Source organism: Furipterus horrens, unplaced genomic scaffold (genome assembly GCF_987537825.1).
Source record: "Furipterus horrens unplaced genomic scaffold, mFurHor1.1.pri manual_scaffold_2, whole genome shotgun sequence".
Taxonomy (NCBI): domain Eukaryota; kingdom Metazoa; phylum Chordata; class Mammalia; order Chiroptera; family Furipteridae; genus Furipterus; species Furipterus horrens.
Window position 1 is genome coordinate 84725343 of NW_028327172.1, and position 72089 is coordinate 84797431.

The 72089-nt window shown below is 38.5% G+C and overlaps 1 pseudogene; it reads left to right on the forward strand.

The window, feature by feature from the left end:
- Nucleotides 1-28911: 28911 nt before the first annotated feature.
- Nucleotides 28912-43524, forward strand: LOC150018967 (NXPE family member 2-like; annotated as a pseudogene).
- Nucleotides 43525-72089: the final 28565 nt, after the last annotated feature.

The following is a 72089-nucleotide window of genomic DNA, read 5'->3' on the forward strand; positions in this document are numbered from 1 at the left end:
AACCTGAAGAAAGTAAAAGTAAAGAAATCGTAAACATAGGTACAGATACTAATAGAAGATGAAACAATAGAAATGACAGAATAAAAAACTAATTCTCGGAACACAGCTAAAAACTGAGCAACTTTCTTGTAAATTTAATAAGAACTAAAAATACACAAATAGTTAAATTTGGGATTAAAAAGGGGTATACCACAGCTGATAGTAGGAAGATTTTGAAATTATTTGAGAATAATAGAATAACTTTATGCAATACATTTGCAAAGTCTGACAAAGAAGAAATTTTCAAAATATATAAAACATAATTGATGGAAGAAGGCATAAAAGAATTAGAGAAGATGGTGGTATATTAGGTGGAAACTACACTTATCTCCTTCCAGGACAAAACCAGAATTACCACTAAAATATAGAACAATCAACTCGAGTAACCAACTGAAGACTAACTGAAAAGAAGTTTTATAACCAAGGATTTATAGTAGAAGCCATATTGAAATTTTTAGGAAGGGCAGAGATGCAAATAGAGCTGGTCCCCCATACATGTGTGGGATGTGAGAATCCAGCTGCTAAGGTCCCCCTAAGGAATGTGGGGTCTCAACCCCATTCTGGGCTCCCCATTCTAAAGCACTTGAGCCCAGAAGAGGAGCCCACATAATATCATGCTGTGAAAATCAGCAGGTATTCCATCTTCCAGGGAGAGACAGGAGTCTTCTAGAAACTCAGGCACCCTCTTAAAGAGCCAGCACAGAAAACCTTGTGTGTGGCCACTTACCCTGGGCTCCAGTAGAGGGAAGGCAGCCCAGAGGGTTGTGTGGCTTTGAAAGAAAGTGAAAGGGACAACTCCCAAAGACCCTGTGCTGAGTCTCACACACGTCACCCACAGACACTATCATTACTGGGATGAACACTCCCCTCTATATGGCATGAGCCTAAGAGAATGCACTAGACCCATCCTCCCCTTTGCCTGTGGCCTGGCCCTGCTAGCTTGTGTCACATGGAGGAGTCTGATGGCTGTTGCCAGTCTGGGCCCACATTTCAGGCTTTCTTGGAGGGTTCTTAAGAAGGTCCAAGCAGTCTTGGGGTGGACAGAGATGAATAGGGGAAGATTGAGTTGTGTGGTTCTAAGGTGACTGATGTCTGCCCCCACAAGAGATCCACTAGTCCCATCCTCCTGACTCCCTGTGGCCCTGCCCTGCTGAACTCTAGCCCCAAGGAGAATTTAGCTGGATGCTGACTCTCTGGACCCATGATATAGAGTTTCTGGGAAGGTACTCAAGAGATCCAGGCAAACTCAGGAGTGACAGAGACTGAGTTGTGTGGCTCTAAAGCAAGTGCCATTTTTCCATGGCACACTGGTCCCATCATTCCTAATGGTCTATTTTAGCCTATTGATCTCTGCTGGCCTCATAAGAACAACTTTCTGAGACCCCGCTTCACCATAAAGGTTTGCAGGCCCCTGACAAGTGGCATATGGCCACAGCATACCCTGAGACCCAGCACTGGCATTGAATTTGGATCTGTATTAACATATTGAACCCCATTCATCCCAATCTGGAGACTCACTAAGAAACTACCTCATGTAACTTGCATACTGCTTGATGTTCTTTTAGTGACTGAGCCTAACAGGCAGCCAGAAAGTGAAGGTGAAACTTGGGGTAATTTGTGTCTTTTCCTGACCTTCCCCAGGGCTTGGTGCTAGTGAGAGCCTGCTTGATATGCAGCATAGCCCTTCACACATGCACCCAGGCCCAGCAGAGGCAGCCGCAAACTGGATTGCTTTATAGTTCCAAACAGGTAACCCAGGGCCAGTCACAGGAAGCACCTGACATTGACCTGCACTGGAATCCCCAACAAGAGCCCTCAAAATCAACACACCCAATGGCAGGCTTCAGACCACATCAAAGCACAGCTCAACTAGTTCTACAGGTGGCACACCCAAAGGGAGATCTCAGCAGACAAGTCTACTCCATGTGGTGAGCCCCCACACAGCATCTCCTACACTGTGGTCAGGATAAATTCTTATAGTCAGCCAGACTGAGGATCAACTCCACTCATGGATGGGAAAGGAGCAATCAAGGCTCAACTACAATAAGAGGATATACACAGTCCACATGGAAGGTGCACGTGGAAAGCGCAGCTTGGGTGACTGAGGAGGCTGTGCCACTGGGCTCTACAGGATACCTACTATATTAGGCCACTCTACCAAGACCAGGAGTGTAGCAGTTCTACCTAATTCATAGAAACAAACACGGAGAGGTAGCCAAAATAAGAAGACAAATAGACATGTCTCAAATGAAAGAACAAAACAAAACTCCAGAAAAAGAACTAAATAAAATGGAGAGAAAAAAATCTATCAGAATCAGAGTTCAAAACACTGGCCATATGATACTCACTGAACTTAGTGAGACCCTCCACAGCATAAGAAAAAGACCAGTCAGAAATGAAGGATACACTACTGGAATGAAGAATATATTACAGGGAATCAATAGTACGGTAGATGAAGTAGAGGATCACATCAGCAAATTGGAAGATAAGGAAGCAGAAAAATGAGAACAGCAAACAAACAGACAAATAAAAGAATCCCCCCAAATGAGGGTAGTATCATAGGAATGTACACCTGAAACCTATATAACCCTATGAACCAATACATCCCCAATAAATTTAATAAAAAATCAAAAAAATACCATCTTTGTAGCTTTTAGAGAAAGATAAAAGATACCCTGGAGTGACATTTAAAAAAATGTATTTCAAAGGACATCTATTTTTTGCTAGATTGTATGTTCTATTAAGGCAGAAATCATGTCAATCTTGTTTACCATGATGTATCCAGATTCTTGCATAGTGGTACATTGTAGGTGCTTAACAGATATATGTTTAATCAATAAATATATAAAAGGAAAATAAAAAATTATAAAGGGATATCACTACACATCCATTAGAATTTTTTTAAAAAAACTAACAGTACCAAGTGCTGACAAGAATGTGGAGCCACTGAAACTCACATACATTGCTGATGAACTATGCAAAAATGGTGCAGACACTGTGGAAAACAGTTTGGCAGTTTCTTACAATGTTAAAATAGACTTATCATGTTACCCAGCATGACCACCACCCAAGAAACATGAAAACTTATGTTCACACAAAAACTTGTATATGAATATTTATAGAGGTTTTATGACAATTGCCAAAAACTTGAAATAATCCTAAAGGCTTTTAACTGAATAAAAAAACTAGAACACATCACTATACATTCTATTCAGCAGTAAAAACAAACAAAAAACCAAACACATAACATGTGTGATCAACACACAACATGTGTAAATCTCTAACGTATTATGCTAAGAGAAAGAGTCTAGCCTAAAACAGCTTATATGACATTCTGGAAAAGGCAAAACCATGGGGATAGAAACTGGATAAAGGGGTTACTAGAAGTTGGGGGTAGGAGCAAGAATTGACCACAAAGGGAAATGAGATAATGTTTTGGGTGAGGGAACTGTTCTCCATCTTGATTGTGGTAATGGTCACATTACTATCAAAACTTCATAGAGCTTTATACTAAAAATGGTGAATTTTACTGTATGTAAATTATATCACAATAAACTGATTTCACAAAAACCTAGACAAAGTGCCATTTTCCATATTAGCTTCTGTTAGACTGTTATGCATGTCAGGCTGCCTTTGTTCCGAGGAGTCACCCAGAGAACAGTTTAGGATTTTACACCAGGTTTATTGAAGGAAGGGAGGGAAAGGGGTTAGAAGTAAGAGAAAAACTCCCAGTTCAACTCAAGGGCCTGTAGGAGCAAGGAAAGGGGCAAAAGAGAAAGGGGGAAGGAGGAAAGGGAGAAGGAAGGGGAAGAGGAGACTCCCAGTCCACCTCAAAGGCCCATAGGTGCCCCATGCCTGTGCATCTACAGGCACCACCTCCACACCTTTCTGAACATAGATTTTGGTTAGGGTGAATTTACCCATCAACACATTCGACAGGTTATTTACATCTCCTTGCTTTTCTCCCACAGGCCAGTCAATATGTGGTAGTAGGGCCATCAACATTTCTTCTGGGAATGAGCAAAGTCCATTTTCATTTCATATGGGAGAGACTGAGAACAGGTTAATTTGCATATGGTTCATTTGCCTATGCCAAGGGTCATAGTTGGTGGTCCAGCTGCCGCCATGTTCTGACACTGCACACCACACACGCACACACACACAAAAGGGCTCCTTGAAGGTACGGCTTTTTTACAGGGACAAACATAACTTGTACACACTTAAATACATGGTATTGTATAGTATCTTACACCCCCATTTTCAATATAAATTAGAGTTTCATTATAGGTATATAAAATATCTTTGCCATACCTTCCCCACTTTTTTATTAAAATATTATTTGGCAAAATACAGAACATAATATGTATTTAGAAGATAATTTTAAAATGTTTGCTATTCTCTAAAGTATTCTTTTAATCAGTTATATAATAAATAAGTTGAAATGCTGATTTTTCTCTCCTAATAATCTCTCCAATTAGAATGTTGCAGTAATAACAGCTTGATGATCTGTTAACAAAAGGTTAACAAAATGTCCTAAACTTGTTTAAAGGTTAAAAAATTATGAACATAGTGCATTTTTTTAAAATCCCATTGAAGTTCATACTTTACTGAGGGACATCAGTACTCAATAGATCAATTTTTAAAATGAAGAGTTTGAAAAGTCTGAAGATCTCAAAGCATTCAAAGAGACATGTGCCTTTTAAAATGTCCTGACAACTCTTAAGCTCACATTGTTAATATTGAGTGTTAATAGGACATAGAGAGCAAGAAATGATTGCTATGAGTCAGTGTAGGTAGGAGATAGTGTGGCATGTTCAAAAGAATTTATAATCTGGAGTCAGAAAGGCAGAGTGTATAGGTATCAAATGTTAAGATAAAGTCAAGGTCAGAATCCAGGGACTCAGAGGAGGGCTAAGACTATCAAAGTTAGAAGCTCCTCCTTGGAACTCTCCCTTCCTGCATCATATCACTCTAACTAAAGCTACTATTTATTAAACACTATCAATGCACCAAGACCTTTACCTCCTCTAAACCATTTATCTTCACAACAGACCCGTGTGTTGTTATTATTATTCTCATTTTACAGGAGAAGAGGCTGAGCTAGTGGCCGGGTCAGGAATTGAATTTGCACCATTCTGATTTCAATGTCCCTACTTGTTTTACAAATACTGAATCTTATTAGAACTGCCCAGCATTCAGGCTTATTTGACTCTACCACACTTTTTGCAGATTTTTGAAGACTCCACAGCTTTGGACAAACATGCTACTCTTTCCACTGGCCCTGTCTCCTTTCTTTATGATTCATAGCACATTCTAGACATCAGAAAGGACCGACCCTCTCTCTCTAAGGCCCTAAAAGTTTCCCATCTTTTCTACCCTGAAGCAGGTTCATTCCTCTTTACAAGACAATCTTTATGATACATAGCAGTATTTTCAGTTTTACAGCATTCCTTGCTTGTCTGGAGCCATTGTCATAGTCTTTACCACAAAAGTTCCACAGCTTGATAATTACCCTTAACTTGGAGGTGGGGAAAATTTTTTTCCTCAAAATAATTTAATTATGTTATTATTATCAAGGTTTCAAATCTATATACTCAGATCAGTTTTGGTTTGTTTTTATCTGTGGCCTCTCAAACCAAAGAGAGCTTTGTATTTTTTCCAGAAATTGTAACATGGCATAACTGAAATTGACCAGACTGGTGATTAAGAGACATGTTTTATCCTAAATTCTTTGTTCAAAAAACTATCCAGCCTTTAGTAAGTCATATGAAATCTGTCCAGAAGGTATCCAGCATTGTAATATGAGAAACAGAGACATTTATTGAAGAAGATATTAAGATACAAGAAATATTGTACATAGGACAATGATGCCTCAGTCCCCTTCAAAGTAGGCATCTTGGGACCTCACACAATTCTCCCAATTGCCATCTGCTGCCCCATTGTATTTTCCTGAACCTCATCAAGGACCTGAAATCTCTTCCCTTTCAAAGGTGATTTTAGTTTTGGGAAAAGCCAGAAGTTGCAGGGCACCAAATCTGGGCTGTACAGGGCTGAGTCACCTGGGTGATTTGATGTTTCACAAAAAAACTCTGCACAAGACACGATGTATGAGTGGGCACGTTGTGATGAAGCTGCCAATCACCAGTTGCCCATAACTGTGGCCTTCTGAACCACCTGAATAGTTTCAGGGGAAGAATGTTCAAACTTAACGCAAAATTTGATACAGATTTGTTACTCCACTTAGTCATGTTGAATGTGATGGCCACACAGTACACATGCTCACTCAATGGCATCTACAGCTCCCACTGACTACACAGCAAAGTCATTGTTCATTCATACGCACTTCCAGTCCACTCTCCTTGGCTGTCAGTTTGCATCTATATTGAGCAAACTATTCTCATTATAATAACAATGGTTGGACTTTTTCTGGACAGACCTCGTATAAGCACTTGGAACTTCAGTTTCTTGATCTGAAAAAATCAGGCATAGTTTCACCTAAGAATTTCTAAAGAGGTCTTAAAAACCCAAGTCTCATTCTAGATTGCTAATTTATGCATGTGACAAATTTATATAACTAGAATACCAGCTCATCTTGGAATGTTTTCTTAGTGTATTTGTGTTTTCCTTGCATTTACAGTCTCTGAACTGAATTCTTGTTCCATCATAATGGACGGAATTACTCAAGGAAAAACAAACACCAGCCTTCATTCATAGTATGTATACCTTTGTATAAAACATACATAGAACACACACACACCCGCACACACCCCCACACATATCACATACACATACCTTGTAGTATAAACCTGACAGATATTTTTTTTTATTTTTCATGCAAGTGCCTGATGCAAACTTTTATTGCCACCCATTCCAAAGATGCTATCTTGAAGAAACACGTTGCCAGCCATATAACTATATGAAGAGATTTGTTCAGAGATTTGGTCAATTTTGATAGTTGAATATTTGGATCACCTATTTTTTCTTTTCCCCTTGCTTTATTATTTTAAATTGTTGTTTCATTACAGTTGTCCCAATTTCCCCCCATTGCTCTCCACTGCCCTACTCCCCTCCCCCAGTCACTCCCTGCCCTTTTGTCCATGTCCATGGATCATTTATACTAATTCCTTTACTAGGCCCTTCCCCTTCCTTTCTCCCTTCTCCCCCTCCCCTCTTCCCTCTGGTCAATGTCAGTCTGTTCCGTGTTTTCATGCCTCTGGTTCTATTTTACAAATTTGGTTGTTTTGTTCATTAGGTTCCTGTTATAGGTGAGATCATATGGTATTTGTCTTCTGTTGCCCAGCTTATTTCACTAAGCATAATACTCTCCAGTTCCATTCATGCTGTCTCAGAAAGTAGGAGTTCCTTCTTTCTTTCTGCTGCATAGTATTCCATTGTGTAAATGTACCACAGTTTTTTGATCCACTCATCTACAGATGGGCGCTTAGGCTGTTTCCAGCATTTGACTACTGTAAATAATGCTGCTATGAACATAGGTGTGCACAGGCTCTTTTGAATTTGTGTTTCAGGATTCTTTGGGTATAATCCCAGCAGTGGAATTGCTGGAACAAAAGACAGTTCCATTTTTAGTTTTTTGGGGAAATTCCATATTGTTTTCCACAGTGGCTGCACCAGTCTGCATTCCCACAGACAGTGCACTAGGGTTCCCTTTTCTCCACATCCTCGCCAGCACATGTTGTTTGTTTATTTGTTAATAACAGCCATTCTGACTGGTGTGAGGAGGTAACTCATTGTGGTTTTAATTTGCATCTCTCTGATGGCTAGTGATTTTGAGCATCCTTTCATATACCTATGGACCCTCTGTATGTCCTCTTCAGAGAAAAGATGTTCAGGTCCTTTGCCCATTTTTTAATTAGATTGTTTGTCTTCCTGGTGTTGAACTGCATGAGTTCTTTATATATTTTGGAGACCAACCCCTTGTCTGAGGTATCATTGGCAAATGTTTTCCCATATGGTTGGTTCCCTTTTCACTTTGCTGATGTTTTCTTTAGCCGTGCAGAAACTTTTTAGTTTGATGTAGTCCCATTTGTTTATTCTTTCCTTTATTTCCCTTGCCCTAGGAGATATATTGGTGAAAATATTGCTGCATGGAATATCTGAAATTTCATTGCCTATGTTTTTTTTCTAGGACTTTTATGGTGCCACAGCTTACATTTAAGTCTTTGATCCATTTTGAGTTTATTCTGGTGTGTGGTGTAAGTTGGTGGTCTAGTTTCATTTTTTTGCATGTCACTGTCCAGTTCCTGCAACACCATTTGTTGAAGAGGCTATTTTTACTTCATTTTATGCTCCTGCTCCCTTTGTCATACATTAATTGACCATTGAGACCTGGATTTATTTCTGGGCTCTCTATTCTGTTCCATTGATCTATATGTCTATTCTTATGCCAGTACTAGATTGTTTTGATTACAGTGGCCTTGTTCTTCCCCTTGCTTTAAATTACTACTCTTATGTTTTAAATTCACCAATACATAGTGAGCTCACAAAACTCTAGTTCCCCACCTTGATCCCAGTGAAAGCAGAAGTTGAGGCTCATTCTTTCTACTTGTGACCTTGCTGTATGGCCCCAGGTGGGCCGAGTGATTTCCAGGTCCTGTAGTAACAGACTTCTATTTTTTAAAGTTTCCTGATGGTCACTGTGGAGGAGTGTCCTGTCATCACAATAAGAATCACAAGGATTGGTCCAATGACAACACTGGTTATTAATAAGCTAAGACCATCACAAAACGCACCCATGCATACATGCCTCAAAAACACAAATACAGGTTGGACATTATAAGAACATTAAACTCCCCACTTCTAATGTATGTACCCATTTGCCTTAATCTCTTTGGGCTGCTATAACAAATTACCATAGATGGGGTAACTTATAAACAAAGAAAAATTTATTTCTCACAGTTCTGGAAGCTGGAAGTCAAATATCAAGGGGCTGGCATGGTTGGATTCTGGTACATGCCTTCTTCTGGGTTTCAGACTGCTGACTTTTTTCTGTGTCCTCACATGCAGAAAGAGGGCAAGAGAGCTCTCTGGGGTTCCTTTTATAGGGGCACTGATTCTGTTTATGAGGGCTCTACATTCATGACCTAATTACCTTCTAAAGGCCCTACCTTCTAATACTATCATATTGAGGGTAAGAATTTCAACATATAAATTTTGGGAATATATACACATTCAGTACAAAACACTATTTATTATTTCATTTACTCAACACAATTTTATGTGCTAAGTGTTGGTCCACTTGTGCTATGATAACCATATGGTCCAGTGAGTTATTTAAGTATCCATAGCCATTCTTATGAAGATCCAGCTCCTGATGGAAATTATGGAACTGTCATTGCTCTTCTAGAACTTAAGGAATCTTTCTCATTTTTCTAATTAATTCTTTTCACTTTACAAGTCAGAAAACTGAGACAGAGTGACAGAATAAATATTTAAAAAGTGTATTTCTTATAAACCTAATTATGATTAATAACTAGACAAGTTTTTTTCTAAAACATTAATTTAAAACATAACTCTGAAGTATCAATAATAGACTTCTAAGTGTTCATTCAGTTGGAGGCCATTCATTCATTTATTAAAACATGTTACATGTCAGTCACTATGCTAGGCAGAGGGTATGTTTAAACTAAGTTCTTATATCTTTTGATACTCCTCTAGAGTCGAACTGGACTTGACTTGCTTGTAACAAATACAGTTTTGTGGAAGTGCGTGATAAGGTCATGAAAGACTTTGTGATCCCTGCTTGCTTTTTCTCTTGGATTGCTGGCCTTGGGGGATCCAACTGCCATGTCATGAGAACACTCAGTCCATGAAGAGTTCCACATGATGAGGAACTGAGGCCCCTTGACAATGGGAATGTGAGTAATTCATTTTAGAAATGGATCTTCTAGCACTAGTCAAGCTTTCAGATGACAATTGCATATCCAGGTGACAATTTGACAGTAACCTCAGGAAAGACTCTGAACTAGAACCACTCTGTAAGCCACTCCTGAATTCTTAACCACACAAACTGAGATAATAAATTTTTATTGTAAACCACTAAGTTACACAGCATCAAATAACTAGTACACAGAAGATACAGGAATGAAAGATATTGTTCTTGACTTTGGGTCATATACAAAAAGAGGCCAACAGAAACATGATAACTGCTATGATAAAAGTGAGATTGGTGTTCTGTGGGTATACAGATAAGGAGCTCCAGCCTTGACTAGGAAGAAGGATGTCCAGGAGTGTTCTTAGAAATAACATTTGAGGTATATCTATGCAGATGGATAATGTGTCTATTATTAAGCTATTGACCCTCAAATCCAAACTACATTTCTATATTCTGTTTTGTGATGCTGGAGCTGGGACTTTGCAAATATCAACTGGGTATGCCTTTAAAGGGACTAGAGAGAGACTTCAGGGCTGATAAAAAGACTAAGGACTGTTCCTTTCTCTTTGTTTCCTATCTAGCCAGTAAAGACAAGTCAATAGCCTTTCATCCTGGCAGCAGCATCTAGTTTCTTTTGTTTTTTCAAGAACTGCTCCCAATTGACCTCTCTTCTGATTTTGAGCATCCACAGAGCAATGACCCTTTTTTAAGTTTCCTGAGCCCTATTTCAATGGGACTCTCCTTGAAGCCTAGAGGTTTTAATAACCTCCAGCTATGCTTCCCCATGATCCCCCAGCTCTGGGGTGGTAGCTTCTTCCAAGTTAGTCACGGGTATCCCACTGTTTCTCCCCTCTGGCTTTTTAAATCCTGCAATATTTGTTTAACGTGTTCTCTAGTTTAACTTCTCTTTGTTGGAATATCTAGTGTATGGTTTCTGTTTTTTGTATGGGCTCTGATTGTTATAGGTAGACATTAACCAGGTGAAAGAGAGCGAAGGGTACTCCAGAGAGAAGAAAAAGGAAGACTGAATCCGTGAAGGCATGAGTGAGAGTACCAGGTATTTTTAGACCCTGGTCTGACACTGAGGGCAAGTGGGAAAAGGAAGAAGCTAGGAAGATAAATGGGAGTGGTCAGGGATTATGAGTCATCTTTCTGATTTTCCTCACAATATACCAATAAGTAGTTAGTTCATTTTCTAATGCAGGGACTCCAACCTCTGGGCAGAGGAGCGGTACTGGTCTGTGGCTTGTTATGAACCGGTTGGGAGCAAAGCTCTCCTGAGCTTTGCCTCCTGTCCTTCTCCCCTCCCCCCAAAAATCTGGTTCCTGGTATCAAAACAGGTTAGGGAATCACTGTTCTCATGAATATTGTAAGTATAAAATCAGACTATTAGGGAGTGATTTATGGAGCGGTAGCATTAAAACTTTGGAAAATCTGCACGCCACCCAATCAAGGAGATAATATTATCAAAAGCAACTATTTAAGAACTCTGGAAATTAACCAAATGTATACAACAAATATAAAAGTGTTTATTTGAGATAAACTACTAAATCTTGATAAAGAGAGTGGAATCTCTGACATTTTAACTCAGGGTTGTTCCCATCCCATGCCCTGCTCCATGGAGCAGTAGCCATAATGAATGGCATCTGGAGGGGGTGATCTAATTCAGAGCTCCACAGAAAAGCCCTGTGCTCAGGGTTAATTTCAAAAACAATTACAGTCTGTTACAGAAGACCCTCCTACTTCTCTCCAGTGATCTTAATCAGATCCCTCTGTATCAAGTCTAGAGACAACTCTCTAGAATAGCGGTGTGAACAGCGATGTGGACCCTCATACCCAGTGGAATAACCATAACTTGTGAAGAGTATAAAACAAAAAAGTGACAATTTAAAGTCTCTGGAAATTACTATAAGGACATACAGCCAATAAACACATTTTTACAAAAATCTAAATCTTGGTAAAAACAAAGAATCTATGGCATTTGAGCCAAAAAACACTTTCTTGCCTCACCCCCAGGCCCCATTAGAGTGACAGAAACTACTCTGGTGGGCACAACCAGGAACAAAGGTCTTCCTTTCTCCCCAGCTCCCAGTAGAAGGTATCTCCCCCAAAGGGTTAAGTCACCAGAATTCTACCTTTTTCAGCTCCATGTTGCAGAAGCTCTAATCCAGACAAGAGTGGCTGAGAAGTCTGGGACTCTTTTTCTTCATTCAGCCCCTACTTATAGGGCAGAATCTATTACAAGTGTGGAAGACTAATAATCACCCCCCTTCCCACTTGCTGGGAGAGATGAATCGAGAAGATCTGTGTCCAAAGCTAGGGTGTCACTCTGAGAAAAGCAGGCCACTATTCTTGTCCTCAGTTTTGGAGTAATAGCAGAGATTCTGGAAAGGCAAGACATAGAACAGAATACTCCAAAGATTTCCTGAAGGGAACTAACTTTATTTGGAGAGTTCAAGCTTAACGGGCACTCTAAAAAACTGTGGATACATTGGTGGTAGGCAACTAAGAGGAGGCTGGTAGTTCCTGACAGCAACAAGCCAAACCATAGACTGACTGGTTTACCAGAGAGAACCACAGAAAGAGGCAGCTAACAAGAACTCTTTGGAGACAAACCTCAAAGACTAGTCTCAAAGATTGCCCTGCAAAGGGGTCCACATTTAATTGGATCAGTCAAAAATAATGGAGCAATCAGTCAGCAATTACTAAAGCCTAACAAGCTGGATGTTATATCAACAGATACAGACAGCTTAATGGAGAGATCAGTATAAGAGCTAGTCAAAGAGAGCTTTAGTAAAACCACAGTCATCTCAGGGTGGTTGTGCATACATCCATGGTTACATTGTCTGAGAAGCAGCATTAGAGGCTGCAAAATCCAAGAGAAATAGATTTTACTCACATAGTCTAGCCAAGTCACTAAACAAATAAACAGGTAAGCAACAACATCAAGCTCCACAGGGGGAGCTCAGTGTATAGACTTACTGCAATATATTATCTGAGACATACAAAGAAATAGGACAAGAACCCTTCAAACAGGAAAAAAGCAGGCAACAGAAACTGCCTCAGAGAGGACCAAGGTATCAGATCTAGTAGACAACCATTATTATAATAATATGTTCAAAGAACTAAAGGAAACTCTGCTTAAAAACATAAAGAAAGGCATTCTGACATTATCTTATCAAAGAGAGATAATCAATAAAAAGAAATTATAAAAAATTAAGAAACAAATAACCAAATGGAAATTCTAAAGTTGGAAGTGAAATAACTGAAAAGGAAAGAAAATTTATTCAATAGTAGATTTGAATGGGCAAATAAGCATATTTGAAGACAAATTAATAGAGATTATACATTCTGAAGAGTAGAAAATATTGAGAAAAATAAATCCACAGAGATATGTGGTACAGTTTTAAGCATACTAACAAACACATAACGGGAGAACCACAGGAGAGGAAAAAATGAATAGAAAAACTATTTGAAAAAATAATGGTTGGAAAGTTCTCAAAGCTGATTAAAAAAACAAAACTGTAATCTACACATGCAAGAAACTCAACCAACTCCAACAAGGATAGTATAAAGAGATTTTCATCCAGATGTATCATAGTAAAAATGTTGAAAACCAAAGAGAAAGTGAAAATATGAAAATCCAAAATATAAAAAGGGCTAATCACACACAAGGTAACCACAATAAGATTAATAGCTGAGTTCTCATCAGAAACAATGGAGCTAGAAGCAATAGGATGACATTCAAAGTGCTGAGAGGAAAAATAAAACAACAAAACTCATCAACCAGAATCTTTAATCTAGCAAACAGACATTCCCAGGTAAATGAAAACAAAGAGAATCTATTGCTAAAAAACCTGCTTTATAAGAAATAGTAAGAGAAATCTTGAGGCTGATACCAAGTGGCCCAGAGAGTCATAACACACACACACACACACACACACACACACACACACACACACACACACAGCTACCAAGAATAATGAGAATCTACTGTTTATGTTAATTACTCAAACAACCTTTGGATATTGAAAAAAAGTGAAAATATCGTTAAAGGAATTGCATTACACTAGAAAATATTCAATTAATACAAAAGAACACAGTAAAGGAGGAAGAAAGGAACAAAAAGACCTGGAAAATACTGAAAACAAAAACATAAAGCTACTATTTCAATAATATTATTCAATGTGAATGGATTAATCAATTGAATCCAAGAAGCAAAACTTTCCAGGTTGGTTAGTAAGACAAGATCCAACTAAATAATGTCAACAAGAGACACACTATGTTTAATGATGCTAATAGATTAAAGGTAAAAGGATGGCAAAAGACAGATTATTCATTTAATAGTTATAAGAAAGTCATAAGGAGTTGCTATACTAATATTAGACAAAATAGACTTTAAAAATAATGTTACTAGAAATAAGAGAAATATTTTCTAATGATAAAAGTATCAATGCATTAGGAATATATAACAATTAGAAAAATAGGCGAGAGAAGATGGCGGAGGAGTGAGGGGTGGCTGCGCTCTCAGGCTCCTGAGACCCGTCTGTAGTTTGGACTAATTGCAGACAGAACATCTCAGTGAGCAGCTGGACACTGGCAGGAATCGAACCTTGGCACTGCTGGATTAGAGAAAAACCATCTGGGAATAACCTGTTTAGTGAGGATAGTGGAGGAAAAAGGGACGAAACGGGATTACTGACTGGGGTGGCTGCCTGAGTTTCGGCTGGAAGTACACAAAGGCTTTTTGGCGACCACAGGCTGCCCCAGAGAGGAGTCAGGAGGAGAGCGGATCTCTGCCCGCTGGCAGAGATGGGACTTGACCAAGTGGCATTGGCGCTGAAGGACAGGAGACAGCATACTGCTGTGCAGGTGAGAACATAATTCTCCTTTATATTTTTCTCTTGTGGACTGCAGAGAGGGGTGGAAAGTTTGGGGGTGGTAGGACATTATTGAGCGCAGGCGCAGAGGTGCGCTTGTCCACTCTCCAACCCTTCCCTTGGGTCGTGCAGGCGCGCATAGGGAAGTGCCCTCATTCACTGGCCCAGGTGCACAGCCGCAAGTCCAGGTGCCCCTCAGACACTCCCCAACAGACATAAGATCAGTGCCCCAATGGGCACAGGGAGGGCCCACTGAACACACAGAAGACAGTGCACAGACACCCCTAGCCAGCTCCAGTGAGCGCCAGGCCCCAGGGTGGAATGCAGACCACTTGCTCAGGCTTCGTTCGTGCCTGCCCAGATGGGCGCTGGAACAGCAGGTGGCTGCGGCACAGGAACAGTGGGCGGCAGCGACTCACAGACACTGCCACTGTGCACAAGTGTCCGGGGCCCCGCCCTGGGAGGTGAGAGACCAGCTCCTGGAGTGCAGCTCGACCAGCCCAAGCCAAGCTCTCCGGCCACCCTGTGTGCACAGGAGTGCGCGCGCAAAGGCACCTCAGCTGGCTCCAGTGGGTGCCAAGGGAGCGCGCCATGCGGGCCACTGTGGGTGCACACCACTGCTGCAAGGAACAAGAACTTCTGACCTGACACTTTAGACCAGCTGGGGATGCAGAAAAAGAAGACGACACATGACACATGAAGGCTGAACTGACATCTCCACAAAAGAACTCAAGACAAAATGGATAGAGTGACTCTCAATCAACTAGCCAGAAGGAAGACCCTAACAAAGAGCATCTGAAATATAACCAGACAGCATAAACAAACGACATAAAGGGTAACCCAAGAACATCAGGCTCAGGAGATCAAAGAGACTGCACCACTGAAACCCCCAGATCTCCTATAAAGAATCTCATACTACAAATGTGGGAAGTCAAAGCAGACAAACCCCCCCAAAAAAACATAAGAAGAATCCAACATGGTAAGACACAGCAATAACCTCTCAATGAAAAGAAAAGGGGCATCCCCAGAATGAGAGGTAGATGAAATAGACATAGCCCAAATGTCAGATATGGAATTCAAAACAATGGTGGTGAAGAAGTTCAATATACTCGACAGCCTTAAAAACAACTATGACAACCTCCAAGGAAGTTACCAACAGCTCCAAGAAAATTACAGGAACTTGCAGAGAACTACACCAGCATAAAAAAAGACATAGAAACTATTAACAAGAACCAGGAAGAAATAAATAATTTAATCTCTGAACTGAAACACACAATAGAATCAGTCAAAAGCAGACTAAACAAAGCAGAGGATCAGATCAGTGAGTTAGTAGATAATGTAGAGAAAAACTCCCAGACAATACAGCAAAATGAAAAAGGATTGAAAAAATATGAACAAGATGTAAGGGAATTACAGATTAGCATGGGAAGAAATAATATCAAGATCATCGGAATAAAAGAGGGAGAAGAAAAGGAGCATGGAATTGAAAAGCTGATAGGAGAAATAGTGACAGAAAAATTTCCCAACCTGATGAGAGAAAAAGTTATACAAATTCAGGAAGCACAGAGAGTTCCAATGAAGAGGAATCCCAAAAAACCCACTCCAAGGCAGATCATATTTAAAATGGCAACATTGCAAAACAAAGAGAGAATCCTAAAAGCAGCAAGAGAAAAACAGCAAATAACATACAAGGCAGCTCCGATAAGGCTATCGACTGATTTCTCAACAGAAACACTACAAGTCAGAAGGGAATTGTCAAAAATATTTCAAGCAATGAAAAACAAAGGCCTACAACCAAGAATACTCTACCCAGCAAGGCTCTCATTCAAAATGAAAGGTGAAATAAGGAGTTTCTCAGACAAAGGAAGACTAAAAGAATACATCACCAAACCAGCATTTCAAGAGGTGCTAAAGGGAATGTTCTAAGAAAAAAGAAGAAAAAAAAAAAAAAAGAGGAGAGGAACAGAGGTACAAAGGGAAATGAATAAATACATGTCAATAATAACCTTAAATATAAATGGATTAAGTGTCCCCATTAAGAGACATAGGGTAATGCAGTGGATAAGAAAACAGGACCCACATATTTGCTGTCTACAGGAAACACACCTCAAAACAAAAGATTTACACAAACTAAAAGTAAAGGGATATAAAAAATACTCCAAGCAAACGGACCGGAAAAGAAAGCCGGGGTAGCAGTCCTCATATCAGACAAAACGGATTTCAAAGCAAGGGCAATAAAAAGAGACAAAGAAGGACATTTCATAATACTTAAAGGAACAATCCATCAAAAAGATATAACATTGATAAACATATATGCACCCAACATAGGAGCACCCAAATACATAAAGCAAATACTAGAAGACCACATGAAGGATATCAACAACAACACACTCATAGTAGGGGACTTCAACACTCCATTATCAACAATAGACAGATCATCGAAGCAAAGAAACACCAAGGACATACAGGCATAGAACAACACACTAAACCACATGGACTTAACTGATATATATAGAACTTTCCACCCCAAAGAAGCAAAATATACATTCTTTTCAAAGGCACATGGGACATTTTCAAAGATAGACCACATGATAGGACACAGAACAAGCCTCAACAAATTCAAGAAAATTGAAATTATATCAAGCATCTTTTCAGACCACAATGCCTTGAAACTAAAAATCAACCTCAGAGAAAAAAATCAAAGACACCCAAACTCATGCAGAATGAATAACACGCTATTAAACAATGAATGGGTTAACAATGACATCAAAGAAGAAATCAAGAAATTTCTAGAAACTAATGATAATGAACACACAACAGCCCAAAACCTATGGGACACAGCAAAAGCAGTCCTAAGAGGGAAGTTCATAGTAATACAGGCATATCTGAAAAGGACAGAAGAAGCTCAAATAAAAAATCTAATCCTAACGCTACAAGAACTAGAACAACAACAACAAACAAAGCCTAGGGCAAGAAGAAGGAAAGAAATCATCAAGACCAGAGCAGAATTAAATGACGTAGAGACTAAACAAAGAATCCAAAATATCAACGAAACTAGGAGCAGATTCTTCAAAAAAACAAACAAAATTGACAAGCCTCTAGCCAGGCTAATCAAGAAAAAAAGAGAGAAGACCCAAATAAACAAAATCAGAAATGAAAGAGGAGAAATCACGACTGATACCACAGAAATACAAATGATAGTAAGAAATTACTACAGACAACTGTATGGCAAGAAATTTGACAACCCAGAAGAAATGGAAATATTTCTAGAAACATATAACCTTCCAAAACTGAATCAAGAAGTAGAAAGTTTCAACAGACCAATAACAAAGAAGGAAATTGAAATAGTAATCAAAAATCTCCCTGCACACAAAAGCCCTGGACCGGTTGGCTTCACAGGCAAATTTTACAAAACATTTAGGGAAGAACTAACTCCTACCCTCCTCAAACTATTCCAAAAAATCCAAGAAGAGGGAAAAATTTCAAACTCCTTTTATGAAGCCAGTATTACCCTAATCCCCAAACCAGGTAGACACAACAAAGAAAGAAAACTACAGGCCAATATCACTGATGAACATAGATGCTAAAATCCTCAATAAAATATTGGCAAACAGGATCCAGCAATACATCAAAAAGATCATACACCACGATCAATTGGGATTCATCCCATGGATGCAAGGATGGTTTAATATTCGCAAATCAATAAATATAATATATCACCTAAACAAAATGAAAGACAAAAATCACATGATCATATCAATAGATGCAGAAAAAGCGTTTGATAAAGTAGAATATCCATTTATGATGAAAACACTCAGCAAAATGGGAATAGGTGGAGCATACCTTAATATAATTAGGGCTATATATGAGAACCTGAAGCCAACATCATACTCAATGGACAAAAACTGAAAGCATTCCCCCTGAAATCCAGAACTAGACAAGGCTGTCCACTCTCTCCACCCCTATTTAACATAGTGTTGGAAGTCCTAGCCACAGCAATCAGACAAGAAAAAGAAATAAAAGACATTCATATTGGGAAAGAAGAAGTAAAACTATCATTATATGCAGATGACATGATAGTATACCAGAAAACCCTATAAACTCCACTAAAAGACTACTCGATATAATAAGAGAATTTGGCAGAATAGCAGGGTATAAAATAAATATACAGAAATCAAAGGCATTTCTGTACACCAACAATAAAATATCGGAGACAGAGACAAAAAAAGAAAATACCATTTACTATAGCAACAAGAAAAATAAAGTACCTAGGAGTAAACTTAACCAGAGAGATAAAAGACCTGTACTGTGAAAATTACATAACATTGAAGAAAGAAATTAAGAAAGATATTAATAAATGGAAGCAAATATCATGTTCTTGGATGGGAAGAATCAACATCATCAAAATGGCCATACTACCCAAAGCAATTTACAGATTCAATGCAATCCCTATTAAAACACCAATGACATATTTCACTGACCTAGAACAAATACTGCAAAAATTCATATGGAACCAAAAAGGACCCTGAATAGCAAAAGCAATCTTGTAACAGAGGAACACAGCAGGAGGAATCACGATACCAGACATCAAACAATACTACAAAGCCACTGTGATCAAAAGAGTCTCATACTGGCATAAGAACCGACATATAGATCAGTGGAGCAGAATAGAGAGTCCAGAAATAAACCCAAGCCTCTGTGGTCAACTAATATTTGATAAAGGAGGAAGGAACATAAAATGGAGTGAGAAGAGCCTCTTTAACAAATGGTGCTGGGAGAACTGGACAGGGACGTGCAAAAAAATGAAACTAGACCACCAACTTACACCACACACAAGAATAAACTCAAGATGGATCAAAGACTTAAATGTAAGCTGTGACACCATAAAAGTCCTAGAGGAAAACATAGGCAGGAAATCTTCAGTTATCCCACGTAACAATATCTTCACGGATACATCTCCTAAGGCAAGAGAAATAAAGAAAAAAATAAACAAATGGGACTACATCAAACTAAAGAGTTTCTGCTCAACAAAAGAACACATCAGCAAGATGAAAAGGAAACCAACCTTATGGGAAAACATATTTGCTAATGACATCACAGACAGGGGACTGATCTCCAAAATATATAAAGAGCTTATATGACTCAACATCAAGAAAACAAACAACCCAATTAAAAAATGGGCAAAGGACTTGAACAAACACTTTTCCAAAGAGGACATACAGAAGGTCCATAGACACATGAAAAAATGCTCAACATCATTAGCCATCAGGGAGATGCAAATGAAAACCACGATGAGATACCATTTTACACCAGTCAGAATGGCCATCATCAACAAATCAACAAACAACAAATGCTGGCGAGGATGTGGAGAAATGGGAACCCTGGTGCACTGCTGGTGGGAATAGAGGCTCGTGCAGCCACTATGGAAAACAGTATGGAATTACCTCAAAAAACTAAAAATGGAACTGCCTTTTGAACCAGTGATTCCACTCCTAGGATTATACCTGAAAAATCCTAAAACACTAATTCAAAAGAACTTATATACCCTTATGTTCATAGCAGCCCTGTTTACAATAGCTAAGTGCTAGAAACAGCCTAAATACCCATCTGTAGATGAGTGGATCAAAAAACCGTGGTACATTTACACAATGGAATACTATGTAGCAGAAAGAAAGAACTCCTGCCATTTGCAACAACATGGATGGAACTAGAGAGAATTATGCTTAGTGAAATAAGCCAGGCAAAGAAAGAAAAATACCATATGATATCACCTAATACAGGAAACTAAGGAACAACCCAAACAAAAGAACTAAATAGAACAAAGAGCAGAATAGCAGTCAATAGGGGGGAGGGGGGAGGGAGAGAAGGGGGATAAGTAAGGGAAGGGTTTAGTCAAAGAACATGTATAAATGACTCATGGATGTGGACAAAGGGGAGGGATATGATTGTGGGAGAATGGGTGGGCTGGGTAGGGGAGAGAAGTGGGGGGAAAATGGGACTACTGTAATTGAAAAACCCAAAAATAAAAATTAAAATAGAGAGAAAGAAAGAAAAATACATGCCTCTAAAAACAGAGCTCAGGCCTTGGCTGGTGTGGCTCAGTGGATTGAGCACTGGCTTGTGAACCAAAGGGTCACCAGTTTGATTCCCAGTCAAGGCACATGTCTGGGTTTCAGGCCAGGTCCCCAGTTGGTGATATGTGAGAGGCAACCACACATTGATGTTTCTCTCCCTCTCTTTCTCCCTCCCTTCCCCTCTCTCTAAAAATAAATAAGTGAAATCTCAAAGAAAATAAAAATAAAAAATAAAAATAGAGCTCATTCTATGAAGCCTGTGTTACTCTGATAACAAAACCAGACAGAGACACTACAAGAAAACTACAGACCGATATCTAATAAATATAAACATAAAAATGCTCAATAAAATATTAGCACACCAAATCCATTAACTTATAAAAAGGATTATACACTATGATCAAGTTGGATTTTTCCTAGTAATGCAAGGTGAGTTTAATGTGTGAAAATGAATGTACTACAACTTATCAATAGAATAAAGGACCAAAGCCTCATGGGCATCTCAATAGACACAAACACAAAGAAAAAAGCATTTTACAAAATTTAACACCCTGATGATTTAAACACTCAACATAATAGTAATAGAAGGGAACTTTCTCAATCTGACAAAGGGCATCTGTGAAAACCCACAACTAACATCATACTTAGTGGTAAAAGATTGAAAGCTTCTACTAAGATCAGAAAAAAGCAAGAATATCTGCTTTCATCGCTGCTGTTCAATATTGCACAGCAGATTCTAGGCAGGATAATTAGGCAAGAAAGGAAATGAGGAAAGGAAGAAGTAAAACTATCTCTATTTTCAGATGACATAATGCCCTATATAGAAAATCCTAAGCAATCCATTAAAAAAACTAGGACTTCAATGAGTTGAGCAAGGTTACAGGGTGTAAAATCAATATACAAAAATCAATAGTATTTCTATAAGTTATAAATATACAATCTTAAAATGAAATTACAAAAATAATTCTATTTATAGGTATCAAAAAAATTAAGACTTTTGGTGCTGAACACATGGTACAATATATAGATGATGTGTTATAGAATTGTACACCTGAAACCTATATAGTTTTATTAACCAATATCACCCCAATAAATTTATAAGAAAAGAATAAAAAATAAAATTTATTTTCTTTTTGACAGAAAAATTAAATATGTATGCATAAATTAAAGTTAAAATCTTATAATTAAAAATTTCAAAATACTGTTGTAATTAAATAAGACCTAAAAAAAAGTGGAAAGACATTTCATCCATGTTCATGGGTCAGAGGACTTAATATTGGTAGGATGACAGTTCTCTCCAAATTGATCTTCAGATTAACACAGTATCTATAAAATTACCAACTAGCTGCTCCTCACCCCCAGAAATTAACAACTTGGTCCTAAAATTCATGTGGAAATACAAGGGACCCAGAATAGCCAAAATAATCTTGAAAAATAACAATGTCACAAAATTTACACTTCCCAAAACAGTAATCAAGCTTGTGTGGTATTGGCTTATGGATAGACTTATAGATTAATTAAATGAAATTCAGAGCCAGAAATAAACCCTTACATTCATAATCACTTGGTTTTTGTTGTTGTTGAAGGTGTCAAAGCAGATTAATGGTCACCTGGGGCTGGTGGTGGGGAATGAGGAAGGACTACATATGTGAGGAATGAGGAAGGACTACATATGGCCATGAGTGATCTTTTCTGAATGATAAAAATGTTCTAAAATTGAATTTTACTGATAGTTTTAAAACTAGGTAAATTTATTAAGAGTCAGTAAACTATGCTTAAAATGGGTAGATTTAATGGTATGTATATCAGAGCTCAAGTAAGCTATTAAAACAAAACAATACAATTATGTGGGATATATTCTCTAATAGTGAAAACATCACACGCTGGGAAAGATCAAGGGAAAATCAGTCACTCCAAAGCTGGAGGCTACTAAATATGGTAGGTAGAATATGAAATGAAACCCACTTTTAGTTTCATTTATAGCACTCTCTTCTGTGGAATTCCTCCTCTTTTTGAGGATCATTTTCTTCTGCTAATACCCTTTACCCCTTCCTTTCTTTGTTATTAACCTCTCCCCTATATTGTAAGAGTTTAGTATTGAGTTTATGACCTTCCTCCCCACCTCAAATCCCATTCTCATTCTGTGAGTTCTTAATAGCCATGTAAGTGACACACCTGACATCTAAATCCTCATAGTTTATTGTCTCTCTTCAATCCTCTTCACACCACTTTAGATAATTAGACCCATGGGCACATATTACAATTTGTCATTAGCCATCATTTCTCTGCCACTTCATGACTCCACTTAGTGAGTGCAAATTCCTTTTCTTCTTGCATTCCACTCACATTTTTAGTGAGGACCAGATAATAAATATTTCAGGCTTGTGGCTTATATCATCTCTGACACAAATACTCGGACTCTGCAGTTGCAGAGAAGCAGTCATCTACAATGTGTAAGCAACTGGGCTTGGTTGTCTTCCAGGAAACACTTTATTTATAGAAACAGGCTTCAGAACAGATTTAGTCCATGGGTCATACTTTGCACCCCTCTCTCCTTGGCTTAGACGGAAGCTTATATAAATATAAGCAAACTGTTTTACTTTTCTGAGCCTCCCTTTCTCTATCTATAGAGTGGAGATCATGCTTTTAAACTCCAAGTTTATAAAAATTAAATGAGAAGATGAACTAAAAGCTCAAGTGCAATTGATGACACATAGTACTAAGGAAATTCATAGGTTTTTAAAGGGGTTCTAAAAAATATCATTTCTCTTCTAGACCAAGGTCTGAATGAGTGGAGAAATTAGAAAAGAGGAAGCAATGGAGAACACCCCCACCTCCTACCCTCCACCAAATTCATGGTTATTTCTAACATAGTTGAAGTTGTAGAGTGTGGCTTATACCTGTAAGGCAAATGGTCTTCCTGATAGTGAATCCCAGAATCAGAGAAACTTATCTACCTAGTCCTTACCTACAAGCAGTAGACCAAGCCATGCCTTCTTGAACAGGAAGAAACAGATTGGGTAGTTGATTACGAAAAATCATAAATGTCCTTCCAAATAGATGGAAATATTAGGAATGGGTTCTTCATATTCTGCCTAGAACTAATGTTTGATCCCTTCCCTGACTGTCCCCACCCTGGATACTTGCTATGTCCATAAGTTCAGGGCATCCTCTCCCACAGGGTGCTGGCAACACATACATTCTTGTGGTTTTCTCTCCGTAGTTGCCAGGAGAGTTTCTCTGAGTTTAGTTACATTTCCCCTGTGGAATGTTAAAGTTTCGATTGACAAAAATGTATAAAGTCATTGACCAATTAAATAGGTTTAATTTCTTCCCCTCCAATCACTGAGTAAAATTAATACTGTAAGAAAATGTGCTTTTTACTATCTAGTATCCCCCTTCCTCCAAAATGGGCCTCATACACACTCAATTATTGGGCAAAATAATTTTAATTTGAGAAGCACAAGTCATCCAAAACTCAGCTCTCCTTTATTACATTTTTTTCCTCTCTTATCAGTCTCCAGGATTGTGGAGCCATACCCTGGACCCATTATGCCCAATCCTTCAGGCTGCAGGCACACAGTCAAGGGCCGAGAGCTCTAGTTTCAACTCAATTGCTGACACTGACCACAGACCAGTTTTGTGGCCCCTCTCTATGTCTCAGACTGCTACACAGAGATAGTACTTTTTTTCCCAGCTAGCTTATCTACTACTATGAAAACAAAATTATTTCACTACATATTTGAAGGGTACAAAGCATTTTCATGATTACTGTGCTATTATCTATGTGGCTGTGGTAATCACGCTGTGGCTCAGAGTACACACACGTCATCAGGGATTTACAAAGCCAAGTGTTTTCACTTAGTTCCACACAGGGGAGAAGACTTCCAGGGTTTAGTTTAAGAATCCCAGAGAATATAATAATTGTCACAATACTGTAGAACAAGGTAGTGGAAAGAAATATTTCTTAAAAGGGGTGGGGCAGGATTGGTGGAATCTGTATCTCTTTTCTTTCAATAAATACCTTTAGAAAGTATCTACTGAGTCTCTGTAGATATTCATGTTGTCAGTCCCCAGGATGCTGTGATCACAGTTCTGATATCCACATAGTTATGTGGGTATGTGCCTGAAGGGAATGGTGCCGATGCAAACAAACAAATGTTATATGTACATCTACATATCAACAAGTATATGAAATATGTACATATAGCTATATACATATCTATATGTAGATATCTGTATCTATACCTACCCTGTTACAGATGCAGGTTGCAGTGGGATTTAGACGGGTGGTTCTTCCTTTTATGACCTAAGATTTAATTTAAATCATCATTGTTGGAATGCTTACTGTATGCAGTTGTTGAGACCCAGAGAAAGAGTTTAAAAAGAAAGCACTTCAAATATTGAGAAGAACACACCAAATCAGTCCTCAGTGTTCAGGAACTGTGGACAAAGGCTTCTATTTTTGTCCTTTCCAGTTTTTCAGATACTTCTGCTACTGTGGGAGTGACTAATTCCCCATGACAGCAAAACAAACACAAGACAAGGGAAGTGCACTGTATAGACTATGGAAAGCCTCCTCCAAAGGTGACCCTGGGTTGTGATTAGATATATCCATTCCCTAAAACAAACTTAAGCACTCCCTCCTGGAGTCTTACTTCTGTCTCTGTGGAGTGAGCAGGGACAGGTCATTGAAAGGAGGCTTATGATTCCAGCTGGCACGCTGTGGCCACAAATGGCATTTCAGCTTTTGACCAATGAAACTTATAGGAAAAGTCCAACCCTGAAATAAATGCAAAAACTGCTTTAATCAAAGGAACTCTGGAAAGCTGTAATTCCTGTGAGAGGGTGTGAGAATATGATGGAGAAAATAATTCATCCATAGGTGTGGTAGCTTCCAACTCTTATTTGCAGGCTGAAAGGCAGAAGACAGGAGAGCAAGCCATAGACCAATCTGTGCTTTTCAAATGGTGTGTTGTAACTCTTTAGAGATAGTAAAATAATGTTATTTAGACATGGAAAATATTTTTATAAAGGGATGTAATGGAATGACTAGAAAATATCACAGTACATTCATGCAGTAAGGTAAATGTTATTTTATGAGACTTGTGTGTGCATGCAAGTTTGTGTGCCCTGAAATGGGATTTGATAATTTGATACAATTTTCTTACTGTGGGTCTGTGCAAAAAGTTTGAGAAACACTGCCATAATTTAGCTCTTTGCCACATACTTTTGGAGTTCTGGGCTTAAAAAACTAAAACTAATATTTCAGCCACTCAACACTGACAGTTCTCTAAAGAATATACCCTTTCCCTTTATGGCAATGTTGCTCAAACCTGAGGTGGAAACAAGCTACCTAAAAACACAAATGGGACATTTAGAATGAATCCTTGGGAGGCAGGTTAAGACCAGGGAGAAAGGGTGCCAGATAAAGCATGTGTGAGTGTGTGTGTGTCCAAGAGAGAAGTAGAGACCAGAATTCATTGGAGGACACCAGAAGAATGTGTTTCTTAGGGCAAACATTTGCTACAGGTAAAAATCTTGCTATGTCCACTGAGTCCTTGATGAGAGAAAGGGCTCAGAGGCTGGATGTGACTCCAAACTGAAGAATTAATCTGAGAGTCAGGAACCAGGAGTCCTTCAACCAGTTTAACTCCCTGCCTTCAGGGAGGACTGTTGTAAGCAACTTATAAAGCATAACCCTGTTCTGGAAAGCACTGAGGAGGAACCAAAGTATCCAGAGCAATATTATGTTTATTTGATTTAATATGTGATTATTTTTTCCATTCTTTCTTTTAGGATACTTACTTTGTTTCCAAATGCCACAGCTTGTAAATTACTGATGATGCTGATATTTATCTTAGTTTTCTGGGTCATTTACTTGGCCTTAAAAAATATGAAAGTAGAAATTGTTTTCTTTTTCAGAATTTCTGAGAAGGTCACAGTGACTTTGAATACTCATCTTTCTCATGGCAAAAATCAAAATCAAAATCATATCATCTTAGCAACAGATGTGGATGAGAAGGTTCTCTGTTTAGCATTAATCCCTTTGACAATATCTACACTAGTTCCGTTTTTCTTAGTTGTTGGTGGATTTCCAGCTCTTTCTGTAAAATTTCGCACTGCTAATCATCCTGCTTAAAAATTATCTGCAACCATGGCCTTGGCATCTCCAATCCAATTAAATGTTTTATTCCCTGCCTTCTTCAGAGGGGTTTTCTTATCCTTTGCATAGTTCAGTAGGTGTTTTTATTTTCCCTTTCTGTACTCTTTCTTAACTGATCTTGCTTCATTTTCTCCTCCTCCCAACCATTTAGTACAAAACTGATCTTTCAAAACTTCTGCTTGCATCATCTTCTTGTCCTGATCAAAAAGTTTCATCATGATCTTCACATATGACAGAACTGATGAGGCCAACTCCTTAGTTAGCCATTCAAGGCTCTTGTAAATTTGAACCCAACTTCTTTTAAAAGTGTCTCACCGTGGTCTAATACTCCCAGCCCCAAACAAGAAGGACCACAAGTCTAGGACATTCAGACAATGATGTCAACTGGTAAATGATAGAGCTCTCAGACCACAGCTCAGAAGGTTTCTCTTTGTGAGTCCTCCCTATAAATATCTCTGTTCTCTACAATTCTTCCTTTAATCCTCTCCTCTTTCACATTGATATCCCTTAATTTACATGCTCATGTCCCATTCACTACCAATATTAATGTTTCTTAAAGTGAGGCCTGGACCAGAACACCTGTGTTTGTGTGTGTTTGTGTAAAATGCAGATTCTTGTATTCTTGTGCCCTATTCCAGAGCTACTTAAAAGAAATCTCTGGGCTTGAGCCTAAGATAATGAAGTATTAACAAGCTCCCCAGCTGATTCTTGTGCCTGCTAACATTTGAGAATTCTGTACTCCCAGAGCTGAGACCTCTTCTGTGTCCCACCCTTGAAATATGTGTTGCTTATCAAGTATCTCCACCTCAGTCTTCCATTAGTGTTTCCAACACAAAGAAATGCACACTGAATCTATCATCTCCCCCATCACCCTACTACGATAAAAACAAAAAACCACCATCAAATGGAAACAAATTCTCTGCTTTTTCTCCTGTCTCTCATATGCTGTCACAGCTCATTTTTCAATCAAGCCAAAACTTTCTCCACAAGCAATCAGCCACTAATTCTCATAAATTCTACCTCCTAAATATTTCTCAAATCTTTTTTTTTTAATTCATTCTCATTGTCTTGATTTAGTCCAATCCTTTGTCATTTCTCACCTATGGTGTTAAAATAGTCTTCTAATTAATTTCCCTGCCTCTAGTCTCAGTCTGCTTTAATCATTTGTTCAACTACATTTGTTTAGTATGGATTGTGTGCCAGGCATTAGAGATACAGAAAGATATCATCTTTGTGTTCAAGAACCTGAGATTATATTTCTAAAGTTAAAATTTGCATATGTTACTCTCACCATCTTCAGCGGCTCCTCATGCAGCATGCTAGGGCCCAAACTACTTGTCAGTGTCTCAGTTAGGCTCATTTAATTAAAGGGCATAGACACCTGCTTAAGCTGGTCCAAGACTTTATTGCATTGGCTATTTCCCCTGCCTATTCTTTCTCCAGGTTTTCACATAGTTGACACTCTTCCTTTAAGTCTTTGCTCAAATGTCATCTTTATTTAACACTAGAAATAGCTTTATCTCCATCTCAGCATTTCCCTCATTCTTTTTTCAATAATACTTTTTACTTTCTAAAATACTATATAATTTATTTATTTATTACATTCATTAACTATTGTCTATCTTGACCTACTATAAGATAATGTCCATAAGGGCAAGGACTTTCATCTGTATTTACTTCTTAATATATCCCAAGTGCCCAGATCTGTGTATGGCACATAATAAGTACTTAATAACTGTTAACTGCCTAAATAAAGACTTCCAGTGATCTTACAGGTGATGGTAACCTGAAATCAGATATTAACAATGATGATGAAGAAAAATCAATGAATTTGAGATAGAATTGACAGGAATAGTGATGATGGGGGAGAAGAGGCGGATTATGTGGGAATTATTCCAGGCAGGTACAACTGCATGGCTGGTTAGGACAGAGTAGGATAAATGGTTTTGGAAGAAAAAAAGATAAGTTTAAATATGAACAGTCTACTTTTCAAGTGCTTTTAGATCATCTAAATGAGGATGCTACTTTAGTAGACTGTTGCATATACAGATTTGAAGCTGAGAAAGACCTGATTTAGAAAAACAGTTTTAGGAAGCATAGGAATATAAATGGCAGCTCATGTTATTGGAGTCAGTGAAATTTGCTTGGGTGAGCTGTAGAAGGAAAAGAAAATGTTGCTAATGATATTGCCCTGAGGGGGAAAATAAAGCACCAGCCTGAGAAGTGAGAAGTGAGTGGTAGGAGAAAAAGTCAGCACAGGGACTCTTGAGAAGCATAATTGGGTAAGGTTGGGGAATATGTCACAGTTATGAGAGTAGTTAAAGAGGGAACAGAAGGCTTAAAATTATTATTTTTTTAACATGAGAAATACTTACATTCATTTAAATTCTTATAAAAAAAGCTAATAGAAATAAACAGAAAGTAGAAAATAAAAGGTGTGTGTACATTTAAGTTGGGCAGGGTGAAAGAAAGTTGAATTACCATTTGACTACTCTTATAGTCCTTCTAAGCCAAAAGCCTAAGGAACAAAGAGATCTAGATATTGGAGTTGCTTTTGTGAACATTGAAGTCTACTTGAAGGTGTCAGGACTTTTAGTGATAAAGAAGAGACAATAAGCCAAGTTCCTCAAAAATCTCCAGTCAATGAGTGTAAGAAATCATCATGTTAGAAAATGACAGAGAAGAGGAAGAGTTATAATAATTAATAATATTAAGTCATTGGAAAAAGACCCAATATATAAAATATATATGTATTTGAAGTATATATATTTAATGTTTATTAAATATAATCCCTGATATACTTATATCTGAAACATGTATATCTGAAACAGTTTACTGAGCTAATGAGGCAATTGGGCTAAGAGTGAAATTAAGCATTGGCTGCTGACCCTAGCCCTGCTACTACTATTATAAAGAGACTTTCCTATTTATATGCATAATTTTAATGGTCTAGTGCAAAATTATTTGTTTTTCCCTGCTCATATCTATAGTTCATACATTACATAATATTCTTGAAATGATGAGTTATAAAAATAGAGAACAAAAAAAATGGTTGCTGGGGATTAAGGGATTAGGGAGAGGTGGGAGCAGGAGGAAATAAGTGTGGTTAAAGAAAGGCAACATAAAGGAGCCATGTGGTAGGTAATGGAAATATTCTATATCTTTACTATATCTGTGCCAATATGCTGGTTGTGATATTTTACTAGAATTGTGCAAGATGTTACCATTGGGGAAACTGGGTAAAAGGTACATGAAATTTCTCTATTATTTCTGACAACTACTTGTGAACGTATAATTATATTTTAAAAACTTTCCTTTTCCCCCTTTACTATACTTCCACTTAAAATCTCATTGCTCAATGAATTTTATCCAAACTATTTTTTCTTAAATGTTTAGAACTCAGTGTGGTGCTTAGCTTTTCTTTGCCAGAACTTGTTCAAGTGTTCCTAATTTCAGGTGCTACAGGACATCTGGGGAAGCATGTAGATTCCTCACGCAGGCTGGGAAACCTTCCTGCTGGCCCATTTGTCCGGCTGAAGGACCAGCAGCTGGGACCCTAGAGAAGTTTGGGAAAATCACAGAGAAGGCAAAGCTAAAAAGAACTATTCCATAAAGAGGTGGAGAAACTTCTGGGCTCAAGTCTGAGTTTATCATGGGTTGATCTTACACTCAGTAGCACACCAATATCACACACATGGGACAGATTTAAGAAACACAGCAAAAGCTTTGAGAACTGAACTGACCTTGGAACTAAAGCCCACAAATGGTGGGTTGAAACTTCTGTTCTTAACTAGATAACTTGTTTGATTAAGAAAACAAAGCTAAACAAGGTTTTAAACAAGATTCAGATTAAAACTCTGACAAGCTATCTCTATGCATCTAATTGATTTTTTTTTTTAATCCTCACTCAGGGACATTTTTTCCCCCATTGCTTTTAGTAGAGAGAGAGGGGGGAAGGGAGAAGGGAAATGAGAGAGAGAAACAACTCTTGGTTGCCTGCCATATACCCAGACTGGGGTTTGTACATGGCTGGAACAGGGGTTAAAATTGCAACCTAGGTATATGCCCTGATCAGGAATTGAACCTACAACCTTTTGGTTATAGGATGATGCTCATATCAACTGAGCCACATCAGCCAGGGCCCTATGTATCTCTTTGAATGGAAAAAAGTACAACTAAAGAACAACTTTCAATAACCACTGGTGAGAATGTGGAACTACTGGAAGTCTCATTGTTGGTGAAAATGCCAAAAAAACATACCTACTCTGGGAAGAGAGTTTGGCAGTTTCTTATAAAGTTAAACATAGATATATCTGCTATATATCCTAATAATTCCAATTCTTAGGTATTTACTGTAGATTGGCATCTCTCAAATGCAGAACTATTGACATTTGTGGTCAATAATGTTGTTGGGACTGTCCTGAGCATCACAGCATAATCCACTTAGACTTCTACCCAATAGATGCCAGTAGCAACCTCTACAACCCCCCACCCCAACACACACACACCTGAACTCCCCCCAGCCTGCTTTAACTGTGATAGTCAAAAATGTTCTCCAGGCATTGCCAAAGGCTCCCTGTAGGACAAAATCACCCCTGGTTGTGAATCACTGCCATAGATCAAGGAAAACTTATATTCACACAAAACCTTTTCACAAGATTTATAGCAGCTCTATAATTAACCCAAAATGGATACAATCCAAATGTTTTTCAGGGAGTAAATTAATAAACAAACTGGTACATTCATATAATGAAATATTGTTTAGCAATAAACACAAACAGCCCTAGCTGGTGTGGCTCAGTAGATTGAGTGTCAGCCTGCAAACCAAAGGGTCACCAGTTCGATTCCCAGTTGGAGCATGTGCCTAGGTGGCCAGGTCCCCAGGTGAGGATGTGCAAGAGGCAGCCACATAGTGATGTCTCTCTCCCTCTCTTTCTCCCTCCCTTCCCCTCTCTCTAAAAATAAATAAATAAATACTCTTTAAAAAAAATGAACAAACTATTGGTACATACAACGATACGGACAAATCTCAAGGGCATTATGCTGATGGAAAGAAGCCATTCTCCAAAGGTTACATGCTGTATGATTCCATTTATATGATACTTCTGGAAAAAGTTAAAACCACAGATATGGAGAATAAGTTAGTGGTTGCCAGGGGTTAGGATAGGAAAGTATAAACACAAAGGGCCAGTTTATGGTGCAGATGGAGCTGGTCTGGATTCTCATTGTGGTTGTGCTGACACAAATCAAGACACGTATTAAAACTCATAGAATTGTACATTAAATAAAGTCAATTTTACTGTATTTTGTTAAAACAAAGAACAGCATATACACTCCAGGTCTGCCCTCACTAATTTCTGCCTTATCTAAATTTGGTGACTCTACTTAGAGTCAGTATGTAAATGAAAATGAAGAGATTTGAAAAATGATAAAGGTGTTGAATCTGTACATGGTCATGGAGTCTCATGCCTTTCCATGACCTTTGCCTCTATCTCCTTTGTTATCCCAGGCAGCAACTGATCTGGGTCCACACCAGGGCCCCTTCCAACAGGCCCCAGAACCAACACATCTAGTGGCCAGCTTTAGACCACATCAGACCACAATCCAAATAGCTCCATAAGTGACATACCCAAAGGGCGGAGTTGGCAGGTAGTAGAACCTTGCTCTAGTGAATCCCACTCCATGGGGTCAGCCTCTGCACTACAGCTCATCTGCTTTAATCACAGCCAGACCTCACAGCTAGTCAGCCTGAGAAATTAAAAATACAATATCTAAAATAAATAATACACTTGAAGGAATAAACAGTAGGTTAGAAGAAGCAGAGAACGGAGCCAGAGATTTGGAAGAATGGGCGTCAGCTCTCTGGAGAGCAAGGAAGCAAGTCTATGACAGGGTGATCTTCATGAGCCAGTTTTCGAGTGGCATCTACTTGGTTTTCTCTGAATGTGGCCTGACCCTAAACTCAAGTGCTGAAATGTTCAAGTATCTGAGACCTCCACATGTACCCTGTGCAGCCCTGACTTATGTAACTACCAGGAATCAAAACATTTCTTAACTTAGAGAGGGAGAAGAGAATCTTTTTCATAGGTAAACAGAGCTTCAAATACAATAATTGAAACAAAGAGGTTGACTTGGTTCAGAGTAACTGCCAGATAATTTTTTCTAATCAAACTTCCTTATTGTTTCAATGAATATTGACTAGGTTTAATTAGAGCTATTATTCAGAGTCAGTTCAAATGGTAGTAAAACCACAGAGTCCTGTGCAGGTCACCTTTAATACTGTGGTTTTATTCATCTTGACTACTTGCTAAAAGGAGTATAACCAATGAAGTATTTTACATATGCCTGTAGTTCTCCATGGTTTGTAATATCAATACTTACAGATTCAGTAACTTTGTATAGATCAGCATTTCCTATAATGTATTCCATGGAATACCAATCCTACATAGTATTAATAGATGCTATGTTAAATAAAAGGGGGGTGGTGAATGATACCATTATGCAATCTGCTTTACTCTTCATGGCAAATGAATCACCAAATCCTATGAATTGTGCTCCGCATCCAAATATCTGCCAAACCCAACCACTTACTGCCATTGTCACTGTCCTTGTATAAACCATCATATACCTCAATTAGGTTATTACAACAATCTCTGGAGCTGGTTTTCTTGCCTACAGTCTTGTTTCCTTTGGTCTATTCACCACACTGCCCCAGACTAATGTTTCTAAAATACAGATCACTTTTTACTTTTCCTTGCTTAAATCCTTTGATATGACCCCATTGCTATGAGGATGAAATCCGAACTCTTTAATATGTTTACAAGGATTTTCCAAGATCAGTAGTCTTTTGTCTCATTTTTATACTCCCTTGTTCTGTTAGTAAAACTGAACTCCTTTTATTTAGCAAATTTTCCATGTTCTCTCTCAACTCCGGCATTTCATATACCTGGCTTTAGACGTTATTTCTTCCACATCTGGGTAAAGCACTAGCCCCTTATTCTTCCACTGCATTCTGTTCTTCCATATCATGAGGCAAGGTTAGCATAGGAAGAACTCTGAGACTGTGCTGCTATTGCTGATCAGCATCTAGTGTCCTGGTTGCCAAGGCAGGGAGAAGGAGGGAGATATGTCTCATCTACTAACCTAGCAGTCCCAAGTCTGATCCAATAATATTGCCAAGTGTTCCAACATCACAAGAAATGCTATGTTGGACTTCTGGCCAAGATGGAGGCCTAGACTGACACGCACTGTCTTCCTCCACAACTAAGAAGGACTACAACTACCGCAAAACCAGAAATAACCAGAAGTTCCAGAAAATAAAGCTACATGGAAATCCAACGTATGAAGTTATAAACAAGTGGTGCTTGTCCGGATGGGTAGGAGGGGCGAAGCTGGGGTGGAGAGATCAAACTGTGCTGCTGGCGGCAGCTGCAACGATGGGCAGTGGGACTGTGATGAGCAGAGCCACTTGTATTTAAGGGGAGGTGAGAAGCTCCAGAGGAGCATCCCTGGCTGCAGTCCAGACCTATCAGCTCACGATTCCAATGCCAGGGAAGGCAGATTCCCATTGCCTCAGACTGTGAGGTCCAGAGAATGTGGGGGCAGAGGAGGAGGCTCCCGGTCTCTCAGCAGAGAGTGAATGACAAGAATCCATCTTGGACCCCCAACCCAACACAAAGTGCCACAGTGTGGGGAGAAGGGTTGCCCGGTAGTGACGAGTGCACAGGGCTCTGCCCCCAATAGTGTGGGAAGTGTGACAGCCCCTCCCAAGAGGAAAAGATAAACAAAAATGGTTAGGATGGCAGGAATCATGATTGAAATACCAATCATGCAGCTAACCAAAAAGCAAGTACATGAATTAACCAATGAACAAATAGATAATCTTTCTGAGGCTCAGTTCAGAACTATAGTCATAAGGCAGCTTACAGAATTAACAAAAGATATTGAACAAGATGGGGAAGGAATGAAGGCTAGTCATGCTGAAATGAATGAAAACACATACAAGACAAGTGGTCAGGAAAGGAAAACCAGGGGTCAAATCAACAAATCGGAACATAGGGAAGGAACAGTCAACCAGTGCAGAAAGAGGAAACAAAAAGTGAGGAATATGAGGAGAGTCTCAGAAACCCCTGGGACAGCTATAAGCAAATGAACATCTGAATTAAGGGTTCCCAGAAGGTGAAGAAGAACTAGAAATTGAAAAATTATGTGAAAGAATAATGAAGCAGAACTTTCCAAACTTGGGGAAGGAAATAGACTTACAGGTCCAGGAAGCACAGAGAGTTCCAGAAAAACTGGACCCAGGGAGAACCACACCAAGACACATTATAATCAAAATGTCAAAAATTAAGGGTAAAGAGAGCATCTTAAAAGCAGCAAGAGGAAAGAAAAGAAAAGAATCATGCACAAAGGGGTCCCAATTAAGACTATCAGCTGATATCTCAAAGGAGACTCTGCAGGCAAGAAGGGACTGGCAAGAAATATTCAAAGTAATGAAAAGCAAAAACCTACAGCCATGATTACTCTATCCAGTGAAGCTGTCATTCAGAATAGAAGGACAGAGAAAGTGCTTCCAGGACACAGTAAAACTGAAGGAGTTCATTAGATCCCAACCACTGTTATATGAAATATTAAAGGGACTTGTTTAGAAGAAGAATCAAAACTATGAACATTAAAATAAAAACTGTATCACAACAACCAACAACAGAAGTTAGGGAATTGAAACAAAGGCAAACTAAGTATGCAACGAGAGTGGAAAAAGAATTATAGGTATGGGGTACATATTGGGGGCAGGTCAGCAGAGAGGGGGAAGGGGGAAAGGGGGGGAGATAATGCAGGACTTACGAAGCATAGTAGGAGGGAATGGAGTAGACAGGAAGATGTTGAGAAGAACTATATGCACAACCAACGGGAGGGAAGGGGCGTCACTGGGTGGAGGGGAGAAGAGGGAAAAGAAATTGGGACAACTGTAACAGCATAATCAATAAAACATTTTTTAAAAAAGAAATGCTATGTTAGCACAGGAAGAGGGGAGAGTTCTTGAGGCTGGGCTTCTGTAGGCTTCTGTAACAATCTTACTAAGATTGCCAGGTGTCCTGAACATCCCAAGGCCTAGAAGGTGGGAAGGGAGTCTTGAAATTCTATGTACCATTTCCACTATCTGAGAAAGAACCCCCCACTTACCTATGTTTGGGTAGTCACGTATCCCCAGGAGAAGCCGGCACCTATCAATATGTAACTCCCTAATCCCCATCCTGCCAACTATATAAGTCCTCAGAACAAAGGACCTGGAGTCTCTGGCCTCCTTTGCTCTTGCCACCCTTGCTCTTGCCTATATTTTCAATATATTTTTATATTTTGCTAAATTGTAAGCTCTGTGAAGCAATAACTCTATTTTTCACCATTAAATCATTCAATTTATAAATAGTTGTTAGTACCTTCTATATTCCAGATATAGCTCTGGCTGTTTGGAATTCAACATTCTAGTGCAACGGAAAGACAAAAAACAATAAACAGGTAGATTTGCAACATAAAATCATCAGAATAAGCGATTTGTATGTGATAGTGGGAACTATTTAAAAATTGGTCAGGTAAGGCCTGCCTTGGGTAGCAACCTGAGAATTGTTCACTTGAACAGCAACCTGAGCGAAGTGAGGAAGTGAGCCATATGAGTTGTGGGGGAAATACTATTCCCAAGAGAGAGACTAGGACCTGAGGCAAGAGCATGCTGGAATGTTTCAGGAATCCTGAGGGGGACCAGGGAGGCTGGAATGCAATAAGTGAGAGAGAGAGGAGATCAGGTTTGTAGGCAGCACCTTAGAGGCCATCTGTGTATATCAGGAAGCCACTGAGAGCCACCGCTTTCTCTCACAGGCCAAACACAATGTTTAACACCTAGGACATCTCATAACTGTTGGGTAAAAAATAAGTGACATACAACCTGTGAAAATAATTAAATGGATTTCTTTGCTGCGGTCCTTTTCAGCAACTTTAGTGTCTATCCCTTCAAGTGGGGATAGAGCATAAAATATTTATCCAAATCACTTGATCATGGAATATGTAGTTAATGGATTTTTTTTAATGAATCATTTTAGGGGACTTTGTTCCATGGTTGGGAACCCCTGCAGTAGAAAAATCTTGGTTTTCCAAGGTGGGCTCAAAAGAGCAAGCTGGATATTCTAGAAGTTGTAGTTCAAATCCAATTCAAACACTATGATGACACAAAGGCAGGAGACACAGTACAGCTGTGATGAAATTTTCCTTTCAACCCCATCTCACCTTCTTTTCATTTTCCTGATCAAGGTATGGAAAATATCTTTTCTATAGCTCATCCCAAAGAGGTTAGACATTTTCAACGAAGTATTTTACTAATAACAAAAGCAGAAATGATCATGGAGACATAGAGGCCTTCCTGTACTGAAGGTCTCAGAACTATGTTAATTCTATGGGCAGAGATCAGCTGTGCTGATTCCACATTCTCTGTTGGCCGCACGTGACTCCCTCTTAAGATGGTTCTCACTGCAGCCTCTTGGGGAACTCTCCTTACACACTGTCCCTGTGGCTCTCAGGAAACCTTAAATCCCTGGTTAAGGGAGACTTGCATATGTTTTAGGTCCCATAACACTTCTCAAGTGTGCTATATTCATGGCATTAACCTCCTGAATCTGTTTTACTTACCAATAGACACATTTCCTTCCTGGATCCCTGGTTCTATTTAAACAGTTCAGTTTTTTCTCTACTGTACAGAAGTAGAGCTTGGAGTCTCCTCATGGGTGATTTAGTGTATGCATTAGGAATATTTGACTTCATAAGTGATTCCATATTCAAGAACTTTCCAGGATCATTCTAGTACCAAGCTCCAGGGCCCCTTTATAGCCCCAGCTCGTTTGTTCTGAGGACTTTGTTGGAGGGATGGGGATTAGGGAGTTACATATTGATTGATGGTAAAGATTGTGTCAGCTTCCCCTGTGGAGACGTGACTACCCAAACATAGGTATATGCGGGGGTTCTTTCCCCTATAGTGGAAATGGTACATAGAATTTCAAGGACTCCCTTCTCACCTTCTAGGCCTTGGAATGTTTAGGACAACCAGCAATCTTAGTAAGAATGTAGACCCATGCCAGTTTCTAGGACATTTTTCCTCCCACAAGTCCAGAGACTCAGCCTATTTCCCTTTCATTTGTAACATTGTGAATATATTTTCCCAGCAGGATTCTCTCTTCCAATCCTGGCTAAGGAATGAGATGCTACCTCCTCCATACTCATTTCCTCAAAGTTAAAAAAAAGCACTTTTTTAAATTTAAGAGTTTTATTTATAATCATGATGGGAAAATATAAACAAGGAACTACCACATGAGAAGACATTATTCAGACAACAGAGTTGTTGATAATTCTTTCAGTTTCTGTTATGGTCTAATTATGAACACTCTGAAATATAATATACATATATATATACATATGCATACTCGACACTAATACAAGTTGAAATAAATGCCTTTATACCATGAGTACATATTTAAAATTTTACTTTTAATGTTTTATCAAAGTTTGACTTTGGTAACCAAATTTACAAGGCCATATATCGGTCTCTTTTGTCAACTTCAACCTTACCTGGAATAGTTGTGGGGGAACAAATGTTTGACCCACTGAGACAAATTTTAATATTGTGCCAAAACAGGTCTGATAGGATCCTCAGTTAAACACTCTGCGATGATCATTATTATGCCTATTTTACACATGTGGACATTTAAGTGCACACATATTAAATAGCTTGGCCTAAGTCACATGTTCAGTAAGTTGCAGAGTCAGACTTGGAATCCAAAGCTACCTTATTCTAAAGTCAATGGCCTGCAGCACTGTCTCCCATGATCTCAGTACTCCATGCAGCCATCACTGTCCCTCATTTCTCTAGCCTTCTGGCACTCTTGATGAGGGGGATATTATTCTCATTTGACCTAAAAAAATTCTTTCCTGGGATTCAGACAGTCTTATTCAATTTTGGAAAATATTTCCTTTGTCCCTTCCAGAAGTCTTTGTGGTTCTGGCCCCCCAAATCCTTCTTCCCCTAGAAGGATTTCTTTCTAATAGAATAAATTCAGTTTGATCACATATAGTCAACACCTTATTTGTCAAGACCTATATCTTGAGGTGAAGCTCATTGTGCTAAGCACTTGCAATAGTATAGTGAACAAGGTTAATCTACATTCTACTCTCAAGGAGATAATAAAGTGTGTAAAATAGACTCCCAGGGGATTTGTGAAGGTAGGGTGTGCATGAAGATGAGGCTGGAGAAGTGGATGCTCATAGAAGGTTATATGCCAGTTAAGGAGATTGGTCCTTATCCTGTCGGTTGATGATGGAAAATCATGGAAAGATTTTGTATAGGGAAATAAAACAGGAAGCATAGAGAATGTATTTTAGTGGGATAAACCAAAGGGGCAGAAAGATAATATGGTAGTCTAGGAAATAGTTCTTAAAGTAATGTCTTTAAGTAAGCAGCCTTAGCTTTACCTGAGAGTGTGTTAGAAATCTAAATTCCTGGATCTGTCCCAGACTATTTTTATCCAGCTTTATTGATGCATGAATGAAAAATAAAAATTATGTATATTTAAGGTTACAATGTGATGCTTTGATATACTTACACATTGTGAAATGATTACCACAATCAAGCTGATTAACATATCTATCACCTCACGTAGCATTTGTGTGTGTGTTGAGAACACTTAAGATATATTGTCTTAGCAAATGTTAAGTATAGATTATATCATTAACTATAGTTACCATGCTCTACATTAGATTCCCAGAACTTAGTCCTCTTATAACTAACAGTTTATATCTTTTGACCAACATTTCTTTATTTCCCCCAAACACCATTTTACTTTGGTTCTATGAGGGTGACTTTTTGAAATTCAACAACAACAAAAAATAAAATCATGCAGTATTTATCTTTCTGTATCTGGCGTATTTCACTTAGCATACTGTCCTCCAGATTCATCCATGTTGTCACAAATGGCAGGATATCCTTCATTTTTAAAGCTGAATAATATTCTATTTTACCTATAGACCATATTTTCTTTATCCATTCTTCCATTGATGGACACTTATGCTCTTCCCATAACATGGCTATTGTGAATAATGCTACTATAAATATGAGGGTGCAGGTTTCCTTTCAAGCTCCCCAGAGCTATTGAATCAAAAGCTCTGGGATGAGGCCCAGCAATCTGGGTGATAACAAGCACTCCGGATAATTCTGTTGCATGCTCAGGTTGAGAAGCACTAGCTTAGGAAAAGGTCAATGAAAGTCTAAGCTACTAGAGGTGGTAAAGGTGCAGAGCAGAGCTTATTAAAAAATTTTAGAAGGAAATTCAGTTATATTTTATAATATACATATATATATACACACATATATAAAATTTAATTAATTGCACATGGAATGTGAGTGACTCTCTGGAGTTCTGGATTCCTGCCATTAATTTCCAGAATCCTAACCCATTTACTTCTCCAAAATATCATAAGTAAATTAAAATAAAGAAAAAAGGCATTTGCAGAGAGAGTTAAGAGTGGTTTAATCCATCAAAGCCAATGATTAATTCTTATTTTAAAAACTGGAAAAATAACAAGCTAACTTATTTTCTGTTTTTTGAAGGTCCAACATGGGGATTAAATTAATGAAAAACTTTACCTCCCTCAAGGTCTTACAATGTAACAGTAAGTTTATTGTACTGTTGCCTGTGTTTTCACAATTTATCCAATTAAAGGACAGTCTTACATTAAAATATATTTCTTTAACATATTAACCATTTTGATCTCTCTTTTCCTGGGACAAATAATATCAATCATATTGGGTTTTACACAGAAGAATTTACTCTTGGAAATTATTTTCATATCAATTTAAACCAGTTTTCATTCTGAGTCAGATATAAAAGGTGAGGCAACCTTTAATTTCAGCTACCTGCTGTCAAAATGTATAGGTTATTTGTATTTAAACTTGAGATTTATTCCTGAAAAGCCAATAATTGGGTACTGGTGCTATGTGAAAGTATTTCAGATGAACTATAGAGTTAGGTGGTGTTTTCTAATTTGTCTTTCAGCCAAACCATCTCAGTCCAACTCCTATAAATGAGCACTCGTGGATTTTTTTCAGTTTTATCACATAAACTTCAGTGGTTAATACACAGCCATCTCACTCATAAAAGTGATGTTTTTGCCACACTGGAATTAAAGTGAATTTCAGTAAAGCAAAAGACTTCTTTTATAACAGTCAACAGGGTATACATTTACTCTTTTCATGCACTCAGCAAATGTTTATTGAGGACCTGCTCTAGGCAAAGAACTTCGTAAAACTCTGTGTGGAACACAGGTATAAGTAAATCATGAACCCATTCTAAAGCTCACAGTCTATGGAGAAGTCAGTTTCTTTTTCTGCCATGGCAACTATCATCCATGCTCAACTTTGACACCAAAGAATGTTCTTAGATTCTTGAGACAACTTGAGTCATCTTAATATCTCTGGTTTCTCTCTTGCCTAGACAGTAATTTCTAGTAATGTGGGCAATTTCTTAGAAGATAGTGCCAGGCTATTATTTTTTAGAACCATTTATAAACCTTAAGTTTCTAAACTTATACCCCACATCCCAATAATCTGGGTAGATGATAAAGGTGTGGTTTTAAAGTGACACAAATACAAAAATGGCCCAAGTGTTACCTGGGTGACAGCTTGAGATGAGTCAGTAAATACAGCTTAAGGTCCTATAGGAGTATTCAGAATAAGGAGGTAATGGTCCTCCGTTTTCATGCCCTAACAGACCACACTGAGAATATTATGTTCAGTTCTGGGCACAACAAAATGTTTATGAGGTTTTAAAATTAACCAGAGAACATAATTCTGGTACACACAAAATAAAATATGTGTGATACACATTTCATAAATGTGTTCAAGTTTTCTTTATGGCTAAGCAGTTTGGGGAGGAGGAGATTTACAATTCAGCAAGGCCAATGTCATCAGGACAATATTCAACTGGGACTCCTAGTCCTGCTATTTTGCGGCCACACATTACCTCCTGATCTGGCTGGCCATCTCACAGTTAAGTGGCCTTGGGCACAAGGTGAAGCCCAAGGAAACATTGTGAATACACAAGAGAAAATATATCCCCACTCCAGGAAAAACTATTTAGAAAGAACTTTTATTCCTCCCTTTAACATGATCTTGTTAAGTAAATATTTGTGAAAGAGTGGAGAGCAGAAATAGAGAAGGATGGAGGGAAAAGAAGAAAAGGAGGGAGAAAATGAGGGAAGTGTTTCCAAAATTATTTGTGGTAATAAAAATTACTTACTGTGGGAATTTTTATTGCCAGAGAGTCAGAACAGAAAAAAAAAAAAAAAGTCAGGTTAGAATGAAGACATTTTTTCCCAGTGGTTATACTGTGAAAAAAGGTGGATTACAGCATTTTGCAAACAGATAGAGTTAAATGAAGTAAAAATATAAATGGCTACTTGCAGACATTTACCTCATGGGAGATTCAATACTGCATAAGTGGATTAATTACTTACATAAAGTTCTGAAAAGTATGTATGGAGTTTTATTTTGAAATTATAGTTGATTATTGAGGTTATTTTATAATAATTAGAATTATTTGCTTTCTTTTTCTGATGTTTGTTTTATTATTTTTAAATTTCCCCAAAATTTGGATTTGGGGCTTTAATAAAAATTTAAATTTTATTTTTATTAATAAATATTAACATTTAAAAATCTTATATTCTTGTTAAGAGTTCAAAATTTTGTTAAGATTTTAATGTATGTGAAAAAGTTTACAACCTCCCATAGGCAGCAATGCTGTTCTAGCTAGAAGTAATCCTGGATAGAATTTTATAATGCTGTGTGCATTTAAAAATTTTATCATTATTTTCCTTTTATTAAAAGATTTATCAATTTGTTTTCTTCCAGCCTTAAAACATTTTTCTCATCATGGAACTGGGGTCTTTAAAACACATGCGCTTCTGAGTGCCAAAATACATATTTAGTTCAGTGGAAAAAGCATGGTCATCCATTTATTACCACAAATCTCAGTGACAGATGAAAATTACATCCTGCTAGAAACTGACCGGGTAGCAGGAGACAGTGCCACAGCCATTGTCATTACCCTTGGCCAGCACTTCAGACCCTTTCTCATGAACATTTTTTCCATAGGGCCATCAATGTTCAAAAAGCCATTGAATGTCTATTCTTGTGAAGCCCAGAGACCGAAGTGATCCTTAAAACTGAAAATACCAGGGAGCTGTATCTAAATACAGAGATGTTTAGTGACTTTCACGGATATGTTCAGAATCTCATCATGAGGGATATTTTTGTGGATCTCAGTGTGGGTATTATTGATGCCTGCCTGGGACATGACTATTGCATGTGGCACTAATAATGCCCATCCATTTTATTATGTGATTGGAAATTAGATGAATATGTTGTCAAACTATATTTGAAAGAGCAAAAATACAAGAAAGCAGCCCTAGACATTTTTTATAGATGACCTCAGTTATACTGCAAATATAGTTTAATGCAATCCAAGATAGGAGGAAATAACATTTAAATAAATTTTATTCTAGTAAAATATGCATAACATAAAATTTGCCATTTAAACCATTTTTAAATGTATAATGTGGCATTCTGTATATTCACAATGTTGTTTTAACCTTTTGAGTGCCAACGGTGCTGTGAGCCATGTTGACAAATTTTCCCATAAACGCCAGCATCGCTCCCAGTGACTCTTTTTTTGATGGCTGTAAGTGTAAATAACAATGGAATAATTCATATTTTATGTTTTGTTCTCTCTTTTTGTACCTCAGGTTATATATTGATATAACTTTTTCTTATGTTGATCCAAATTTTGAATTTTTACGCTTGTTCAAATACTGACATATTCTGTTATAATTTTTACTTACATTTTAAATGGTCATTTTAATTTCATTTATCTTTTCAATAATTGTCAAAACTTTATGCAGTATGCATGATAAGGAAGCTTTTGCTAATGGACATTTTCATTGCTTCACGGTATAGCGTTAGCATTTTGTTTATAAACTGTTTTACACTGTTGATATCTATTGATATATGTCTCTAATATGAATGCCATTTGTGTTCATTTTTTTGTACATTATGAAGTTTTCTTTTTTTTCAAAAATTTATGCAATATTTGGCATACTTCTTGCTTGTTATCCATGTTGCTGTTTTTTCAAATTATAATAGGTTTTATATTATGCTATATATTATACTTCAAAAACCATATTGAAGGAATGAATTTATTTTTTCTAAAATAATTGTTATAATAAAATAATTTTAATGCAATAAATTTTTTGCTAAATTGCATCAAAGAACATTGCTTACAAAAGAAGAATGTATTTACTATCTGTCGTGAAATTTTCAGCAAATTATTATGAATAATAATGTTTTTATAGATAATTTTCATGAACTCTGCATTTCTCAGCAAAATAGCCTGGCATTTCTCACATGAATTTTAGCAATAATGGATGGCACTCAAAGGGTTAATTATCACCACAATCTATCCTCAGAGTATTTTCATTACTCTAAATAAAAACTCTGTACCCATTAAACAATAACTTTCCATCCTCCATTTCTTTCAGTGCCTGACAACGACCATTCTACTTGCTGTTTCTATGAATTAGACTATTGTAGGTACTGCATACTAGTGGAGTTATACAGTATTTGTCCTTTGTATTGGCTTATTTCACTTAGTGTAATATCTTTAAGTTGCACTCATGATGTAGCATATATCAGAATTTCCTTCGTTTTAAGATAAAATTATTTCATTGTATGTATATACCACATTTTGTTTATTCTTTTATCTGTTGATGGACACGGGTTATTTTCATCTTTTGGCTATTATGAATAATGCTGCTATAAAGAGGAATCCAAATTTAAAGGAATGTCTCCAGGGATGGCTATGATGAAATAAGAGCAAAATGTCCTAATTCATAATTTAAAGAAATGTACAGCCCAGAAAGTAGTCTAAATGATTCATGTTCAGAGAAAATGTGATCTGTAGGAGGAAACTAACTGAAATCCTAATAGTACTTTTCTTGGTTAACAAAATTACTTAGAATTTATTCGCTGGATTCCAGTGAGAATCAAGAATCACAGTCCAAAACTTATGTTAATGTACAGACCCCAAAACCCTTGTTCTTACTGACCCTAAAAGTATGAGATGAGATCTCATTCAGAGGACCTCAAATTATTTTATAAACTTTGTCTCTATATTTTCCTCTCAAAATAAAAGTATCCACCCTTTCTGTTAACATACTTGAGGTCTCAAGAGTGGAAATACTGTTACTCAGGATGATTTTCTTGTTTGGAATGCATTTCTTAGTGAGAGGAAGTGAAATTATAATATGATGATGTCGGTACAAAGACCAGATCACATAGCTTAAGACTATGCTCTCTAAATAAGGGAATGTACATTAGAAAACTCTTCCCTGTAGCAAGCTACTCATTGGTTCTAATTCTTCCTATATTGAACTTTGAAAATAAATCTAATTATTTTTCCAACCATTGCACTCCTAAGTGCTTACATAAGTTATCATTTTCCCACCAAGGAACCACCTCAAATTTCTTTAACTTCTAATATGATAAACTTTTTATTATTGCTCTTCTCCAAATGCACTGAAGTTTGTTTGTTTCACTTTACAACATGCCTTGTACACCATTTCTCACTGCAACAAATTGAACGCCCTAACTGAAACATAATCAATCAGCATAGAATAATGAGGGTTTATTAATTCCCTTGTTCTAGACCTTCACTATACAATTTAATAGTCATTAGCCACATGTGGCTGCTTAAATTACAATTAAATTACATTAAAAATTAGTTCTTTGGTTGTACCAATCACATTTCAAGTGTTCGATAGCCACATGTGGCTAGTGGCATTATACTAACAGCACAATATTGCTTGTGTTTGTCTCTGGAGAGTATTTTTTGGGGGGGTGGGGACCTTCACTCTGTAAAAATTTCTCATTCTCAGACTTAACACCCTTTATAATCTTATAAAGGACATAGGGCAAAGGTCTTGTGCTCCTCTAGCTGCTTCAAGCTGGACATGGTCGTCATCCTACCTACCTTGGGTCTATAATCCCTAATAACAGTGGGGCTGTGGAGAGGTGGGTGGTCTTCCCACATGGGGAAGGATCATGCAGACTCCAGGTCAGTTGGCTGTCCCCAGACAATGGCATTCTTGGTTTAACAAGCTGGCATCCTTGTTGTATTCTGGGACAACAGATTTGGCAACAAGGTTAAAAGGCATCATTAAAACCATAACCACTAGATGACAAAAGACAGAAATTAATTTTTCAATGTTCCACATTAGGAAAAAAAAGGCTTCTTTGGAGGAAGATGTGCAAAGTACGTCACACCTGTCCAAAGCCCTTTGGCACACTATACTTAGTTTGGGCTGAGAGGAATATTTTAGGTTTCCACCCTCTCAGACCTCTGAGCCCTTTCTGTCCAGGCCTTTAGGATAGAAAAGAGAAACCAGTTTTAAAGTGAAGCCCACAGACCACCCCATATTTCATTATCCCAACCACTTAGTTCAGCCAAACCATTGAGTCTCAGGAGGCAGCGATGCAGACAGGATTAAGTGAGGCCTATACGTACAATCACTCAGGTAATGAGATCATAGCCTTATGCCCTGTGAAAACAGAACACACATGTTAATTTTCACAACATAACCCACAAACCAGTCTCTAAATCTGCGAGACTCTCTTATTGGTAAGACATCCAGTTGCAAGGCATTTGACATTCTTCTTGCCTGTAAATTAAGCATCTTTGAGGATATCACAGACCTAGTATAACTTTCAAATGAAAACAAACTTTAAGTGAATATAAACTTCAAAGACAGTTAGCTGCACTAGTTTATAGTCTACCACTGAGCATTGTGATTTTCCTTGAATTGTGATTTTTCTCAAGATTACCCTCCTTGTCGTTAAAGGGACTGCATTAAGTCCAGTTTTAATTTATCATGTTCATTTGCATAAATACAACAAGAGAAGCAAATAGTCATTTATGATCTTTACGTCTGCATTACTGGAACTTACACAAGGATCCTTTAGGTTGACTTTCAGTCTCCCCTTCTGGGCACAGAAGCTGAGCCACACACCTGCCATCTGGCCTTGCCTGTAAAACCCATCTTTCAGGTTTTCTATTGTGCTTTAAGGTTTCTTCTAGCCATCTTTCAGGAAAGCAACCTTTGTTTCTTCCCTGGAAAGATTTCCATGAACCACACAACCAACCAAGGGACCAGGCCTTTTTTCTCATGGGCTTTTATTACCTTTGAAAGTCAATCCAGTTCCTCAGGGCCTTTTGGTAACAACCAGAGCCCAGGTATGCCACCTTTAGGCATGACATTCCAGTCAAAGTCTTGGTTAACAAAACCTCTATTAACAACTGGTATTATTAGGTATATGCAAAGAACCTTATGGCATTACCTACTTCTTCAGAATGCCAAATTCTGGAGTGATCAGGCAGGGAGAAAAACATACAGTGTGAAGGAAAATTCTTGTCCTTATAATATTCACTAAAATCGCATTGCCATAATTTACACATTCTTTTGTTCACTTTCCTACATGTGAAATTTTTTTTTTTTTTTTTTTTTTTTTTGCAGGAGGCAGGTGAGATTTGCTGGCTTATTTATTTATTTATTTGCTTTGAAATTTTTTTTTCCTACTAAAAATTTTTGTTTGTTTTTCTATTACAGTTATTCCACTTTTTCCCCATGGCTTCCCGCTACCCTGCCCACCCCTTCTCCCACAGTCAGTCCCTACCCCATTGTCCTTGTCCATGAATCATTTATACATGTTCTTTGATTAGACCCTTCTCCTTCTTTCCGCCCTTCTCTCCCTGCCCGCATCCCCCTTGTCACTCTTAGTGTGCTCCTTGTTTACATGCCTCTAGTTCAATTTTGCTCATTTGTTTCTGTTGTTCATTAGTTTGCTGTATTAGGTGATATCACATGGTATTTGCCTTTCATTGCCTGGTTTATTTTGCTAAGCATAATTCTCTCTAGTTCCATCCATGTTGTAACAAATGATAGGAGTTCCTTTTTTCTTTCTGCTACATAGTACCCCATGTGTAAATGTACCACATGTTTTTGATCCACTCATCTACAGATGGGTACTTAGGCTGGTTCCAGCACTTGGCTATTGTAAATAGTGTTGTTATGAACCTAGGGGTACATAGGTTTTTTTGAATTGGTGTTTCAGAATTCTTCAGCTATAATCATAACAATGGAATTGCTGGTTCAAAAGGCAGTTTTATTTTTAGCTTTATGAGGAAATTTCATACTGTTTTCCATAATGGCTGCAACAGTCTGCATGCCCACCAACAGTGTACTAGGGTTCCCTTTTCTCCACATCCTCGCCAGCACATGTTGTTTGTTTATTTGTTGATGATGGCCATTCTGACTCGTGTGAGGTGGTAACTCATTGTGGTTTTTATTTGCATCTCTCTGATGGCTAGTGATGTTGAGCATTCTTTCATATGTCTATGGACCCTCTGTATGTCCTCTTTGGAGAAGTATTTGTTCAGTTTCCTTGCCCATTTTTAATTGAATTATCTATCTTCTTAGTGTTGAGTCATAAAAGTTCTTTATATATTTTGGAGATCAATCCCTTGTCTGAGGTACCACTGGCAAATATATTTTCCCATATGGTTGGTTCCCTTTTCATCTTGCTGATGTTTTCTTTTGCTGAGCAGAAACTCTTTAGTTTGAGGTAGTCCCATTTGTTTATTCTTTTATTTCCCTTGCCTTAGGAGATGTATCAGTGAAAATATTGTTACGTGGGATATCTGAAATTTTCCTGCCTATGTTTTTCTCTAAGACTTCTATGGTGTCATGGCTTACATTTAAGTCTTTTATGCATCTTGAGTTTATTCTGGTGTATGGTGTAAGTTCATGGTCTAGTTTCATTTTTTTGCATGTCCCAGTCCAGTTCTCCCAGCACCATTTGCTGAAGGTGCTCTTTTCACTCCATTTTATGTTCCTTCCCCTTTTGTCAAATATTAGTTGACCATATAGACCTGGGTTTACTTCTGGGCTCTCTATTCTGTTTCATTGATTTATACATTTGTTCTTATACCAGTACCAGACTGTTTTGATTACAGTGGCCTTGTAGTATAGTTTGGTATCAGGTATTGTGATTCCCCCTACTGTGTTCTTCTTCCTCAAGATTTCTGTGGCTATCTTTGGTTCCATATAAATTTTTGAAGCATTTGTTCTAGGTCTGTGAAATATGTCATTGGTATTTTAATAGGGATTGCATTGAATCTAGAAATTGCTTTGGGTAGTATGGCCATTTTGATGATGTTGATATTTCCATCCATGAACATGACATATGCTACCATTTATTCATATCCTCCATAATTTCTTTCTTCAGTGTTATGTAGTTTTCCGAGAAAATGTCTTTTACCTTCTTGGTTAAGTTTATTCCTAGGTACTTTATTATTTTTGTTGTTGCTATATTAAATGGGATTTTTTTTTCTAGTTTCTATCTTTGATACTTTATTGTTGGTGTACAGAACTGCCTTTGATTTCTGAATATTGACTTTGTACCCTGCTGTTTTGCCAAATTCACTTATTAGGTTGAATAGTTTTTCTGTGGATTCTATAGGGTTTTCTATGTACCCTATCATGTCATGTGCAAATAATGACCGTTTTTCTTCCTCTTTTCCAATTTGGATGCCTTTTACTTATTTTTGTTGTCTGATTGATGTGGTTAGAACTTCCAAGACTATGTTGAATAGGAGTGAAGAAAGTGGATATCCTTGTCTTATTCTTGACCTTAGCGGGAATGCTTTCAGTTTTTTCCCATTGAGTATGATGTTGGCTTCAGGTTTCTTGAATATAGCCTTTATTATGTTGAGGTATGCTGAGTGTCTTCATAATAAATTGGTGTTGTACTTTATCAAATGCTTTTTCAGCATCTATCGATATAATCATGTGATTTTTGTCTTTCATTTTGTTTATGTGGTGTATTACATTTATTGGTTTGCAAATATTAAACCATCCTTGCATCCCTGGGGTGAATCCCACTTGATTGTGGTGTATGATCTTTCTTTTTTTTTTTTTTTTTCAGATTTAATGTGTTTTATTGATTAAAATATTACATTTGTGCCAATTTCCCTTCCCTCTGCTCCCCTCCACCCGGTGGCCCCCCTCCCTCCAGTTGTCCCCCCCTTTTAGATTATGTCCATTAGTTGTGCATACAGTTCCTCCCAACCTCTCTCCGTCTATTCCATTCCCTCCTACCTTGATCCCCAATTCCTATATCATCTCCCTCCCTTTCCCCATTTTCCCTCCCTGTTGACCTCCCCCCAATATGCTTCCCGTACCCACAGTTCCTTTTCCACTCTCGTTGCCTGTTTAGTTTGCCTTTGTTTCATCTCCTTAGCTTCTGTTTTTTAAACCAGTCCCTTTAACATCTCATATAACAGTGGTTTGGATCTAATGAACTCTTTCAGTTTTATTTTGTCCTGGAAACACTTTCTCTGTCCTTCTATTCTGAATGACAATTTCGCTGGATAGAGTATTCGTGGTTGTAGGTTTTGGATTTTCATTACTTTGAATATTTCTTGCCAGTCCCTTCTTGCCTGTAGGGTTTCCCTTGAGAAGTCTGCTGATAGTCTAATTGGGACCCCTTTGTACATAATTCTTTTCTTCTCTCTTGCTGCTTTTAAGATTCTCTCTTTATCTTTAATTTTTGACATTTTGATTATAATGTGTCTTGGAGTGGTTCTCCCTGGGTCCAGTCTCTTGGGAACTCTCCTTGCTTCCTGGACCTGCAAGTCTATTCCCTTCCCCAAGTCTGGGAAGTTCTCCTTTATTATATTTTCACTCAATTTTTCAAGTTCTAGTTCATCTTCCTCATTCTCTGGCAAACCAATGATTCTTATGTTGGGCCTTTTATAGCTGTCCCAGAGGTTTCTGATCCTCTCATTGTTGCTTCCCATTTCCTCTCGCTGCATTGGTTGACTGCTTGTTCCTTCTCCATATTCCAGTTTGTTGAAATGAACTCTGGATTTTTTTTCCTCACCATCTGTCTCGTATGTGGTTTTGTTCCTTTCGTTATGAAAGTTTTTCGCTTCTTTCTTATCTTTTTCCTGCTCTTTTGTGAATTCTGTAAGCCACCTGATAACAATGGCCCAGAACTGAGCCTCTGACAGGTTTCTTATCTGTTCATCTGTCAGGTTCTCTATCTGCTGCCTGGTGAGCTGTGTCACCGGTATTTCTATAGTTGTCTGCCACATTTTGACAGATGCGTTTTGTTTTCTTGGGCCGGCTGTCCGGGGCAGTGCCTGTGTACTCGTAATGACCCAGCGACCAGCGCCGTTTGGCGTCACAAGTCAGCGACCGGCGCCTGTCTGCGACCTATTTCGCAGCCCTGTGGTGCTTTCTTTCTTTGGGGGCGGGGGTCCAAAATGGATTCACACAGTTATTCAGCTAGGAGACCGGGATCCGTCCTCCCGCCCCCCTGGGCCTCACTGTTCAAGGCGATGCGGTGGCCGCTCTCCCCAGCGCTGGGGTCGCGCACTGCCAGGGGCTTGACTGCCGCCGGGATTTTTCACCGCCCCGCCGCTCCGCAAACAGCTTTGCCCTCTTTAACTCTTACCTGCCCGAATGGCACCGCTGGTTTATAACTTCATATGTTGGGCTTCCGTGTAGTTTTATTTTCTGGAATTTCTAGTTATCCTTTGTTTTGAAGTAGTTGTATTCCTCTCTAGTTGTAGAGGGAGACTTAGCGTGTCCGTCTAAGCCTCCATCTTGGCCGGAAGTCGTATGATCTTTCTAATGTGTTGCTGGGTCTGGTCTGCCAATATTTTGTTGAGGATTTTAGCATCTATGTTCATCAGTGATATTGGCCTATAGTTCTCTTTCTTTATTATGTCTTGACCCAGTTTTCAAATTAGGGTAATACTGGCTTTATGTAAAGGGTTCAGGAGTCTTCCCTCTTCTTGAATTTGTTGGAATAGTTTGAGAAGGAAAGGAGTTAGTTCTTTCCTAAATATTTTGTAAAATTCACCTGTGAAGTCATCTGGTCCAGGACTTTGGTGTGCTGGGAGTTTTTTAATTACGGCTTCAATTTTGCTCTTTCTTATTGGTCTTTTCAGGCTTTCTGCTTCTTCTTGATTCAGTTTTGGAATATTATATGTTTCCAGTAATTTGTCCATTTCATCTAGGTTATCAAATTTCTTGTGATACAGTTGTTCATAGTAATTTCTTACAATCCTTTGTATTTTTGTGGTATTGTTTGTGATTTCTTCTCTTTCATTTCTGATTTTGTTAATATGGGTCCTCTCTCTATTTTTCTTGATGAGCCTGGTTAAAGACTTGTCAATTTTGTTTATCTTTTCAAAGAACCAGCTTCTGGTTTTATTGATCTTTTGAATTGTTTGTTGAGTCTCTATATCATTTAATTCTGCTCTTACCTTGAAAAAGAATAAAGTTGGACCCTTACCTAATATGACATATGAAAATTAACTCAAAATACATAAAAACTTAAATATAAGACCCAAAAATATTAAACTGTTAGAACAAAGCATAGGGAAACATCTTCAGATTTGGCAGTAATTTCTTTGATATAACACTAAAAGTATAGGCAACAAAATAAAAAACAGGCAAAATAAAAAACTGTCAAAGAAACAGTTAATAGAATTATAAGACAACTTGCAGAATGGGAGAAAGTTATTGCAAATTATTTATGTGATGAGGTTAGTATTCTGGATATATAAGAAAATCCTACAACTCAACAGCATCAACAAAACAAATAACTTGACTAAAAAATGGAAAAAGAACTTGAATAGATATTTCTCCAAAGGATATATACAAATGGTCAACAGATATATGAAAAGATACTCAACATCACTAATCATTAGGGAAATGCAAGTCAAGACAACAATGAAATATTACCTACAACCTTCAGGATGGCTATTACTAAAAGAACAGAAAATAACAAGTGTTGGTGAGGATGTGGAGATGTTGAAACCCTTGTGCACTGTTGGTAGGAATGTAAAATGGTGCAGCTAGTATGGAAAACAGTATGGAGGTTCCTCAAAAAAATTAAAAATAGCACTATCACATGACCCAACAATCCTGCGTCCAGGTATATATCCAGAAGAACTAAAATCAGAATACCAAAGACATTAAGTGCACTCCTTTGTTCATTGCAGCATTATTCACAATGATCAACATATGGAAACAGTCCAAATGTCTGCTGACAAATGAATGAAAAAGAAAAATGTGGTGTACATATAATTAAATATAATGCAGTCTTTGGAAAGAAGGATGTCCTGTTACATGCTGAAGCATGGATGAAACCTGAGAACATTATGCTAAGCAAAAGAAGCCAGTAACAAAAGGATAAATCTCTACAGTCCCCCTCATATGAAGAATCTAAAGTAGTCAAAATCACAGAAACAAAATTGAAAGGTGGTTGTCAAGGGCTGGGGTAATCGTGGGAGGGGTTATAGTTTTAGAGTTGCAATAGAAAAGTTTTAGAGATCTATTGCATAACTGTGAATATAATTAATGCTATTGAACTGTACATTTAAAATGCTTAAAACATTAAATTGATGTGGTTTTACACCACACACACACACACACACACACACACACACACACACAGTTTGATGTTTTTTCCCTTTCATAGCAAATGTGAAAATCAAGAGCATGTCACTTTTTTGCCCAGTCTGCTGAATACATCTATCCTGGCATCTGCCAATGGGAACCATTTAGGAATCACACCCTAAACTCTCCCCTTTCCACTATATTCCTCGAGGTCAAACAGCTTATCCTGTCCTGTCCATATCCCTCTTCAGTTCTTACCTAAACCTCTCACCTGGCTGAATTCTCACCCCAGAACACTGTTGGAAGCAGAGGGAAGCAGTTTCCAAGACAGCAACTCATAATGTCCTGAGAAATACAGCTCTGATCCCCAAAGCTGCATATCCTACTAAGCCAAATAAAAGCCTGTGATTAAAAAGACCTTTCCTACACAGAATGCAGTTTGGTATTAGGCCATTGTCACTTGATTATACCCTTTAGGGGGCAGACAGGTTGTGTTCAGTGTTCTATACTAGAAGCAGTTGCTGAAAGTATTCCTTCCAATCACAAAGAGCACATTCTTTAAGAATAATTGGTGCTAGTTTATAGCAGGGGTCAGCAAACTAATGGCTGCCAGCCAAATTCAACCTACAGCATGTTTTTATACTATCTGTGTGCTAAGAATTTTTTTTACATTTTTAAAGGTTTGTAAAAATAAAACAAAGAAGCATCTATGGCCATCAAAACCTAAGATATTTATCATTTGGTGTTCTGGGATACTACCTATCTGACTCTCTTCTTAAAGTAACTCTTCATGGCTCCACCATGAAGCCCAGCTAAGAGTCATTTCTGACCTAGTTCACAAAGTTGTCCTCTGTGTATGGTGTGTAGGTAAATGTTCAACAACCTGAACAAAAAGGTCCTGGTTTGTAGCATCTATCAATTTCTGTGGTGTAAATACTCTCTTTCATGGCTGATTTCAAGCTACTGACATTGAACATGGAATTAGGAAGATAAGCTATATGGTGGGCACCAACTCCAGCACTCCATTGTCTGATCCCAAAAGGAGTAAGGCATTTGATATAGTGGAAAGAGCACCATCCTCTAGTTAAACATTCTTATATTCAAATACAATCTTCATCACTTAACTAGTTGGGTGACCTTCAAAAAGTCACTTAACCTCTGTGAGCTTGTTTTCTCACTTGGAAATTTAAAATAATGCCACATACTTTTCAGGAAGAAAGGATTGGGAAGGTAAGAATAGGAACAAGTGAATACACCACACAGTGCTTGGCACATCCCTTCCCCACTTCCCCTCCACTGGCCCAATGGCAGGGTAAGTTTCTTATTCCCTCTTCCATTTTCTCAACAGCTCTCTCTGCTTAATTCAGGACTGGACATGGTCAAGTAGATCCTCCCTCTGAGTCTGTTGTGGAGCTGAGGGTCACCAGGAAATGTTTGAGGTTTGAGAGGATTGGCTGGTGCCTTATGAGCAGAACAAACTTGGAATTTTGGTTGCATTGCCCTGAGGATAAGTCTGTCCAAGGAGAAAATGTTCAATAGATGCTACTTTACGGGCTGAGTTCAAGCCTTATTTTTACTGTATCTACAATGCTTGGACAATTATACAGGATATAGGTGCCATTTAATCTGAGGTGGACCCCCCTAAAATGAAATTTATTTATAAGAAATTTTGTATTTATTATTACATGTTTAAACTTCAGTCACCTTCAAAGTACTTTCCATTCATGCAATATCATCTTTTGAGACTTTTTTCACTGCTCAAAAAAGGTTTTGAACTCATCCATTTTGGTGTCTTCTAGTGCTTCTGCCATTTTTTGTTTCACTTCTTCCACATCAGCAAATTATTTCCCTTTGAGGACTTTTTCATCCAGGAAAACAAACAAATAAAAAAAAAATCACTCAGGGAGAGATCAAGTGAATAGGGAGCGTGGGACACGGGGGTGATGCCATTTTTGGTCAAAAACTGCTGAACGCTCATTGCGGTGTGGGCTGGTGTGCTCATAAATCACCCATCATGAAATGGGCAAACTTGTTGAGCCTTTAAAAAAAAAAAACCTAATGCCAAAGGCATCCTCTCACAACAACACCAATTGGTATACTGATACAGATGAGTTTCTAGAACACTAACTTAGTGGGGGAAGCCTGTACAAGGGATCCATCCTCCAGAAGATAACTCCACTTTTTGGGTCCCCCCTCATATATAATTGCTGGATGAATGAATGAATGATGAATGTATCTGCTAGTAAATGAATGTAATCATGATCAAATAGTGATTAAGAGACTGTGTTCTGAACAGCCTGAATTTGAATCTTAGCTTTATTTCTTATTAGTAGGACATCTTACTTAACCTCTCTGTACCTCAGTTTCATTATCTGTAAAATGGGTAATAATAGTATCTACATCCTTGGATTGATTTAAAGTACTTCGTAAAATAAGATTAGAACAATATAACTATGTAATATAAGCTACTATTATTTCTACCATAAAAATCAACATTAACAATGGACATTCACTGATATCTACCATGCATCATGTTCTTTGTTTAACCTGTCAGTTGGATCATCATTTCAAGGAAAAGAAGCATGCCACAGTATAATAGTACCATTCTAATATGTCAAGATGCCTATAATAAACTAAATTAATTGTAGTGAAATAGTTCTATTCTTTTGGTCTCTCATGTTTTACATAAGATTAAAGGAGCAAAGGCTGCAATAATATCAAGCCAAGTCTAAATTATAGTAGCAAAGGAAAATTTTAAATCCTCATGGCCCACTCTTGCCTCTGAAATGTCCTCTGACTCACGGTCATGTTCACTCCTATCTGTCCTTAATTCTTAGATTTTATAAGATATATAAGAAGAGATAATGGTTTAGAAATGTAATATTTTGTTGTAAATATTATGCTTGATCAATTGGATCCTTTTTGGAAGTGGTGGTATGGGATAGATTCAACTTTTAGTCTTTTTTTTTCTAGTAGCTAATGTGAGAAATGGGTACTGTTCCAGCACTGCCAGCCTTCACCCCTGCACATAATCTCATCACTGAGCCTTATCCACATATTTAAGTAGTGCCAACTTTCCTGCAATTAAACTTTGACTTTACAGTTAGGAACTAGATTTAGATCCTGGCTTAAATTTGTGGCTTTATTGTTTTTAAGTTGGGCTATACCTTTTGTAATGACTGTCATCATAAAATACTTAATAACTTTGGCTTGGAAGAATTGCCTTGTTCTGTTAGCAAAACAGTAGACAATATTCTGAGGAACATGGCATAATTCCTTAAATTTTCATCTCATAAAATAGAAGAAAGAATCATTATGTATAAAATTAATTAGAAAAATACAGAAGAAATAAAAGGCCATTTCAAAATTAAGAAATGAATCAGGAGTCTGTCATCGAGCTAAAGTAAGGGCAAGGCAACTCTCAGAGGTGGGACTCCCAGATGGGACTCCCATGTGATGAATGGACTTGGTGGCACTGTTTCATACCTCAGTATTTTTGCCTCATTATCACTCTGTTTCTCTGTCTGTCTCTCTTTCCCTCTCTCTCTTTCTTTTTGTTGGAGGGTATATGGATTATATATAAATATCAAAATGTAAAAATACATGCATCAAAATTCCATGTACATTGTAAAAATGGTCCTGAGGTTATCTGTGTTTGCTTTTTGAACTACTTATATGCAATTCTTTCCCTCCCCTATAATGTCTAATATTTCTACCATTTTTTCCTAGTCCCCTACCCTCAATATCACAAATTCTTTTTCTTTTTCTTTCTTTTTTTTTTTTTTTTTTTGATGTGGTTACATTGTTTTTTTTTTTAAAGTATATTTTATTGATTATGCTGTTACAGTAGTTCCAATTTTTTCCCCTTTACTCCCCTCCACCCAGTATCTCCCTCCCCCAGCATCCCCCCCCAAGTCCATACCCATGGTTCGTAAAAAATAACTATCCCTCCCTCTCAGATATTAAGATCCTTTGTAATCTTGTAAAGGACAATGGGCGAAGGTCTCAAGCTCCTCTAGCTGCTTCAAGCTGGACATGGTCGTCGTCCTACCTACCCTTGGGTCCAGAAATCCCTAATAAGAGTGGGGGTGTGGAGGGGAGGGTGGCCTTCCCACATGGGGAAGGATCATGCAGACTCCAGGTCAGTTGGCTGTCTCCGGACAACGGCGTGCTTGGTTTAGCAGGCTGGCATCCTTGTTGTGTTCTGGGGGCAACAGATTTGGCAAAAAGGGTTAAAAAGCATCATTCAATCCATAACTACTAGGTGGCAAAAGGCAGGGATTAATTTTTCAATGTTCCACATTAGGAGAAAAGAAAAAAAAAAAAAAAAAAAAAAAAAGGGCTTCTTTGGAGGAAGGTGTGCTAGGCACATCTCTCCTGTCCAAAACCCTTTTGCCCATTTTATTTAGTTTGGGCTGAGGGAAATAATTTATGTATCCCCCCTCTCAGACCTCTGGGCCCTTTCTGTCCAAGCCATTAGGATAGAAAAGAGAATTCAGTTTTAAAGTGAAGCCCACAGACCACCCCATTCTTCACCAACTCAGCCATTTAGTTCAGCCAAACTGTTGAGTCTCCGGAGGCAGCACTGCAGAGAGGATTAAGTGAGGCTTATGCATACAGACAATCACTCAGGTAATGCGGTCATAGGCTTATGCCCTCTGGTTCAATTTTGCTCATTTGTTTGTGTTGTTCATTAGTTTCCTGTAATAGGTGACAGCATAACGTATTTTTCTTTCGTTGCCTGGCTTATTTCGCTAAGCATAATTCTCTCTAGTTCCATCCATGTTGTTGCAAATGGTAGAAGTTCCTTCTTTCTTTCTGCTACATAGAACTCCATTGTGTAAATGTACCACAGTTTTTTGATCCACTCATCTACAGATGGGCATTTAGGTTGTTTCCAGCACTTGGCTATTGTAAATAGTGCTGCTATGAACATTGGAGTGCATAGGTTCTTTTGAATTGGTGTTTCAGGATTTTTCGGATATAATCCCAGTAATGGAATTGCTGGTTCAAAAGGCAGTTCCATTTTTAGTTTTTTGAGGAAATTCCAAACTGTTTTCCATAGTGGCTGCACCAGTCTGCATTCCCACCAGCAATGCACCAGGGTTCCCGTTTCTCCGCATCCTCTCCAGCACAAGTTGTTTGTTGATTTGTTGATGATGGCCATTCTGACTGGTGTGAGGTGGTATCTCATTGTGGTTTTTATTTGCATCTCTCTGATGGCTAGTGATGTTGAGCATATTTTCATATGTCTATGGGCCCTCTGTATGTCTTCTTTGGAGAAGTGTTTGTTCAGGTCCTTTGCCCATTTTTTAATTGGGTTGTCTGTCTTCTTGGTGTTGAGTCGTATGAGTTCTTTATATATTTTGGAGATCAATCCCTTGTCTGAGATGTCATTGGCGAATATATTTTCCCATATGGTTGGTTTCCTTTTCATCTTGCTGATGTTTTCTTTAGCTGAGCAGAAACTTTTTAGTTTGATGTAGTCCCATTTGTTTATTCTTTCCTTTATTTCCCTTGCCTTAGGAGATATATCAGTGAAAATGTTGCTACGTGGGATATCTGAAATTTTCCTGCCTATTTTTTCCTCTAGGACTTTTATGGTATCACGGCTTACATTTAAGTCTTTGATCCATTTTGAGTTTATTCTGGTGTATGGTGTAAGTTGGTGGTCTAGTTTCATTTTTTTGCATGTCCCTGTCCAGTTCTCCCAACACCATTTGTTGAAGAGGCTCTTTTCACTCCATTTGATGTTCTTTCCCCCTTTGTCAAATATTAGTTGACCATATGAACCTGGGTTTATTTCTGGGCTCTCTATTCTGTTCCATTGATCTATATGTCTGTTTTTATGCCAGTACCAGACTGTTTTGATTACCGTGGCCTTGTAGTATAGTTTGATATCAGGTATTGTGATTCCTCCTACTGTGTTCTTCTTCCTCAAAATTGCTGTGGCTATTCGGGCTCTTTTTTGGTTCCATATAAATTTTTGAAGTATTTGTTCTAGGTCTGTGAAATATGTTGCTGGTATTTTAATAGGGATTGCATTGAATCTATAAATTGCTTTGGGTAGTATGGACATTTTAATGATGTTGATTCTTCCCATCCATGAGCATGGTATATGCTTCCATTTATTTGTATCTTCTTTAATTTCTTTCTTCAATGTTATGTAGTTTTCTGAGTACAGGTCTTTTACCTCCTTGGTTAAGTTTATTCCTAGGTATTTTATTTTTCTTGTTGCTATGGTAAATTGAATTTTTCTTTCAGTTTCTATCTCTGAGTTTTTATTGTTGGTGTATAAAAATGCCTTTGATTTCTTAATATTGACTTTGTATCCTGCTATTTTGCCGAATTCACTTATTAGGTCGAGTAGTTTTTTTGTGGAGTCTATAGGGTTTTCTATGTACACTATCATGTCATCTGCAAATAATGACAGTTTTACTTCCTCTTTTCCAATTTGGATGCCTTTTATTTCTCTTTCTTGTCTGATTGCGGTGGCTAGAACTTCCAAGACTATGTTGAATAGGAGTGGGGAGAGCGGACATCCTTGTCTTGTTCCTGATCTCAGGGGGAATGCTCTCAGTTTTTGCCCATTGAGTATGATGTTGGCTTCAGGTTTCTCATATATGGCCTTTATTATGTTGAGGTATGCTCCCTCTATTCCCATTTTGCTGAGAGTTTTTATCATAAATGGGTGTTGTACTTTATCAAATGCTTTTTCTGCATCTATTGATATTATCATGTGGTTTTTGTCTTTCATTTTGTTTATGTGGTGTATTACGTTTATTGATTTACGAATGTTAAACCATCCTTGCATCCCTGGGATGAATCCTACTTGATCGTGGTGTATGATCTTTCTAATGTGTTGCTGGATCCGGTTTGCCAATATTTTGTTGAGGATTTTAGCATCTATGTTCATCAGCGATATTGGCCTGTAGTTTTCTTTCTTTGTTGTGTCTTGACCTGGTTTTGGAATTAGGGTTATACTGGCTTCATAGAATGAGTTTGGCAGTCTTCCCTCTTCTTGTATCTTTTGGAATAGTCTGAGAAGGATAGGAGTTAGTTCTTTCCTAAATGTTTTGTAGAATTCACTTGTGAAGCCATCCGGTCCAGGGCTTTTGTGTGCTGGGAGTTTTTTGATTACTGCTTCAATTTCACTAGCTGTTATTGGTCTATTCAGACTTTCTGCTTCTTCTTGATTCAGTTTGGGAAGACTATAGGTTTCCAGGAATCTGTCCATTTCCTCTAGGTTGTCAAATTTCTTGCCATACAGTTGTTCATAATAATTTCTTATAATCCTTTGTATTTCTGTGGTATCAGTTGTGATTTCTCCTCTTTCATTTCTGATTTTATTTATTTGGGTCCTCTCTCTTTTTTTCTTGATGAGCCTGCTTAAAGGCTTGTCAATTTTGTTTATTTTTTCAAAGAACCAGCTCCTACTTTTGTTGATCTTTTGAATTGTTAGTTTAGACTCTATGTCATTTAATTCTGCTCTGATCTTGATGATTTCCTTCCTTCTACTTGATCTGGGCTTTGCTTGTTGTTCTTCCTCTAGATCTTGTGGCTGTAGGGTTAAATTTTTTATTAGATATTCCTCTAGCTTTTTTAGGTAGGCCTGTATTGCTATGAACTTTCCTCTTAGGACTGCTTTCGCTGTATCCCATAGGTTTTGGGTTGTTGTGTGTTCATTATCATTAGTTTCCAGAAACTTTTTGATTTCTTCCTTGATGTCATTGTTAACCCATTCATTATTTAATAGCATGTTATTCATTCTCCATGAGTTTGAATGTTTTTGAGTTTTTTCCTTGAGGTTGATTTCCAATTTTAAGCCATTGTGATCTGAGAAGATGCTTGATATAATTTCAATTTTCTTGAATTTGTTAAGGCTTGTTTTGTGTCCTACCATGTGGTCTATCTTTGAAAATGTTCCATGTGCACTTGAGAAGTATGTATATTTTGCTTCTTTGGGGTGAAAACTTCTATATATATTGACTAAGTCCATTTGATCTAGGGTGTTGTTCAGTGCCTCCATATCTTTGGTGTTTCTTTGCTTCGAAGATCTGTCCATTGTTGACAATGGGGTGTTAAAGTCCCCTACTATGAGTGTGTTGTTGTCTATATCTTTCTTGGAGTCTTTCAAAAGTTTCCTTACATATTTGGGTGCTCCTAAGTTTGGTGCATATATATTTATAAGGGTTATATCTTCTTGATGGATTTTTCCCTTAAGTATTATGAAATGCCCTTCTTTGTCTCTTTTTATGGACTTTGCTGTGAAATCTGTTTTGTCTGATATAAGTATTGCTACCCCGGCTTTTTTTTCATGTCCATTTGCTTGGAATACATTTTTCCATCCCTTTACTTTCAGTCTGTGTAGATCTTTTGTTCTAAGGTGGGTCTCTTGTAGACAGCATATATGTGGGTCATTCTTTCTAATCCATTCAGCTACCCCATGTCTTTTAATTGGAGCGTTTAATCCATTTACATTTAAGGTTATTACCGATAAGTACTTATTCATTGTCATTTTTCCCCTTTGTACTCGTGTTCTTCTCTGTCTCTCTCTGTTTCTTTATCTTCTTAGAGCAGACCTTTTAGCATCTCTTGCATTGCTGGTTTGGTGGAGATGTATTCTTTTAGCCTTCTTTTGTCTTGGAAGCTCCTTATTTCACCCTCCATTTTGAATGAGAGCTTTGCTGGGTATAGTATTCTAGGTTGTAGGCCTTTGTTTTTCATTGCTTGGAATACTTTTTGCCATTCCCTTCTGGCTTGTAGTGTTTCTGCTGAGAAATCTGATGATAGCCTTATTGGAGTACCCTTGTATGTTATTAGTTGTTTTTCTCTTGCTGCTTTTAGGATCCTCTCTTTGTCTTTGAATGTTGCCATTTTAATTATGATGTGTCTTGAGGTGGGCCTGTTGGGGTTCATCTTCATTGGGACCCTCTGTGCTTCCTGGACTTGCGTGACTCTTTCTCTCGTCATGTTAGGAAAGTTTTCTGTCATTAGTTTTTCAAAGAGGTTTTCTATCCCTTGCTCTTCTTCTTCTCCTTCTGGAATTCCTATGATACGGATATTATTACGTTTCATGTTGTCCTGCAGCTGTCTTAGAACCTCTTCAGTCTTGTTCAGTCTTTTTTCATTTTGTTGCATTGTCTGGGAGTTTTTGTGTAGGTTGTCCTCCAGCTCGCTGATCCGATCTTCTGCTTCCTCTAGCCTGCTTTTAATTCCTTCTACTGTGTTCTTCAATTCAGAGATCGTATTTTTCATTTCCTCCTGGCTCTTATTGATAGCTTCTATGTCCTTTTTCATGCTCACGTAATTTTCTGTGAGTTCCTTGTAGTTTTTCTGGAGTTCTTTGAAGTTTCCACTGAGCTCATTCAGCTTCTCCATAATCCATGTTTTGAATTCCATATCTGATAGTTCGCTCCCCTCTATTTCATTTAGCACTCTTTCTGGGGATTCTACCTTTCCTTTTGATGGGAGGTTGTTTCTCTGTCTCCCCATTTTTTTGACTCCTATTGTTTGTTGGTGCTTCTTGGAATGATCTGCACTTCCTGGATCTGCCTCTGGTGGCGTCAGATCATGTACCAGTCTGGCCCTAGGCAGCCTGTTGGAGACTTCCAGGGATCTACTGTTGTTGTCTGTCTTCTTTGATTGTTAATCTATTCAATCTGTGATTAGCTGTCAGGCTTAAGGACTGTGGGTGTGGCAGCTTAATTCCTGCAGGCAGGGCTTTTGCTTCCCCTCAGGCTGATGCCACTTGGAGGGGAATGGTCTACCCGCAGTACTGGGGATGAGTCAGCACTGGGACCCAGTCAGCTGCTCCTCCAGTTCTCCCCTCAAAGCCACCGTGCCAAATTCTCCCCAAGTGTCTCCAGTCCTCTCTGCCTTCCCTCTGCTTGAGCCCAGGGTAAGTGGTGGCCAAAATATTTTCGTATGTGATCCACTTAAGAGCTCTTCCTCCTGCTGTTTCTCTCCGGCTAGCAAGAAAGCCTGTGGCTTTTCGCTTTTCACAGCTGATACTATTTTACTTTCCACTCTGTCGCTGTAGGCTGGGAAGCCCAGCTGGGGGTTTAGACCCTGCCCTTCTCAGGGGGAATCCCCAGCTGCTGAGCTGTTTCTCAGTCCCTTCAGCAGCCACCCGTGTGAGCCCAGCCAGCCCTTCCGCGTCTCCGCACTCCCTACCGGTCACGTTGTGATGTAGCGGCCTTTTCAGTCTCTCCGTGGTTATAAGACTTCTTTCCAGCTAGTGTTCCGTTGGTTATTCCAGATGATTTCTCCAAAATTAAGTTGTAAATCCAGACTGGTCCTGGGAGGAGGTTAGTGTAGCTTCCACTTACTCCTCCGCCATCTTGGATCCCACAAATTCTTTTTCTTTATTTATGTTGGAAGGTAATTCTGAAGTTCACCACTTTTTTTTCCTTTAGGCTTCATAGATAAAGTTTCACATGTACTGTTTAAATCTATTTGCAAATAGAGATTGTGAGATAAAAGTGGAGGTCTCTTTGTATTTGAGGGTCTCAAAGGAACTCAAGGAGCTCTCACTGGTCAAATGTCAAATAAGGGACACTAATCACTTGAAAGAATGACTGCAATTATTTGGAACACATTAAATGTATGAAATCCTTTGAGTTATGGGAAAAAGAGAGAATGAATCTCATCATTATTAAAGGTACTTAGTGCAGAAATAACTTACTCTAAAAATCAATAATTAAGGCAAAAGAATCAGCATTCATCTTGCTTTTCTTGTGTAAACAATATTTCAGAGAAGTCAAAGACCTCAAATGATAAAAGTGAGCTCTTCTTAACAGCTTACAAATCTTTGAAGAATTAAAAAATTGCCAGTTTTTAAACTGCTATCAAATTTCTATATTTAGAAAATAATTATTAATAAACTGTAAAGCAATGCAGGTATTCACAAATGTCCAACTATCACTACCTACCAATCAGCTCCTGGTTGTTAGAGGAAAATGTGCCTGCAATGGGGACGTTGGCCTGCCACCACCTAAACCCTCTCAGCACCAATAAAAGTGAGACAGTGCATACTTCTGGCCAATACAGAGGCCTAGATAGACACGCTGTGTCTCCCTCTACAACTAAGAAGGAATACAAATGTCTCAGAATTGGAGACAACAGAAGTTCCAGAAAATCGAGCTGCATGGAAGTCCAACAAACAAAGATATAAAGAAGAAATACTCAGCCAGACAGGTAAGAGGGGTGGAGTTGGGGCGGAGAGGAACCAGCGTGACAGTGGCTGTGGCAGCTGCAGGCTGGCAGAAGGTGCAGTCACACGTTTGAAAAAGTAGGGAGGGACACCTGGGGAGCACTCCCAGCCCCAGACCAAACAGCACAGCTCCTGGTTCCAGAGCCAGGGGAAAAAAAAGCCTCATTGCTTCTGACTGTGCAAAACAGTGGGGGTTGGGGTGGGGGAAGAAACTGCTGGTCTCTCAGCAGAGTCCACTTGTTTAAAGGGCCCCCATGATCCTAGAACATCCATAGACCCACCCACTCTGGGAATGAAGGCCAGGGCAACAGATAGAGGGGCACCAATCCCATACAGAAGCAGGAGAAGTGCCTGGAAAAGGGGTGAATGATGAGTAAGCAGCATTTTTCCCTCTTAGACCCCTCCCCTACATTCAGTGCCAGAACATGGTGAAACAGATTGCTTCACACAGATGAATGTCTAATGCTCTACCCCTTACAACATAGCAGGTGTGACAGCTCTACCTAAGAAACAAAGGCAAACAAACATGGGAGCCTGTCAAGATGAGGAGACAGAGAAGTATGGCCCAAAAAAGGAAACGGATCAAGGTTCCAGTGGGAGAACTAAGTGACAAGGAGATAGCTAACCTAACAGATGAGGAGATAGCCAACCTAAGAGATGCAGAGTTCAAAACACTGGTGTTAAAGATGCTCACAGGCTTGACAGATATGTGTAGGTGCGGCAAATGCAAAGAAGAAGAAGTGAAAGCTTTGCTAAATGAAACAAAAGAATATTCACACAAAAACCAATGGTGAAGGGAGGGAAATCAGGGTTCAAATCAATGATTTGGAACATAAGGAAGAAAAAACAAACAAACAAACAGTTAACCAGTACAGAATGAGGAAAAAAGAATTGAAAAAAATGAGGGGAGGCTTAGGAATCTCTGGGACAACTTTAAACGTGCCAACATCCGAATAATAGGGGTGTCAGAAAAAGAGAAAGAGCAAGAAATTGAAAGCTTATGTGAAAAAATAATGAAAAAAAACTTCCCTAATTTGATGATGGAAATAGGCATACAAGTCCAGGAAGCACAGAGAGTTTTAAACAAGCTAGACCCAAAGAGGACCACACCGAGACACATCATAATTAAAATGCCAAATGTTAAAGATAAAGAGAGAATCTTAAAAGCAGCAAGAGAAAAGCTGAGAGTTACTTACAAAGGTGTTCCCATAAGACTATCAGCTGATTTCTCAAAAGAAACTCTGCAGGCAAGAAGGGACTGGCAAGCGGTATTCAATGTGATGAAAAGCAAGGACCTACAACCTAGATTACTCTTCCATTTAAAATGGAAAGGTAGAAAAAAAATGCTTCCCAGGCAAGGTAAAGCTAAAGGAGTTCATCATCACCAAGCCATTATTATATGAAATGTTAAAGGGACTTATTTAAGAAAAAGTTCAAAACTATGAACATTAAAATGATAGCAAACTCATCACTATCAACAATTGAATTTAAAAAATAAAAACAAAATCCAACTAAGCAAACCAGAATAGGAACAGAATCATAGGTATGGGGATGATTTGGAGGGTTATCAGCTGGGAGGGAGGAGGGGGAGAAATGGGAAAATGGTGCAGGGATTAAGAGGCATAATTGGTTGGTACAAAATAGGGGGAAGTTAAGAATAATATAGGAAATGGTGAAGCCAAAGAATTTGTATGCATGACCCACGGATATGAACTAAGAGGGGTGGAATTGCTGGAAAGAAGGGGGGTACTGGGCAGAGGGGAGAAAAGGGAAAATAAACTGGGACAACTGTAAGAACTTAATCAATAAACTACACTTAAAAACAACAACAACAACAAGACCTCCGGCCAAAATGGAGACGTAGACAGACACGCTGTGTCTCCCTCCGCAGCTAAGAAGGAATACAACTACTTCAAAACTAGAAACAACCTGAAGTTCCAGAAAATCAAACTGCATGGAATTCCAGCAAATAAAGATATGAAGAAGAAATACTCATCCAGACAGGTAGGAGGAGCGGAGCCGGGATGGAGAGGACCTGGTGAGGTGGCAGCAGCAGTGGTGGCAGTGGCAGGCCAGCAGAAAGCGCAGTCACACATTTTTAAAAGTTGGAAGGCACACCTGGGGAGTGTTCCCAGCTCCTCACTGGACCTAGCAGCTTATGGTTCCAGCACTGGGGAAAATCAAGCCTCATTGCTTCTGACTGTGCAGACTAGTGATCATTGGGGTGGAGGTAGAAACTCCCAGTTTCTCAGCAGAGTCTGCTTATTTAAAGGGCCCCCACATTCCTAGAATGTCCGCAGACCCACCCACTCTGGGAACGATGGCCAGGGCAGAAGCTAGAGGGATGCCAGTCTGGTGTGGAAATGGGAGAGGTGCCTGGAAGAGGGTCAAGTGCTGGACAGGAGGCATTGTTCCGTCTCGGACTCCTCCCCCACATACAGCCCCACAACGTGGTGAAACAGGTTGCCCTGTACTGACGAATCCCTAAGGCTCTGCCCCTTACAACATAACAGAAGTGACAGCTCTACCTGGGATGCAGAGGCAAACAAACACAGGAGCTTCTCAGAATGAGGAGACAGAGAAGTATGACCTAAAAGGGGAAACTGATTAAGGTTTCAGTGGGAGAACTAAGCGACGAGGAGATAGACAACCTAACAGATGAGGAGATAGACAACCTAACAGATACAGAATTCAAAACACTGGGGATAAAGATGCTCACAGGCTTGGCAGATATGCTTGAGTATGGCGAACGCATAAGAAGAAGGGAAGGCTGTGCTAAGTGAAATGAAGAAAAATCCACACAAAACCAATGGTCAAGGGAAGGAAACCGGGGTTCAAATAAATGATTTGGAACATAAGGAAGAAAAAAACAGTCAACCAGTACAGAATGAGGAAGCGAGAATTGAAAAAAAATGAGGAAAACATCCCAAATTTTGTGAAGGAGATGGACATATAAGTCTGGGAACCATGGAGGGTCCCAGGTGAGCTGGACCCAGAGGGGACCACACCAGGACGCACGCATCATGACTGAGATGCCAAAGGTGAAAGATAAAGACAGAGTCCTGGGGGCAGCAAGAGAGAGGTGGAGAGTTGCTACAGGGGGTTGCCTATAAGACTATCAGCTGATTTCTCAGAGGACACTCTGCAGGCAGGGAGGGACTGGCAAGCAGTATTCAACGTGGTGAAAAGCAACCTACAACTAAGATTACTCTATCCAGCAAAGCTATCATTTGGAATGAAAGGGCAGATGAAGTGCTTCCCAGACAAAGAGAAGCTAAAGGAATTCATCATCACCAAGCCATTATTATATAAAATGTCAAAGGGACTTACTTAAGAAAAAGGAGATCAAAACTATGAACACTAAAATGACAACAAACTCACAACTATCAACAACTGAATCTAAAAAATAAAAACAAAATCCAACTAAGCAAACCAGAATAGGAACAGAATCATAGGTATGGGGATCATTTGGAGGGTTATGAGCTGGGAGGGGGGAGGGGGGGAAATTGGGAAATGGTGTAGGACTAAGAAGCATAATTGGTAGGTACAAAATAGACAGAGGGAAGTTAAGAATAATATAGGCAATGGTGAAGCCAAAGAACTTATATGCACAAGCCATGAACATGAACTAAGGGGAGTGGAATTGCTGGAGGGAAGGCGGATACCGGGCAGAGGGGAGCAAAGGGGAAAAAATTGGAACTACTGTAACAACATAATTAATAAAATTTACTTTAAAAAAGTGAAAAAAAAAAAAAAAAAAACCCAGAAGATGGGTTCTGTAGAACATCTGCCTCATTTTTTCAAGTCAATATCAAGAAAATAAAGGGAGTTGAGATATGACTGTTCTAGATTAAAAGAGATTTAATAAGTAGAATGGTGGTTGCCAGGGCTAGGGGAGAGAGGAAATGGGAAGTTTTTCAATGGGTGTAAAGTTTCAATTATGCTAGATAAGTAAATTCTAGAAAACTTCAGTATAACATCGTGCCTGTAGTTAACAAGACTGTATTGTGCACAAGTTGTTAAGAGCATAAGTAGATCTCATGTTATGAGTGTTCTTACCACAAAAATAAAACAAATTAAAAAACTAAACAAAAATAAAAATAAAGGGGCCCAAGAAAACTTTTGGAAATAATGAATATGTTTATTACCTTGGTTGTAGTGATGGTTTCACAGGTGTGGGCAAATGTCCAAACTCATAAAATTGTATACATTAAACACGTGCAGTTTCTTTGTATATCAACAATACCTTACTAAAGCTGTTTCTAAAAAAGAGAGATAAGACATAACATTTAATTATCAGAATGTGTGATCATTTATTGGGCTCTGTCTTCTCTCTCTTCTCTCTCTCTCTCTCTCTCTCTCTCTCTCTCTCTCTCTTCAGTATTATCCTGTAAAAGATTTGTGGGGAAGGGAAATTGGGGAATTTTGAATATGAACAGGTTATTAGATGAAATTAAGACATTACTGTAAATCTTGTTAGGAAAGAGAATGACATTGTCCTTATGTAAGAAATGCACTGCCCCCTTTTTTAAAAAGAATGACCCATAACTCTACAATCTTTTTTTTAAAAGACTTATTTATTTATTTTTAGAGAGAGGGGTAGGGAGAGAGGAAGAGAGGGAAAGAAACATCAATGTGTGGTTGCCTCTCACATGCCCTCAACTAGGGGCCTGGCCCATAACCCAGGTATGTTTTCTGACAGGGAATTGAACTGGCAATCCTTTGGTTCACATCAGCCAGGGCTATAACTGTGTGATCTTAATTACATAAAAATGGAAGTTTAGCTATATAGATATACAGAGGACTTAGAAGGACATTTAAAACTTTAAACTGCTATGGTTATGGATGACTTTGTTCTTTACTTCTTGTATTTTTCAGTTTCCTATTAAATACCTGTTAACTTTTTAAAAATAAGTGTTATTTAAAAAAAAACAAAAAAACTAAAAGAGAGGCATACATACATGTTTGGAGGTAAAATGCCCTTCTCTGACGTTTATTTTTAAGTACTTTTAAATACTTTTAAATGGATGGGAAAAATACAGTAAAATGTTAATCACTGTTGAAACCAGATGAGATGTATCTTTGAAATAAAAAGTGAAAAAGAATATGAGGATCCAGAATTTTGGTGGCACAGGAAAATGAAGAAATCTCTTCCGTCATTGTTACTTTTCTCTCGATCAGGTGAAATCCATAAGAGGCTAAATCTGGTAGAATTTCCAATGAAACTGCTGTGATAATAGGCACCTATAATTATTAGTGTAACTGGTATGTTTAGGCTTCATGAACTGGTGACAAAAAATAACTGTCACTATCCTACTTTTTATTTTTAAACAGAAATTACACACACACACACACACACACACACATACACATTAAAGCAAGCCCAAGGACAATGAAATGGTTTTACACGGCAAGTGCTTTGCCATACCCATTTCCTCTAAAGAGTAAATCATTGCTGGTTTAGGTTGGCCAGTGGCATAAATTCAATTCACACTTCTACTTATTGATCATACTGACAGTAGACAAATCCATTGAATCACCATTGAGGAAGAGGAGAAATCTAGATCACTTCCAACTCTACTCCACTGTGAGATTTGTTCCTTATGTTATTGCTTTCAGTGCTTTGTTGATCATTTGTATTACTTTAGATAATATACTAAAACTTCTATTTGTGTTTGATTGCCTGTAGTCAGTATGTCTTTACTGCCAGCATGTATGACAAATAATAGTAGTCCTTCTCCTTTACTTCTTCCTTCCTTTTACCTCCCTCCCAACCAAATCAAAGAAATGACAGAAATGATATTTCCAAAGAAGAGATTAATAACAAGATTAGGAAACAAGGAAGAGTATTAACAATAGATGAGAAATATTGAGCACTTCCCAAAAGTGAGAAAGCTGTCCATTCTGGGTGTATGGGGAGGCAGCAGCTGAATTGGCAGAAGTCTGGGTACCTTGGAGAGTGGGAAAGCTGTCTGGTTGTGCCTTTGCTCTTTTACACATTGCTCTGGATGGGCTGTTGCCCATTTCGTTGTCACTATAGGCCCCTGGTATTGATCAGAAGTGGCAATGGCTATCAGAATCACTGGTTCCACATGTGCAGGGAAAAGAGTTTAAAACAGTAACAGACATTTTCTGACTTCCAGGGCCTCACAAGGCTCTGCAGAAGCATCTGCTGTCAGCCCCAAGTACCCAGCTGGCCCAGGGACTCAGCCTGCTTCTGATGGCTGTCAGTGGTGGTATTGGGCAAAGATGTGTCAAAATGTCTCCTCTCAAGCATTTTCTTGGCCTTGTTACTCTGCTGGGAACTCTCAAGGCAAGTGGGCATGAAGGGGAATTCAGGCTGCCTGGCCTCTGGCCTGGCTCTCTATACCATCCACCTCCCCAGGTCCTGCTGGAAGCACATATAGTATATTCTTATCCGTACTCAAGCAGCTGCACCCAAAGAAGGTGACATGCTGAGAAGAAAGGCTGTGACAACTGTGAGAAAGCCTGTGCCCTGTGTTTAACTCTCTCATGGCATTATCCCTGGCAAAAGAGGAAGCTTACAAGATCAAAAGCCTGCCCAGGATTCTGAGGGTAATTTCAGGTTAAGGGTGGCCAGGGTCTACTTTCTCATTTCCCTCCTCTTACCCAACATACATGTCTTCCTAGAGGTTCCTTTCTTTCTTGTAAACGTCCAGTGTGCCCCCTTCCTGAGCATGTAAGCTGCTGTGCCTGGTGTTCATGGCCCTGAAGACACTGCCCTGACATCCCTTCATTACTCCTTGTTACACCTATCACCTCCTAATGTTGCTTGGTCCTACTCTCTTGCTGTTCTCTTTTTAAAACCCAGTTCAAGTGCCCTCTCCTGCCTGGGCTCTTAGCATCCTGGACATATCTGTCTCAGCCTGCAGCCGAATGTGGATTCTGTCTGCCCATGGGCTGGGGTGCAGATGGGGTTGTCTCTGATTCCCACAATGACTCAGTCTCAATTTTTACTTATCAACAGTATTTTAGAGTTTAATAACCACTCCTCCTCAAAACTCTTTAATTCAACTTCTAGAGAGCCTGCTTTTCTGGGTGTTTTCCTATTAAAGATCCTTTCAGGAACCTGATGTCAGAGGTGTGCAAGTAAATAAATGGTTTCCTATAAAGTCAGTTCAGGTGACCCGAAGGACACTGAGCTGATGAATCTGCCTGCTGAACCTACCTGAGAGGTTCCGATATG